At 43.5% G+C, this 72,089-nt stretch overlaps 1 long non-coding RNA gene across 2 annotated transcripts; it reads left to right on the plus strand.

Moving 5' to 3' along the window:
- The first annotated feature begins 7,074 nt into the window (after positions 1 to 7,074).
- Positions 7,075 to 54,432, plus strand: LOC143960996 (uncharacterized). Of its 2 annotated transcripts, none has more exons than XR_013270394.1 (4): positions 7,075 to 7,587; positions 41,174 to 41,188; positions 49,955 to 49,984; positions 54,412 to 54,432. It is a non-coding gene; the product is annotated as an uncharacterized LOC143960996 (long non-coding RNA). The 2 variants fall into 2 exon arrangements; XR_013270393.1 differs by lacking the exon at positions 49,955 to 49,984 and adding an exon at positions 52,425 to 52,454.
- Positions 54,433 to 72,089: the final 17,657 nt, after the last annotated feature.

Raw genomic sequence — 72,089 nt, forward strand, 5'->3', positions numbered from 1 at the left:
AGAACTATCAAAAGAGCAGAAGATATCGGAGGAGTCCGGCGAGAAGACCCCCAAAGACGGAAGAAGACCCCTGGAGCTGTGCAATAAACTATTTTAACCCTTGTGTGTTGTGTTTTTTTTTTACTTTTTTTCACAGGTGAATGGGTAGGGGTACATTGTACCCCATACTCATTCAGATAGGGTGGGGGGCCGGGATCCCGGGCCCCCTTATTAAAGGGGGCTCCTGGATTCCGATAAGCCCTCTGCCCGCAGACCCCGACAACCAATGGCAAGGGTTGTCTGGAAGAGGCCCTTGTCCTCATCAACATGGGGACAAGGTGCTTTGGGGTGGGGGGGCCCACAGAGTGCCCCCTTCCCCAAAGCACCCACCCCCCCATGTTGAGGGCACGCGGCCTGGTACGGCTCGGGAGAAGGGGGCGCTCGCTTGTCCCCACCCCCTTTCCTGGCCGGCCGGGTAGCGTGCTCGGATAAGGGTCTGATATGTACCTGGGTGGGACCCCCACGCCGATTTTTCGGCGTAGGGGTTCCCCTTTAAGTTCATACCAGGTGACGGGGCCAGCGACGCCTCCTTCGCTGGCCTCGGCTACCTGGAGATGCGCTCAAAATAAGCGGACTTTCCTCCGCGTGTGTGGGCGAGTCCGTTCATTTCAAAAGTACGGCGGATAGTCCGGCAGACTTAGTACGCCATATTAGTCCACTGAAAAAGTTCCGTGTGTGGGCAAGTAGCTCGTTTGGAAAGTCCAGGGGAAAGTCCACCAGACTAAGTCCACCGGATAGTCTGCTACGTGTGTACGCGGCATTACTCTCATACCGTAATGTTACTTTGTTTTATTGTTAACCATCATTTGCTTAACAGGTACGCCATTCAGCTACAGCACGGGTTTATTTATTCTGACAGCAACAGCGTTTGCTCCCACGATACTTAAAGCCGTGACTCCATCGCTGTAGGAGGTGATTTCACCACCGCAATTAAAAAAAAGAGCAGATATGCCAAAGCACGAGGGCAGAGGTGGAGGAGCGATTTGCTCCTAAAATTAGGGGCGGATTGCCCCCATGCTTTGTCATATATATTTTTAAGCACAGATTGCGTTAAAAAATCAAGTTGTTTTATTGAGTTAATGTTTTATCGTTATCATTGTTTGCTTTTAAGGTATGCCATTCAGCTACAGCACCGATTTAGTTATCTTGACAGCAACAGTGTTTGGTCTTACAATATGTAAATCAATGACCCCAGGACTGTAGGATGTGATTTCACCACCATAGTTAAAAAAAATTGTGCATGTATGCCCATCATTAGAAGTGGGTGGATGAGAGGAGGTATTCTAATGGTGGGCATACCTAATGGTGGGCCACAAAATGTCAAGATAACACAAACCCTCCACCCCCAAATTACCAAATTTTGGAAAGTAGACACGCCAAACTATTTGTTGAGAGGCATGTTGTGTCCATGGAATATTTTAGATTTTGCCCCAAATTTCTGGAAAATTACAATTATTTATTTTTATTTTTTATTTTTTCACAAAGTTGTCACTAAATGATATATTGTTTAAACATGGCATGGTTATATGTGGAATTACACCCCAAATTCCATTCTGCTGCTTCTCCTGAGTATGGGCATACCACATGTGTGAGACTTTTTGGGAGCCTAGCCACGTACAGGACCCCAAAATCCAATCACTGCCTTCAGAATTTCTAAGGGTGTAAAACTGTGATTTTACTCCTCACTACCTATCGCAGTTACGGAGGTCATGAAATGCCCAGATAGCACAACCCACCCCCCCCCCCCCCCCAATGACCCCATTTTGGAAAGTAGATACCCCAAGGTATTTGCTAAGAGGCATGGCGAGTATTTTGCAGATCTCTTTTTTTTTTTAGAAAATGAAGAAAGAGATCTGCAAAATACTCAACATGCCTCTCAGCAAATAGCTGGGGTGTCTACTTTCCAAAATGAGGTCTTTTGGAGGGGTTTGCTATCTGGGCATTTCATGTCCTCCGAAACTGTGACAGGCAGTGAAGAGTGAAATAAAAAAATTATGCCCTTAGAAAGTCTGAAGGCGGTGTTTGGTTTTTTTGGGTTCCTGTACGCGGTTTGACTGATAAAAAGTCTCACACGTGTGGTATCCCCGTACTCTGGAGAAGCAGTAGAAAGTATTTTGGGATGTAATTCCACATATAACCATGCCATGTTTGAACAATATATCATTTAGTGTCAACTTTATGTAAAATAAATAAATAATTTTTCCGAAACTTGTGGATAAAAGCTATTTTCCTGGTGCCTTCATGGTAGCATATGCATGGATTGTGGGTATGCTGCCATGAATAGGCACCAAGAAACGAAAATTACAGAGGGGTAAGTATTCAAGTTTCCATTTTAGAGCAGTTGTTCTCAGCCTCAGTCCTCAAGTACTCCCAACAGGACATGTTTTGGGAATTTATCTTAGCTAAATAGCTGTCCAAAATACAAAGCCATTGACTGAAGGGGGGCTGATCTGATGGGAGAGGACTCTGATGTGAAGGGAGGACATCTGATGTGATTGGAGGATATCAGATGTGATAAGGGACCTCTGATGTGAAGAGGGCAGGACTCTGATGTGATGGGGGAACTCTGATGTGAAGGCAGGACTCTGATGTGATGGGGACCCCTGATGTGAAGGCAGGACTCTGATGTGATGAGGGAACCTCTTATGGGAAGGGAGGACTCTAATGTGATGTGAGGACCTCTGATGTGAAGGGGGACTTGATGCAAAGGGAGAACTATGATTTTTTTAACGTTTTTGATCCCATTGGAAAAAACAAAATGCTGAAAAACGTTAACTCTATAAAAACGCTATTGCAAAAATGCTGAAAAACATTGAAAAACTCACTTCAAAGCTATTGGCATTTTTATACCGGTATTATAACATCCAGTGTGCATGAGGCCTTACTGCACAAGGACTGCAAGAGGCAGATACTAGGACTATTCAGGTAATTACAATACTTGTATTTAAAAAAAAAAAAAAATTATGATGTATTAATGCAGTGTTTCTCAACCAGGGTGCTGCAACACCATGGAGTGCCATTGAGATTTCCTTGGGGAGCTGCAAGCATGAGACACAGTTTTCTGTAGATCAGAGATGGATAAGAGGACTCTGTGGTGATGGGGAGACTCTGATGTGGCGGGGGGACTCTATCATTGGGGTACACTGATGTGATGGGGACTGTCATATATAGGGGAACTCAATGTCACCAACTGTGATGGTAGCCTCTGATGTGAAGGGGGACTATTATATTATGTGGGGACTTCTGATGTGAAGGGGAGTTTCTGATAAAATGGGGGGGGGGGGGGGCTCTGATGTGAAGGGAAGACTCTAATATGAGGGGGGGGGTCTTTGATGTGAAGAGAGAAGTCTGATGTTATGGGAAGATCTCTGATGTGATGGGGGGGAACTCTGATGTAATGGGGGACGTCTGATGTAAAGAGTAGCTTCTGATGTGATGGGGGGACCTCTGATGTGAAACTCAAGGGGGGGGGGGGCTCTGGTGTGAAGGGAAGACTTTGATGTGATGGAAGGACCCCTGATGTGAAAGAGGGCTCTGAAGTGAAGGGAGGACTATAATGTAAAGGGAGGACCTCTGATGTGATGGAGGACCTCTGGTGTGAAGGGAAGACTCTGATGTATTGGGGGAAACTCTGATGAAAAAGGTGGCTCTGATGTGAAGGGAGGACTCTGATGTGAAGGGAGGACCTCTAATGTGAAGGGAGGACCTCTGATGTGAAGGGGGACTGTGATGTGATAGGGGGGTCATCTGATGTAAACGGGAAGGGGGACCCTGATGCAAATAGAGAACTACGATGTGATTGGAGGACCTCTGATGTAATGGGGGAAGCTCTTATGGGAAGGATGGCTCTGATGGGAAGGGGGGCCTCTGGTGTGAAGGGAGGACTCTGGTGTGAAGGGAGGACTCTGGTGTATTGGGGGAACCTCTGATGAGAAGGGTGGCTCCAATGTTAAGGGAGGACTCTGATGTAAAGGGGGGCTTTGATATAATGGGGGGACCTCTAATGTAATGGGGGAACCTCTGATGTGAAGGGAGGACCTCTGATGTGAAGGGGGGACTGTGATGTGATAGGGGGTCCTCTGATGTAAACGGGAAGGGGGACCCTGATGCAAACAGAGAACTACTATGTGATTGGAGGACCTCTGATGTAATGGGGGAACCTCTAATGTGAAAAAAGGACTCTGATCTCACACAGGACAACTCCGATGTGAAAGGGGAGCTCTGATGTGATGGGAGGACTCTGATGTGATAGGGAAGACCTCTGATGTGAAAGTCAAGGGGAGTGGTGCTGGCTTTGGTGTGAAGGGAGGACTATGATGTGAAGGGAGGACCTCTGATGTAATGGGGGACATCTTATGGGAAAGGTGGCTCTGATGTGAACAGGATGGGGGACCCTGATGCAAAGGGAGAACTATGATGTGATGGGAGGACGTCTGATGTAATGAGGGAACCTGTTATGGGAAGGGTGACTCTGACGTAAAGGGAGGGCCCTGATGTGATGGGGGGGCCTCTGATGTGAAGGGAAGACTCTAATATGAGGGGGGAGGGTCTTTGATGTGAAGAGAGGAGTCTGATGTTATGGGAAGATCTCTGATGTGATGGGGGGGAACTCTGATGTGATGGGGGACGTCTGATGTAAAGAGTGGCTTCTGATGTGATGGGGGGACCTCTGATGTGAAAGTCAAGGGGGGGGGGGGGGGACTCTGGTGTGAAGGGAAGACTTTGATGTGATGGGAGGACATCTGATGTGAAAGAGGGCTCTGAAGTGAAGGGAGGACTATAATGTAACGGGAGGACCTCTGATGTGATGGAGGACCTCTGGTGTGAAGGGAAGACTCTGATGTATTGGGGGAAACTCTGATGAGAAAGGTGGCTCTGATGTGAAGGGAGGACTCTGATGTGAAGGGAGGACTCTGATGTGAAGGGGGGTGGCTTTGATGTGATGGGGGGGGGGTGGCTTTGATGTGATGGGGGAACCTCTAATGGGAAGGGTGGCTCTGATGTGAAGGGAGGACCTCTGATGTGAAGGGAGGACCTCTGATGTGAAAGGGAGACTGTGATGTGATAGGGGGTCCTCTGATGTAAACGGGAAGGGGGACCCTGATGCAAACAGAGAACTACGATGTGATTGGAGGACCTCTGATGTAATGGGGGAACTTCTTATGGGAAGGATGGCTCTGATGTGAAGGGGGGACCTCTGATGTGAAGGGAGAACTCTGGTATGAAGGGAGGACTCTGCTGTGAAGGGAGGATTCTGGTGTGAAGAGATGACTCTGGTGTATTGGGGGAACCTCTGATGAGAAGTGTGGCTCCAAAGTTAAGGGAGGACTCTGATGTGAAACGGGGGCTTTGATGTGATGGGGGGACCTCTAATGTAATGGGGAACCTCTTATGGGAAGGGTGGCTCTGATGTGAAGGGAGGACCTCTGATGTGAAGGGAGAACCTCTGATGTGAAGGGGGGACTGTGATGTGATAGGGGGTCCTCTGATGTAAACGGGAAGGGGGACCCTGATGCAAACAGAGAACTACGATGTGATTGGAGGACCTCTGATGTAATGGGGGAACCTCTAATGTGAAAAAAGGACTCACACCAGAGAACTTTGATGTGAAGGGGAGCCCTGATGTGACGGGAGGACTCTGATGTGATAGGGAAGACCTTTGATGTAATGGGGGATGTCTTACGGGAAAGGTGGCTCTGATGTGAACAGGATGGGGGACCCTGATGCGAAGGGGGAACTATGATGTGATGGAAGGACTTCTGATGTAATGGGGGAACCTGTTATGGGAAGGGTGTCTCTGACGTGAAGGGAGGACCCTGATGTGATGGGGGGACCTCTGATGTGAACATGAAGCGGGACCCTGATGCGAAGGGAAAACTATTATGTGATGGGAGGATCTCTGGTGTAATGTTAACCTCTGATGTGAAAGAAGGACTCTGATCCGATGGGAGAGGACTGATTTGAAGTGAGGACTCTGATTTGAAGTGAGGACTCTGATTTGAAGTGAGGACTCTGATGTGATAAGGGACCTTTGATGTGAAGAGGGCAGGACTCTGATGTGAAGGCAGGACTCTGATGTGAAGGCAGGACTCTGATGTGAAGGCAGGACTCTGATGTGATGGGGGACCTCTGATGTGAATGGCAAGGGGGGGCTCTGATGCAAAGGGAAGACTGATGTGATGGGAGGACCTCTGATGTAATGGGGGAACCTCTTATGGGAAGGGAGGACTCTGATGTGATGGGGGACCTCGGATGTGATGGGGGACCTCGGATCTGATGGGGGGACCTCTATTGTGAAGAGAGGACTCTGATGTGATGGGAGGACTCTGATGTGATGGCGGGACCTCTGATGTGAACAGGAAGAAGGACCTGATGCGAAGGGAGAACTATGATGTGATGGAGGACCTCTGGTGTAATGGGGGACCTCTGATGTGAAAGAAGGACTCTGATCTGATGGGGGAGTCATCTGATGACTCTAATGTAACCAGGAAGGGGGGACTTTGATGTAATGGGTGGGTATGATATGAAGGAAGGGCTCTGATGTGATAGAAGGACTCTGATGTAATGGGGGACTATGATGTGAAGGAAGGGCTCTGATGTGATGGAAGGACTCTGATGTGATGGGGGGACCTCTGATGAGAAGTGGTGGGGGGGAACACTGATGTAAAGTTTCTTCAAGATGGTTGTATGCCTCATCCCAGACTCAGGTTTTCCCCTGATAACTTGCTTTTTAGACTGGGGTGCCTTGAGATTTTGCTTGCTTTTTAAAGGGTGCCACAATGAGAAACACTGTATTAATGAATGCAGAGCTATCTGAATTTGTGTCTTTTATATCTGCCGGGAGTTTAGCTTTAATGATGTTAATACCGATTACAATTTATGAACTTTTTATAAATCGTTTAGCTATGTTTCATGCTACTGCTTGTATAATTCATTTATGGATTTCCCCCTCCTCTTTTTCCTCTGGTGGTGTGCACGCCTCTCTTCCCTTCTCGCTCCTCTATCTCTTTGTATCCTGAGAGTGACCTCACTAATACACCCCCTAACTCAGCCACTTCCCCTACACTACACACAACTACTCAGCACTGTGTAGGGAGAAGAGTTCAGTCATTGCTGCTGGGAATCCTACAAAGGCAGAACGCTGGGGGGGACAGATAGTTATAAAAGGAAACTTAGCAGATCAGCAGGGGCTACATAGAGAACCTGAACCTGCACAGGGGTGTACGAACAATAGACCTGGTGACCGGAGAGACTCAGGACGGTTGCTGAAATGTGACAGATGAGGAAGGAAGTTGAAGATGGAGTAATAAACTGTAGGTACAGGAACATATGCACAGTCACCAAGATACCATATAGAGTAGAAATAGTTTAACGTTATTAACAGAAGTCTATACTATAAAGAGTGGACGGTATCAAGAGAAAGCTTTGGATAAAGAGATAAAGTTGAATACAGTGAGTTTCTACACCTTGGAGTGGACACAGGAGAGTGACCAACAATGGAATACTGGATAAAAATTGGACTTACTATGGCGATTATTGTGATATCAGGTAATGCTGTGTGGGTGATTGTACTGCTGATATCTGTATTCATGTGATGACCCTCTGAAAAGGTCCACGTTCTGGTCTCACAAGTGTCTTGTTGCCTCTGCTGTGGCTTTTTATGTTATACATCTCTTGGTTGGTCTCTGGTGGTGGTGGGACTACCACCACCTTTATTTACTACTTAGTGTACTCCTAATAGTTGTGCTGTCAATGTTACTGTTGTTGGTAGAAGTGTTATTGATAGCACTATTAAAGCCATTATTATCCTATTGGTACTGCTACAGCTAATACCATCAGGAGAGATGCTGCTATTGGCTGGATCACGTAGAATTCTCATCTCCATCAGGTACCCACATACATTGTTCATCATCAGCTATCAGGGGAACAGTCTCATCTCCATCAGATACCTGCAGATCTTATTGGTCATCAGCTATCAGGGGAACATTCTCTTCTCCCGTCAGGTACCCACAGACTTTGGTGGCCATCAGCAATCAGTGGAGCATTCTGTTCTCCTTCAGGTACCCACAGACTTTTAGATATCAGGGGAGCATTTTCATCCCAATCAGGTACCCACAGACATTGTTCACCATCAGCTATCAGGGAAACGCTTTCATCTCCATCAGATACCTACAGACCTTATTGGCCATCAGCTATCAGGAGAACATTCTCTTCTCCTTCAGGTACCCGCAGACTTTGGTGGTTATCAGGGGAACATTCTTATCTCCATTAGGTACACGCAGACATTGTTTACTATCAGCTATCAGGGGAACATTCTCATCTCCATCAGGTACCCACAGACATTGTTCACCAGCTATGAGGGGAACACTGTCTTCCCTTTCAGGTTCCCTCAGACATTACTGGCCATCAGCTATCAGGGAAACATTTTCATATCTTTCAGATATATCCTTATCTCCATCAGGTACCCACAGACATTGTTGGCCATCAGCTATCAGGGAAACATTTATATCCTCATCAGATACTCGCAGACATTATTGGCCAACACAGGGCCGTCTTTAAGGCAGGGCAAAAGGGGCAGCTGCCCTGGGCCCTGTCATTGTTGTGGGGCCCAAAACAGCTTCATCATACTTGCCAACTATCCAGGTTTAAATTCCCTTGTCCCTTGAAGTTTTATTCCTGTGCTGTGTTCTGATATCTGTGTGAAGTGCTGGTACTAATGCTGCCCAGCTCTGCCCTATTGTTGTGTGCAAGTGACTCACCTGCAGACCCTGTGTTTACATATAAATAACCGCCATTCATATGTAAATAGTGGCGACAATACTAAGTAAATAGCTGCGGCTGGCGGCATTGATATGTAAATAAAGGTGGCATGCCTATGTATATCATGCCCCCCTGCTGTGCGGAGGTGATGTGCTGTAACCTCTAGCAACCAATCAGTGAGCCCTAATGTGTGCTGTAACCTCTAGCAACTAATCAGTGAGCCCTAACATGTGCTGTAACCTTTAGCAACTAATCAGTGAGCCGTAACGTGTGCTGTAACCTCTAGCAACTAATCAGTGAGCCGTAATGTGTGCTGTAACCTCTAGCAACTAATCAGTGAGCCGTAATGTGTGCTGTAACCTCTAGCAACCAGTCAGTAAACAGTAATGATATGCTGTAACTGCTGGCAACCAATCGCAATTGCTGCCTGATCTGATACAGAAAACTGATTTTAGGTCTAGCTGCTATTGTATGTCTCAGAGCAGGTGGAGAGGGAAATTGCATGGGGGGGGGGCCCAAGAAAAATTTTGCCCAGGGCCCAATCTATATTAAAGACGGCCCTGGGCTAACAGCTATCAGGGGAACATTCTCATCTCCATCAGATACCCGCAGATCTTTTTGGCCATCAGGGGAACATCCTTTTCTCCTTCAGCTACTCATCTCCATCAGGTACCCACAGACATTGTTCATCATCAGCTATCAGGGGAACATTCTCATCTCCTTCAGGTTCCCGCAGACAATACTTGCCATCGGTTATCAGGGGAATATTCTCATATCCTTTAGGTACCTGCAGACATTTTTGACCGTGAGCTATCAGAAGAACATTCTTGTCTCCATCAGGTACTTGCAGACAATCAGCTATCAGGGGAACAATCAGATAGATTAGTTGGTCCAACCTTGTACATACTCTTCTGCAAGCCAAAAGACTAAACAGAAACACTTGGCTAAGTGAACTGTTACATTTTTGACAATGCACCAGTAGATATGGGCATCAGGTTGGTCAGGTCACACCTACCTGTTCAGCTGTCCTCCAGTGCCTATGAAGATCACTTAAATTACATTAAGTATGTCCATGCCAAGTCCATGCCACTGATACATATCAATAACACCATTATGATTACTCGTATTAATGGAACTTCTAAGTCTGCACTCACACCTTAGCAGAGTATATTCCCAATATTTGAGGAGTTTTCAAGCAATTTCCAGGCATATGACATGCTTCTTACAGGCACATTTGCATGAGTATGAGTCTTCAGGCATTTGTTTTCTGGATTGGGCAAGGAAAGGAGAGTAGTTCTATAGGAGAAGAGGACTTCATCAGGTGTAAAAACTCCAAATGGCAAAACCATGGGTATTATGCATTTACAGGCTTTCTTATTGAAGCCTATATAATAAAAAAAATGCCTGAATACACTTATGAAATAAAAAATATAAAATAAGCTCATGTACCTGTCTGCGCATAGGGCGTAATGTGTAGGATGACTGATGCCTGTTTACAAGTGTAAACAGGAACAATTTGAAAGAATAGAATTCTGCATAGTAAGGCTAAGTCAGGCATAGGGCAAGCAGAAGAACACACAAGTGTGAATGAGGGCCGATGCTTCACTTAAGCCAGCCCAAAATCTGACATGCTGGTTGTACCCAAGTCAATCAATAGATCGACTTGGGTACATTCAGCCTGCCCATAGACAGTTCAGATTTCATCCGGATCAGCAGGATCCGGCTGAGATTGAGCAGGCTGAATGTACTCAGGTCCGTCCATCGATCAATCTGAGTACAACCAGTCAGATTTTCGGTATTCAATTATTGTCAGCAGCAGTCCAGCCAATTGCCAGCAGAAAATCGCACCATCTATGGCCTGCCTAATACAGCTACTACTCCTCTCCCTTCTACTCCTGTCATTTTTATGTTTTATCAGTGCTGCTAACACTTTTTTCATTGTAAATAAAGTCCTGGGTACATGTTGTAAAGTATGTCCAGCAAATCAACATGAACCTAAACCGGTATTTGAAGGAGCATAAGTAATCCAAGACCTTATTGGCCAGCATTTTGTTGGATCGCAGCCCACATATGGCTTGTAGTATCCAAGTACCGATACTATTGCTACTGGTAAAACTAATACAAATGATTACAGTTGCCACCCAGGCCTTTTTTCTTAGAGGATAGGTTTAAGTACTCCCCCCTTCCAAGCACCCCCTTGTCTCCATTCCCTACCCACCTCCAAGCACAATCATGTGCAGCCAACAACTATAGATCTCCCCCAACAACAATTAATCCCCCAGCAACAATAGACCCCCCCAATATAACAATACAGTAGATCTCTCAGCTGCCAGAATCAGCAGACCCTTCCCTCAACAGTAGATCCTCCTCAGCAACAATTGAACCCTTAGCAAAATAAGATCCCCACCAGCAACATATGATCCTCGCCAGCAACAATAGAACCCCCAACAACAATAGAGCACCCGAGCAACAATAACCTCCCGCCAGTAAATAATACAGTAGATCTCCTGGTAGCCAGCATCAGTAGACCTCTATATATAAGACCGCGCCGCAAAAATAGATCTCCCACCAGTAAAAATAGACCTCCCAGCAACAAATGATCCTCCAGCGACAATCGATCCCCCCAGCAGTCAGCATCAATAGACTCCCTAGCACACGCTAGCACCCCATCAAGGGCTGAAGGTCCCCCCATGTTCCCCCTGAAAAAAAAAACCTGCTGCCACCAAAAAAGCTTTTGTTACTTCTGCTGTTCCTACTTGCAGATCTTAATACTACAACTACATCTGACAATGTTACTACTAACTCTGTAGGCTTTATTGTAATGATTGTCATTGTATGAATACCATTTCTTCTCCCACTGTTGGGATCACTATTTTTTTGTCCTGATAATTAATAATTCTGCTTTTACAGTGGTTACTGCTGGTGATTCCTTTGCTACTTCTATTGCTATTAATGTCACCTATTTCTATTTATATGTATGCCGGTATATTAAGAAGCATTTACAGACCAGACAATGAGGGCGCAGGTCAGGGTGTTTGCTGGGTCATGGCCAATTAAATCAGTCCTAAGTCTGTCATATTGCTCTAATTCAGTTTTAAAATATGTACTGCAGGCTGATTTTCTAACTCGCTGATCTAAATGATTTATATAAAGTTATTTTAAACTTAATATGTTAAGCGACTCAACCCCTCGTCGCTATAAACAAGGAAATCTCCCGATGCTTGTGTCTTTATTTAGCCTCTGCAACGCTGGCATGTCTGAGTGTGGTGAGATTGGTTTCAAAGGCATGCTTTGTGGCTGGGTGGAATCTATGATGTGTATGTGTATTTATGTATATCCCAGATTCAGACAGCCCCAATATAATACACTGTGCTTTGGGCCACATTCACACTTCTGCAAACATTTTGTTGCATGAGTGAATGTACAGTACACCAATGTACAGTGTATGTGCATTACAATGCCTTGCTATTTATTATCAGTTTCCCTTAAGTGCATATACAAGGACTAAACAAATGCACCTGAACCACATCACATGGAATAAATACAATACACTTTGCCTAGAGGCAGCTATGTTTTGACACATGAAGGTATGTTGAGGCCTCATTGAAAATGAATTGTCACAATCAACACAATGAATGTAAACATGTTGAAAAATGTTCATGCGATGCGACGTGCACAAGTGTGAATTGACCCTTGCAAACTACATTTCTCTCTCCCTTGAAGAAGCTCCCATTCATTAGGGCTCATGCACACCACCACAGGAAGAAAAAATGCCACTGTTAGGGGCATTTGGTGTTTTTTTTTTGTATGTCCATAAATGCAGCTGCATGTTATTTAATGTGGCCATGCACATACAGGTGTCTATAAGCATATCTGTGCAGTGTTCAGGGGCATAAAAAAGCTCCAAAGTTAAATTTGCAGAGGTGGGTCTGAGCATGATTTACACAAAAGTGTGTGTATTCACATACATTTTTTTCTAGTGGCCAGAATAAATTTAAATTCTAGTAGACACAATTATTTTATGCTTACAAACAGCATATGCCTGTAACGCACATAAATGCGCATAAAGGGGTAAAGATACAATAAAATGCAGTATAAATTCATATTCCCCAGTGCATGAGATATTCACAACAAACTCACCTATTGTTCCATGTATCCATGCTTTATTTTGTTGAGAAACACCCCCCTAGCATTTCTATCTGCTGCCATCTAGGGTAACGGCCAGTGTCGGCTGGTGCTCCATTTTTGGGGGGGGTAAACAAACCACCCGCTGCCCCCCCCCAGTTTAGTTGGTTGGTCACTCAGTCCACCATCAGTCAAACCCTCCCCCCACCCCATCGCTCTCTCGCTCATTCATTCGACCTCCCACCAGTCCCGCACTTACCCCATCTAGGTCGTGGGGAGCTTTGGGTCTCACCTGTAATCTCCTCCTCCTCCTCTTAAGACCCACTTCCTGATTGGCCATGGAGTAGAAGGAAGACAATAGTGAATATTAATTTGCTATTGTCACACAAGTGGGTGGGCTCAGTCTCTAATCATGTGCTTAAAAAAAAACATTAAAATCCATGCGCCTGGCACCCTGCATGTAGATTAGGAGCCAGGCACATGATTTAGGGGGACGATGCCCCTGCACCCCTAATGGAGCAGCCACCACTGGTAAAGACAGATGATTCATGTAGCATTTACTTCCTGAAATCCATCTGCCTTTAGCTTAGGCATGCAGGCAGAAGAGTGTGCTTAGCTGAGAATGTCCCTCCTCCCCTCCTTCAAGCAGGGGTACCCTCCTCATCTCCGGTGTCACATTTGACACCTTTCAGGGGGGAGGGGGTGCAGATACCTGTCCACGGGAGTCTATGCCTCTTCCTGTCCTGCTGCGCTGTCTGCTGGTCCCAGAGACAGCGCGGACCATTCTCATTGCGCTGCGTGACTCGCGCATGCGCAGTAGGGAACTGGGAAGTGCAGCCGCAACACTTCACTTCCTGATTCCCTCATCGAGAATGGCGCCGCCATCGCTGAACTCCAGGAAAGGTAAGTGTCCATTTATTAGTCAGCAGCTGCAGTATTTGTAGCTGCTGGCTTTTAATTAAAAAAAATGTAGGTGGACTCCCTCTTTCAGATGAAAGAAAAAAAAATTCATGATGACTTCTGGGATGTGTTATTATTTTGGCCTAGGCCAGAAACCAATGAAAAAGCAACTGAAGAAATGCAAATAAAGAAAATACAAGTGAAAATAATATACCTCCCTACCTATAGTCTCATGCCAGCAGCATAAGGATTAAAAAATAGTTAATGTCAATTGAGAGAATTTAGTTGTGCTTTAACATGGTGAGTCATCAGCTAACCATTTAATTCAACTCTTGGGTTGTGGGAGAAAACCAAAGGAACTGGAGATTGCCCAGCAAATCACAGGGAGAATATTTCATGCAGATAGAATAGCTATGCTGCCCATGGCATCCAATCAGTAATTTCCACCCATTGAACTGAGCTATAAACTCATAAAGATGGGATCAGATGCTGTAACTGCATACAAAACTCCTGCCATTATGGTAGTTTAGAACCATCTAACTCATTTTATTTGCCGTAGGTGATTCCTAACCACCTAACTGCAATCTGTACCCAGAGGATTATATGTGATGTTCTCCGGGGGTAACTTGCTTGGTAAAATAATTTTAATTGTGCTGATAATTCTCCCCAGCCAAAACCACTATCCCCATTCCCAAAGTTGCAAAAGTTCAATGCAAAGTTGAGAGGAGCTGTTGTGCCGTCTTGTGAGCAAAGACATGGTCTCACTAATCCGGTATGGGCATGGCTTGACCTTCTGAATTCTGAAGTCCAACAATCTGGCAAGAGTCTCTGATGCTTTTGGTGGTGGAAAGCGTGTCACAGAGGAGTCTCACTTTTGGAGCTGTAGCAAGGCTCTATGCCCTGGAGGACTTTGTTTTTGGATGTTTTTCCACTAAAAGTGTGGTGGAGTTTAGCTTTTGGAGGAAGCGCTGTCAGGGCTGGGCTCAGCCCTTCCTTCTCTGAGCTGGCCGCTCAGCTGTCGGCTAATTGCCAGCTCCCATCTCTATCCACAGTTACTCAGCTGTTGTTCGTATACTACTTGTCAGTCCTGCCTACTTAAGCTGTCCAGTCTAGAGGGTATTGGTCCACATTACAAGAAACATCTCCTGCGGTCCTGTTTAAAGAGTGGCTTTGCTGACATCCCTTCTGGCTCCAGATCCTGCTTGTTGTTCCACTACTTTGACCCTTGACTTCTGGCTTGTCTGACTATCCTTTCCGGTTACTGGGCTATGTTTTGACTACATTTGTTCTTTTTACTTTGATTATTAAACAAGTGCGATTTAGCTGTACTTCTGTCTCAGCCTGATTTCATGGTTTCTGACACGCTGCTTGTATTGTTGTGGTTGCGCAATACAATATTTCTGTCATTACCCTCATGCAATATAGTGTATATCACCCAATGTTCATATAACTGCCTTGTCTACTTGCTCTTTTTACAATTGCTTAATTGCGCAACCTTTGTACTTTCGGAAAAGTTTCAGTAAAAACAAATGAACAAGAACTGTACTTTTCTTGTGGATCATAGGCGTGCACTTACTTTTGCTCTCCTGTGATCCAAAGTCAGCTAATAGCAGGCTATTGCCTGCTGTTAGCTGACATTACAGAGCCGCTCCAGGATCTGGAAGTATCCTGACAAACCTCTCCAGCTCCGTGCTCACTGGCAGTGTCTGCTCTCTGCTCGAATGCAGACCAAGATCTGAGCGGTCAGTTCTTGGTCTTAGAGAGGACATGGGACATCTGCAGTATCACACCAATGCTACAGCATGGAGGTATGTGTGCTTGTTTTTTTTTTTTTTCTACACCTTTCTTTTAAGTTTAATTAAGTTGAGTAAACGGTTGTTTAACAGACACATAGTAATGTAGGCACTGATAGGTTTTTTATGGTAGGAAATATTGTATTATTGGTCAGTTTAATGGTGTTGACCTAGCTGGGAGACTGTTGATTGGCTCATTAACACCATTGTGTACTGTATCGTGTATGTCAGTAACCCGGTCATATGATGATATCCCAGCAAAGTCCTGGCTTGTGTCTCAATTGCTGCTGGCGCCACTGGAGTGTAAAATCAGCAAAATTACGAAAGCTTGATGAGACACAAACTGTAGCTTCAGCATGCACTGTATTCTAAATATTTAATGGACTAAATATTTTATCCATGGTGTTTCACAACTTGGCAGAAGTGTGTAACAAAGTTGCAGTTTTTGCCTCCTTTACTTATATTGTTTTTATCATTACTGTATGACCCTAAGGGCTTTTTAACACTGGCAGCTGGAGGTTGTAAAAACAGGCGGCTGAGTCCACCTGCTTCCCACCAGAATATGTAAACAGCGCTTAGAGGTTTCTCGTTGGGCACCTAAAATAATAGAATATGTCCAGGAATGTTCTGTATGTAGTAATAGATCTTTCTTGGACCAGAAAATGGAAAGTCTTTTTGTTTGTATTTCCTTAAACTAAAGTGACACTAAACTGATATCTTAATTCTCCAAAAATAATCCATCCAAATCCACTACTTAATGACCCAAAGTCTATTTCCATGAAATTGTTTTCTTACTGTGTTTTTAAAGCTCCTTGTAATTTTGTTTGTGAACAGTCAACTGGGATGTGAAATCCGTGCAGTGGCATTGCCCCAAACACACCATGGCTCTAGAACAGCCTTTCCCAATCAGGTTTTCTATCACTGTTCCTTGGAATCCTAGGGTTCCTCCAGAGATTGCTAGGAATTCTTTGGCCAATGACCAATTTCTGGAACAAATGTTATCAGCCAGGGTTCCATGGAATTCCAGGGCTCCTTCAGAAGTTGCTATTGGTTCTTTGGTCAGTGAGCAAATTCTTGTTCAGCCTTTCTCAATTGGGGTCCAATGTAATCCTAGGGTTCCTCCAAAAGTTGTTAGGACTTCTTTGCTCGGTGAGCAATTTCTGCCTCTCAGACATGACACCAATGACCCTTTCAGCTATCTTTAAAGGGGCAATCCTCTCAATGACCATTAATGTAAGGAGCAATCTTTCCACTGACCACCGTAATATTGTATCATGAGCTGCAGATAGAGTAATTATTGACAGGGGTTCCCTGAGACCTGAACATTTACTGGTTCCTCTAGGTTACAAAACATTGAAAAAGATCACTCTAGAACAGTGTTTCTTAACTTTTTTTTTTTAGTCAAGGCACCCTTTAAAACTATGCACAATCCTGAGGCACTGCATTCTACAATTTAAAAAAATGAATAGTTTTACATATCAAAGCATCATTCATTCATGCAGGACAGGCAACATTAGAGGGAATTTATTCTTCCAAAGCAAATACACCTTTGCACACTGGTACTGACTAGTATTCCAATGTTTCTCTTCTCCTGCAGTTTCTAACCCTCACTCAGCTAATGTGACTCTAGTGCTGGCAGAAGGAGACAGGAAAGTAGCAAACAAGGATGTTATGTAGGCACCCAAAGTCCCTTAGGGCCCTTTCACATGGGCTGTCCGATCATGTCCGCCTGTCAGTATTTCAGAATGACTCTCCATTCACCCCTATGGAGCGGGGATGTCAGCGATGACATGTCCACTGACAACCGGCGCAATCCAATCCTGCCCGCAAAATCCAGACAGATGGTGGTCCTATTTTTCATTCGTCTGATCAGATATGATCAGATGAAAATAGACAGAAGTGATCCTCCGCTGGGAAATCGGATTCCATCCAACGGAGGTGCCCATGTGAAAGGGGCCTTAGGGCGCCGACGACTGGAAGGTTGTAATAGTTCACAATGAAAACCTGTAGCTTTGTGTAACTAAAAGGCAGGCTTGATCCACCTGCTGGCTTGTGTACAATTTTTGGGCAACCTGGAGGCACCCTGGTTGAAAAAGGCTGCTCTAGAATAAGATAAGCTCTCCAAAAACAGAAAGTTGAAACAACAATTATAATAAACAGACTGTCTATAGCAGTCTTCTGTATATGTAGGTCCCTAAATATTATTTGGTTTTAATATAGTATTGATGGCACTGTTGAAGTAACACTGGTAGCACTGTGATTACTGTCTCATAGATGAAACCAATTGGATTTGGCTGTTTTCGGCAACACACAGGGGGTTATTTACGAAAGGAAAATTCACTTTGCACTGCAAATGCACTTAGAAGTAAAGTCGCTGTAGATTCGAGGGGGACATACAAGGAAAATTAAAAAAACAGCATTTTAGCGTGCACATGATTGGATGATAAAATCAGCAGAGCTTCCACTCATTTCAGATCTACCCGTTAGATTTAGAGCGACTGCACTTTCAAGTACACTTGCAGTGCAAAGTGGATTTGCCTTTTCGTAAATAACCCCCACAGTCTCCCTTACAGCTACCAATAAATATATAATTCATTTGTGAGAGGGTACAGCATGATGCGGCAAGAGTAACTCACACACAGTTTAGATGCAATAGAAAGAACTTTTATTGTAGTCAAAGTTTAACAGTTCACAACAAGCCCAGCAAAAGGTAGCCCAACCAGGAACACTCACGGATGAGCAGCTGATTGTAGAGAGTAGATCTCAGCTGAACTGACAGCGTCTGTCTTGAGGGGTGGAATGAAGGCCTCTTGAGCACCCTCCCAAGGGAAAGGGAGACTGATGGGGGCATGGCCAGGTGCCGGACAAGGGAAATGATTGGTTGAAACATGGGGGATGGGACGGGGAGGAGCTCAGGGAACGTGTGCCCCAGAGAATTCTGGGCCTTTCTTGGCTCTTTCGGAAGAGTCAGATGGAAGAGCTACCCACTCTCCCGTCCCTTTTTTCCTCTGGTATGTCACAGCTTGCTGCGGTTTCTTGACCTTGCTAGCATTTAAAGTTGCTGTAATGGGCAATGAAACATTGGAAGTAGGCTGTCTGTCTAACTCTTATGGTAAGAACAGGCCCCACTTCTCCCTTTTGGAATTAAGTGCCCACAGTTCAACTGTGACTGGCACTAGTTAAATACGTTCAAATATTATGTATTGGAATTTAATAAAGCTGTGGCCTTGCACTTTCCAACCTAATGGTTGTAAGTGTCTTATTTAATGGGGTAAAGGGCAACGGTGGTGGGAGATTTGATCCCCTTGTGTTACGTTCATTGGGACCTAGGCCCATTGCGCCTCAGCAGTCATGTGGCCTGACTGGTTCATGCCCATTGGGTGAGTTTCCAGACGTGGCAGATCCCTAGACTTTCCCTACTTGTCTGGTACCTTTTTCTGCGACTGTTACTGTACCTGATACATGAGAGACCTGTCCCACGCTTCCCATACACTAAATGAGCACTCAGGAGCTTAAATAGACTTTTCCTGACCCAAGATGGCCACCAGAGTTACATGGGCTGTCAGCATCCAACTGGATCACTGCCCCCGTGACCCAGAGACCCATAGAAGAACTATGTTCTTTTTGACTTTCTCTCCCCCTACATTGCTGCTGCGGTTGAGTGCCACCAGCAGTGGAGAAAATAGACTACACCTGCCTACACATTGACTTCCTTGACTGAATACCAATTATTGGACTGTTTGATAGACTCACATATTACAAAGTTTTGATAACTCTAAAAAATAATAATATCCTGTGTATGGCAAGTTTAAGAGGGCATTTCACTTACTTTGGAGAGATCTCCTCTCACTTCTTGCTGTGTTTTTAGGGTCACAGATGGAAAAAATCTCACAGGGTTCTTAACCATTCCTTACTTTATTGAAAGTGCTGGCTTTAGATAAACTTTAAGGAGAATATTTGGGTTTGCCCTTTCAGGACAACATATCAGGTTCTCTTGACAGGCCTCCCGCTACCTACTGATACTAACCTTTTGCTCCTTTGTTTGCTAGAGCCATGGGTATTATCCTTGTGTAAGCTCTGTGTGAGAGATTGGACAGGGAAAATTACTTACTCCACTCGACTACTGTACTTGACAGACCTGGTGACTGGATGCTCAGACCCCAGAATTGCATGCTGGAAGTAAAGCTGACCATAGCTGGATCAAAATTCGGCCACTTTAGCAGGAACTGACCGAATCTCAATTCATCTTTATCCACTCTCGAACATGACTGCTGGTAAATTTTTGTTCGATCAGTCAATCGGCTCCAGCACTAATCAATGTGTTCTGGCAGCAGAGGAGCCCCACTGTCAGAATACTTTAGCAGAGTGGAGAGGATTCCTCCATCCACCTTGATGTTTTCTTTCCGATCAGCCCATCTATGGCCAATTTAAGGAGGTTAGATGTTCACCATAGTCAGAATTTTCAGTTTTTTCCAAGCGGCAACAATTTTTCCTGAAGGGATAAGTAGATTGGTGGGGGGGGGGACCTGTAAGGAGACCCTGTCACTTTCTCTGGTTGGGTAAAGTGGCAGATTCTCTTATATACTGGGATTATTGATGGATTGATATGATGACTACCTACGTCACCTGACTCTCTGAGCCCCCCCATCCATCATCCCAGTAATTCCGACAGCATGATGCATGCACACATACAGAAGATCTTGTCTTTGTCCATATAGGTCAGGCGTGGCAAAGCTTTTCACAATGAAGAAAGTTCCAACTATGAACCGTGTAATTCTTCAAAATAGTTTAGAAATACACAGTTAGGTCAGTACAGCTTCACTTTAGAGAAGTAGCTTTCAATGACTGTGCTAGTCTGTCACTGATATGACCTTTGATTGGAAAATATATTATCACAGTATCTTTCTGAATAAAAGAGAAGTAGCTAATATTGTCTTTTTTTCATGGAAGGTTTGTTTTGAGTCACGTAGTCAGACACATATAATTACATCTCATATTATCATAATTGCATGTTAATTTGATTTATAAAATTATGAGAATTTTCTATTTTTTACCAGTATGAGAACTTTTCTTTTTCAATATGACTTGCGTAATGGGTATAGTATGAAGAGGAAGGGCAAGCTGGCCAATGTATGGTATCTTTTGTTTTGAGGAAGGGGACTTTATTACGTCATCTGTGTTCAGTTTGCAAAATTCTGTACTATACTGCTTTTTGTTTGAATTGTCTGTAGGACTGGGAAGTGAAAAAATGATCTACTAATTTGTAACTTTAAGATAATGTAACCAAATCAAATCAGCTAATTTTATAATTAAAGTACTGGTACATTTGGGCAAGGTAAAACCATTAGGCTCCATTCACACCCGAGCAATCTGCAGCGACAGCTGCTGCAGCTCGCTTTTCTTTAGCTTTTTTTTGTTTTTTAGTGGAGCATTTTTGTAGCGTTACCATTCATTTGAATGAGCCTCCCTCTGCTCCAAAGAAGCTCATGTATTAAATCTTGGCACACAGCCAGGAGCGTTTGCAGTTGCAATTTTTGCCATGATTGTAGCGCGATTTGTCACTTGACAATTGCGGAAAAAATCACCTGACGTTTTGGGTACCAGTAAGAAATAATAGCATCGCAAATGCGTTCTGCGTTTTGCCATGATTCTGGAATCAAGGACAAAATTGCGGCGATTCCGTCCGCGTTTCACACCTATGCAGTTTTAGTGCTTTTTGCATTTTGCAGATTTGTACCGCAGTCCATTTAACATGGTTTCCTATGGAACACGTTCTGCAGAGCAAATCTGCAAAATGCAAAAAGCACAAAAAATGCATAGGTGTGAATCCAGCCTTAGAGTGTGTTTTCATCAATACAAGAGTATCTTAAGCCTGATATATATTAAGCACTTCCGCTCTGGAAGATTTACCCCCCTTCCTAACAAGGCCATTCTTTTGCAATACTGCACTGCGTTACTTTAACTGACAATTGCGCTTTCATGCAACACTGTACCCAAATAAAATTTTAGTCCTTTTTTCCCACAAATAGAACTTTCTTTTGGTGGTATTTAATCACCTCTGTGTTTTTTTTTTTGTCTTTTGCGCTATAAACAAACGGCCATCAATTTTGAAGAAATAATAAAAAAGTATAACTTTCTCCTATAAAACATATTCAATAAAAGATTTAAAGAATCAAATGTATTCATTAATTTAGGCCTATATGTATTCTGTTACAAATATTTGGTAACAAAAATCCCAATAAGTGTATATTGATTGGTTTGTGCAAATGGTATAGCGTCTAAAAACGTATACGCTATACAGTCCGACTTATAGAGGGACTGTGATATTGTGGCTGACATATTGGACACTTATTGACACTTTTGAAACTTTTTTGGGGACCAGTGACAATACAGTGATCAGTGCTAAAAATATGCCCTGTCATAATGACACTGGCTGGGCTGGCTGGCAAGGTGTTAACATCATGGGTTAACTGTGTGCCTAACTGGTGTTTTTTCACTGGGTGGGAGATGCTTGTACTGGAGAAGGCATCAATCCAAGTCCCTGCATTGCAGGAACACAGGATCCATGCTTTCCTTACTGACAGATCGGCATTCTGCCTGTATACCAAACAGCAGGCATCGGTGGACATGTGGTCCGTGTGGCCCAATGTGTAGAATCACAGCAGGAGCAAGCCGCCGATACTCACGCCCGATACTCACGCCCGATACTCACGCCCGATACTCGGAAGTGCAGGATCATGTACATATACAGTTGTGCTCATAAGTTTACATACCCTGGCAGAATTTATGATTTCTTGGCCATTTTTCAGAGAATATGAATGATAACACAAAAACTTTTCTTTCACTCATGGTTAGTGTTTGGCTGAAGCCATGTATTATCAATAAACTGTGTTTACTCTTTTTAAATCATAATGACGACAGAAACTACCCAAATAACCCTGATCAAAAGTTTACATACCCCAGTTCTTAATACCGTGTATTGCCCCTTTAACATCAATGAACAGCTTGAAGTCTTTTGTGGCATTTGTGGATGAGGCTTTTTATCTACTCAGATGGTAGAGCTGCCCATTCCTCTTGGCAAAAAGCCTCCAGTTCCTGTAAATTCTTGGGCTGTCTTGCATGAACTGCACTTTTGAGATCTCCCCAGAGTGGCTCAATGATATGGAGGTCAGGAGACTGAGATGGCCACTCCAGAACCTTCACTTTATTTTGCTGTAGCCAATGACAGGTCAACTTGGCCTTGTGTTTTGGATCATTGTCAAGTTGGAATGTCCAAGTACGTACCATGAGCAACTTCCTGGCTGATGAATGCTAATGTTCCTCCAGTATTGTTTGATAACATCAGCGATCTACCTCCGTGTTTCACAGTAGGAATGGTGTACCTTTCATCACAGGCCTTGTTGACTCCTCTCCAAATGTAGCATTTATGGTTGTGGCCAAAAAGCTAAACTTTGGTCTCATCACTCCAAATGACTTTGTGTCAGAAGGTTTGAGGCTTGTTTTTGTGCTGTTTGGTGTATTGTAAGTGGGATACTTTGTGGCATTTGCGTAATAGCTTTTTTCTGGCAACTCGACCATGCAGCTCATCTTTTTTCAAGTCCTTAGTCCTTATTGTGCATCTTGAAACAGCCACACCACATGCTTTCAGAGAGTCCTGTATTTCACCTGAAGTTATTTGCGAGTTTTTCTTTGCATCCTGAACTATTTTCCTGGCAGTTGTGGCTGAAATTTTAGTTGGTCTACCTGACCATGGTTTGGTTTCAACAGAACCCCTCATTTTCCACTTCTTGATTATAGTTTGAACATTGTCATTCTCAATTGCTTGGATATCTTTTTATATCCCTTTCCTGTTTTATACAGTTCAACTACCTTTTCCCACGGATCCTTTGACAATTGTTTTGCTTTCCCCATGGCTCAGAATCCAGAAACTTCAGTGCAGCATTGGATGAAAGATGCAAGGGTCTGTCAGGAGTCCAGAAACTCACTGACCTTTTATACACACACTAATTACAAGCAAACAGATCACAGGTGAAGATGGTTACCTTTAATAGCCATTCAACCCCCTTTGTGTCATGTCAACTTGTGTGCATGTTATCAGATGAAAATCACCAAGGTATGTAAACTTTTGATCAGGGTCATTAAGGGTGGTTTCTGTTGTCATTATGATTTAAAAAGAGTAAACACAGTTGATTGATAATAAATGGCTTCAGCCAAACACTAACCACGAGTGAAAGAAAAGTTTTTGTGTTATTAATTGTAAGTAAACCTGTGCGGCGCGGCTGTCCTGTAGTAGTAAAACTGCTATAGGGCGGTAGAGAGAGAGAGAGATACCCCCATCGGCCACTTTATTAGATACACCTGTTCAATTGCATGGTAATACAAATTGGTAATCAGCCAATCACATGGCAACAACTCAATGCCACCACATCCCAAAGGTGCTCTATAGCAGTGGTTCTCAACCCTGTAGTCAAGTAACCCCAACAGGTCATGTTTGCAGGTTTTCCTTTATCTTACACAGGTGCTTTAAAGGAGTTGTAAATCCTCACAATTTTGTTCTGCAGCAGCCCCCCCAGAGCCCCCCCTTTTCTTATCTGATTGTTCCAGCAATGGGGATGAGCACTGAAGACCCCAGCTGCTGTCTCGGGTCTTCATTGGATAGATTGATAACAACAGGAGCCATTAGCTCCTGCTGCTGTCAGTCAAATTTAGTGGCACAGAAGTCGGGGCTAGGGCTGGTGCACGCTGTCTCTGACAAGTGCCCCCATGGAAAGCATCTCTCCTTGGGGGTACTCAAGAAGAGGAGGAACCAGAAGTTACCGCCGGGGGGACCCCAGAAAAGGGGGATCGGGGCCGCTCTGTGCAAAACCCTTACACAGAGGAGGTAAGTATAACATGTTTGTTATTTTTTTTTTTAAATGAAGCTTTACAATCACTTTAAATCAGAGTCAATGGCTGGGTATTTTGGACAGCTATTTTTTTTAAGAGAAATTCCCACAACATATGCCTGTTGGGGGGTACTTGAGGACATGGTTGAGAACGAATGCTCTATTAGATTGAGATCTGGTGACTGTGGAGGACGTTGGAGTACAGTGACCTCATTGTCATGTTCAAGAAACCAGTGGTGAGATGATTTGCTGGAAGGAGCCATCAGAATATGGGTTACCAAGCAATTTAACAGGTGTACCTAATAAAGTGGTCAGTAAATCAGAAAGTTTTAGTGTAATTTATCTAAAAGAAAATCTATCATTATATATTTTTTTCAGTTCTGTACCCTATGAGAAAAAGTACATAATTTGTCCTATGAAGCTAGGTGCTTCCTAACCCTAGCTTTGAGGTCCAACATGCCATCTCTCCCTCCTGTTAAGGCCGATCTGACAACGTCTTAGCCCTTGTACACACGGTCGGAGAATCCGTTGGAATGTGTCCTATCGGACCGTGTCGTCGGATAATCCGACTGTGTGTGGTATGCATCGGACTGATTCTGTCGGAATATCCGTCGGACCCAATTTTCCAACATGTTGGAAATATTTCCCGACCAACTGGGCCGATCGGACATACTCCGATCATGTGTAGAGAATTTTGATCGGACCAAGTGCCACGCATGCTCAGATCAAATTCCTACATCAAAGCTATTGGCTCCTAGCCTGAACGTAGTCCCATCGTAACGAAATTACGTCATCACGTTCTGAAAGATCGGATTTTTTGCCAACTTTGTCCGACCGTGTGTATGCAACAGTTTTGGACAAGATCCGATGGACAAAATCCGACGGGCAAAATCCGATGGATTTGGTTGTGGAAATCTCCGACCGTGTGTACAGGGGCTAAGAAGGAGATGGCTGCTTCATACTTGCAGATTTTCTATGAGGCCTCATAGCTAGGGTTAGGAAACACCTAGCAACATGGGGCAAAGTACTACTTATACTTTGTCCCATAGGAAACGGAGCAGTAATAAAAAATGAATCAGGATAAGTCTTCTCTAAATGAGGTTGCAGTTTCATTCCTATATATTTAATTGGGCCAGTTTTGCATGGTATTCCAAATGGATCAGTGCTTTTCTTTTCAATATGTTTCATTAATAACCTATTGGATGGGCTACTGAACCCTTTTTGGTTGATGATATAAAATGATGTAGCATTAATAAAATTAAGCAGGATAGTACAATATTACAACAGGTTATTTACAGAATGGTATCATGGGCTGTTAAACAACTAATGAAATTTAATGATCACAATTGTAAAGTTATGCAATGAGGCCGTGCTAAGTGAAGCATCACCTGAACATTAAATATTATACAGTTAGGTAAAAGGTAGCTTGAAAAGACCTGGGAAACTGATAAACAGCAACAGCTCCACTCAAATGCTAAAAGCTGCCAAAGCAAATAGGATCTTGGGTGTATACAAAAGAAAAAAAATAAGTTAAAATCAATACTTAAATTGTAAGGCTTGAAACTATTTTGTTTTGATTTGTTTTACAAAAAGACGACCTAACAGTTGGTTATCTAATTAACCACTTCAGCACCAGAAGATTTACCCCCTTCCTGACCAGGAAATTGCACTGTGTTAATTTAACTGACAATTTCGTAGCCGTGCGACGCTGTACACAAAAGAAATTGATGTTTTCCCCCCACAAATAGAGCTTTCTTTTGGTGGTATTTGATCACCTCTGCAGTTTTTTTTTTTGCGCTATAAACAAAAAAAGAGCAAAAAAATACATTTAAAAATAATATATATATATATATATATATATATATATATATATATATATATATATATATATATATATATTTTACAATATGTAAAAAATCTAATTTTTTCATAAAATTAGGCCATTATGTACAGTATCCTGCTACATAATTTTGGTAAAAAAAATCCAAATATGCGTATATTCGTAAGCTTGCGCAAAAGTTATTGCGTCTACAAACTATGGGATAGATTTATGGAATTTTTACTTTTTAAATTATTTTTTACTAGCAATGGCAGCGATTTTTTAGCAGGACTGAGACATTCTGGCAAACAAATCTGACACTAAGTGACACTTTTTGGGGACCAGTGACACTAATACAGTGATCATTGCTCACACAGTTGCACTGTCACTGTACTGATGACACTGGCAGGGAAGGGGTTAACATCAGGGGTGCTCAAAGGGTTAAGTGTGCTCCTAGGAAGTGCTTGCTAACTGTGTGGGGGGTGCTCTGACTGTGGGAATACAGAGATCCGTGTTCCTGCTTAGCAGAAACACAAGATCTCAATCTTCTTACCTGTCAGAATGATCTGTCTTGTTTACATAGGCAGACCATCGTTCTGCCTCTTTTGGGAATGATCGCGGGTGGCCGGCGGATATTGGGTCCATGGGAACTGCTGATTGGCTCCCCCTCTGTCCAATCAGTATGCCATCAGGGCTCCGGCGTGCGCGGGCTCTACTGCTAGAGGCTTTTGCACAAAATGACATACAGGTACGTTATTACACGCAATAGAGCCACTTTGCCGCAGTACATGTACGTTACGTGGTCGGCAAGTGGTTAACGCATATTAATATATCCAAGTTCAACATTAGCCACTTGCACTCTGGAAGATTTACCTCCTCCCCATGACTAGGCCATTTTGTGCAGTGCACCGCTGTGCTACTTTTTACTGACAATTGTGTAGTCATGCAAACTGTACCCAAATGAAATTTATATATACCGTATTTGCCGGCATATAAGGCGACTGGGCGTATAAGATGACCCCCTATTTTTCAAGTGAAAACATAGGTTTTGGGCAATACTCGCGGTATAAGACTACCCCCCTTCTAAGGCAACACCATTTAAAAAAAACATTAGAACCATTAAAAAACACAAAGCAAGAATGCCAACTACTCATCCGCCATGCTGTAATATGTCATAAAGTAAATCAAATAATAACACAAACAGAGATCTATTGAATGCCACAACTCTGGAAAGTAGAATTTTTCACTAACCAAACCTATACCACTTTTGGGTTACATTCTATGGGAATTGTCCACCAAAATGCATTTAATAAACCCTCTGTCATATGTCCCAGATTTACCTGTCCCTCTTGGGTGCCTGGGACCTCAAAAGGCAAACAGCAGGATGTATAGTAGTAAGAGATCAGTGAATGGATTTACCCAGGGAAGTATGGTGAGCGCTGTATTATTTTAACCACTTGCTTACTGGGCACTTAAACCCCCCTCAGTCCCAGACCAATTTTCAGCTTTCAGCGCTGATGCACTTTGAATGACAATTGCGCGGGCATACAACACTGTACCCAAATGAAATTTTTATCATTTTTTTCCCACAAATAGAGCTTTCTTTTGGTGGTATTTAGTTACAGCTCGGAGTTTTATTTTTTGCTAAACAAACAAAAAAAAATGCAAAAAAAAAATGCAAAAAAAAAATCATGTTTTAATAGTTTGTTATAAAATTTTGCAAACGGGTCATTTTTATCCTTCATTGAAGTGCGCTGATTAGGCGGCACTGATAGGCTGCATTGGTGGGCACTGATGGGCTGCATTGGTGGGCACTGATGGGCTGCATTGGTGGGCACTGATAGGCTGCACTGGTGGGCACTGATAGGCATAGTTAAGGCGGCACTAATAGGCACAGATAAGGCGGCACCGATGGGCACAGATAAGGCGGCACTGATGGGCAAAGATGGGCACAGATAAGATGGCACGGATGGGTGGCACGGATAAGTGGCACGGATGGGTGGCACGGATGGGCACTGATAGGTACCACAGATAGATGGGACTGATGGGCACTGATAGGTGGCACTGATAGGTGGCTCTGATAGGTGGCACTGCTGGGCACTGATGGGCGGCACTGCTGGGCACTGATGGGCGGCACTGCTGGGCACTGATGGGCGGCACTGGGGTGCAGCACCTTTGAGGCAGATTTTGGGTGGCACTGTGGGTGGCACTGCTGGGTGGCACTGTGGGTGGCACTGTGGGCACTGCTGGGTGGCACTGTGGGCACTGCTGGGTGGCACTGTGGGCACTATGGGCACTGCTGGGTGGCACTGACAGGGGGGCACTTACTTTATTTCAGGATGGCACTGCGGGTGGCAGGTGGGCACTGGCAGGGGCAGGTGTCCGTTTAAATTGCTGGCCGTGATCGGGACTGATGTCCCGAACACGGCCGCCGGCGATCGGCGTTTTTTTTTTCTCCTCGCGCTGTCAGCGCGAGGAGGAATACTAGCCGATTACCGGCTCCGTTTTATCACATGATCAGCTGTCATTGGCTGACAGCTGATCACGTGATAAGGGGTCGGGATCGACCCCTTACACGGATCGGTGATCAGGCGAGTCTCACGGACTCGCCGATCACAGAGCGCGCCGCGCGCGCCCCTCAGGGGGCGCGCAGGCCGCTCGTATCCGGGATGACGTCAATAGACGTAGTCCCGGAAATGTGGGTCCGCGCTATTGCCGTCATTTTGCAATAGCGCGGTACCCAAGTGGTTAATGTATTCAACGCCTGCTTGGATTGGCAGAGGCTGTAGCATCATCAGCCCTTGCCTCTCTCTCTCTCTCAAATCCAATCCAAGCAGGCTACTCTATGTAGCCTGCTCGGATTGACAGAGGTTGTTACTCCAATCCAAGCAGGCTCTGTATTCATTAATAGAATACATCGCTTGCTGGGATTTGCTCAACGGTGTATACTGTTTGTAGCTGAAGCCACATACAGTATTATCAGACATTTGGGGGCTGACATCCATTGGGCAGCATTGTATACCTGTATACCCGGCGTATAAGACGACCCCCGATTTTTGGGCATTTTTTTTAAGTGTAAAGGGTAGTCTTATACGCCAGAAAATACAGTGTGTGTGTGTGTGTGTGTGTATATATATATATATATATATATATATATATATATATATATATATATATATATATATACATTATCACACAAATAGAGCTTTCACTGACAATTTTGAAAAAAAACAAAAAAACAATATTTTGTACTTTCTGTTATAAAACATATCAGAATAAAAAAATAAAATCTTTAACTAGATTCTGGCCAAAATGTATTCTGCTACATGACTTTTGTAAAAAAAAAAAAATCCCGATAGGTGTATTTTGTGTGAAAGTTATAGCGTCTACAAATTATGGGATATATACAGAAATTTTTATTTATTTATGTTTTATTCTAGTAATGGCGGCGGTCAGTGACCTTTAACGGGACTGCCATACTGCAGCGGTCAATCTGATGCTAACTGACATGGGGGGAACAAACTGCCACTGACATCACCAGTGCCATTGTTACAGGGAATAGTGCTAAAAATATACACTGTCAATGTACTAATGAGACTAGGCAGGAAGGGGTTAACATCTAGGGCGATCAAGAGGTACCTAACATGTGTTCTTGTGCACTGTGCTGCTTTTACAGAGGATCTGGTTGTTTTCATTCCCTGCTTAGCAAGTATGAAAGTAAAAAAGTGAGTTTGTTACATGTGAAATAGTCAAACAGCTTTTAACCTTTGCCACTTTTGAAATGTTTAAATAAATATTGTTGTTACATAAAAAGGATTTCCAATGCACCATGAGTTAACTAAAGAAACAGCTTTAAAAGGGATTATTCACTGCTATGTGTCATCCACCTTTCCTTCTGATTGTAAATTACATATGGAGCCTGTAAGAATATTAATATATATTTTTTATACTTAGCTGCCAAAAAAATATATTTTTAAAAACTTTTACAGTTTTAGTTTCGACCATAACAAAAAAATAAACCATTCCAATTAAGTACTGAAGTAGAATGCCCTATAAAATGATATAAATGGCAAAACCAGTAATGGCAATTTTATAAGTTTGAAAGATTTTTTAGCCCATAGTATCTAAAGTTACAACTACCTTAAAGACAGCATTGGCCATAACTGCCAGGGGGGTTTTGCTTAAGTCTTTTACCCCTCAAATATGTGACTTTATAAATATGATGCTAATTGAGATGTATAGTTTTGATGGTGCCTAACATATTTTTTTTTTTATTGTTTTATCTTGATGAAATTCCAAATGACTACGCTCTGTCAATCTCTTCTCCCCATGCCCTCCCATCACTCATTCTCCCACCACTAGGGATGAGCTCGGTGTTCGATTCGAACGCATGTTCGATTTGAACATCGGCCGTTCGTCTGTTTGGCAAATTCAGAACTTTGTGGACCGTTCGCACCAAATTCGTGTGGCACGAAGGGCCCACAATGCACTATGCCATCGCAGTGCATTACTGGCTCATGATTGGCCAAGCATGCACTGTGACCCTGCATGCTTGGCCAATCACAGTGCCGGCAGCGAGGAGAGCCATAATTGCCACCGGCAGGATGCCTGTCGCCAATTATAGCTCAGGAGGTTTAGTACACGACCCACACTATATAAGGCCGCCAGCGTGGTGGCCTTGTGTAGTGTGCTGGAGTGCAGGGAAAGAGCAGGATAGGCAGGGACAGTGTGTTCTTTTCTCAGCCATCTGCAGAAGTTAGTGGGTGTTGTGTGCTTCCAGCGCAGTATACACCTGTATCTACCCTTTATTGCTGTTGTTCTCTAATACAGCCATCTGCAGGAGTTAGTGGGTGTTGTGTGCCTCCAGTACAGCACAGTATACACCTGCATCTACCCTTTATTGCTGGTGTTCTCTAATACAGGCATCTGCAGGAGTTAAAGTGAGTGTTGTGTGCCTCCAGCACAATATACACCTGAAGATACCCCTTATTGCTGGTGTTGTCTGTTGCATAGCTTGCATATTAGCCTTTAAAATAAGCACTTTTGATTTTCGAAGGTAGAAGTCCCATAGACTTTAATAGGGTTCTAAAGTTCGTACGAATTTTCAGTCCGTTCGAATGTTCTGGTGCAAACCGAACCGGGGGGTGTTTGGCTCATCCCTACCCACCACCCAGGCCCGGATTGGCCATAGGGCAAACCGGGCACTTGTCCGGTGGGCCGCGGCCGCCGGGGCTGCCAGGCTGCATGTCCTTGCGGGGCTCATCCAGCCTCTCCGTGGCCGCCTGCTCAGCCATCGGCGCCGGGGGGAGGAGCTAGAAGAGACCCCTTCGGCGGCCAGCGGCTGCGCGGCCGCCCGTATAGTTCAGCCGTCAGTGCCTGGGAGGAGCCAGAGCAGACACCTTCGGAAGTGCCAGAAAAACCGCGAGTTCAGCCCCCTTGTAAACTGCATAGGAGGAGCGGTGGGGACGGCTGCATATAGAAGAATAATTCTCTCCATCTTCCTCCTCCAGTAGCGGAATGCCTGCAAGAGGGAGAGGAGAAGCATTCAGAGACTGCAGGAGGAAGATGGAGATAATTATTCTACTATATGCAGCCGCCCCCACCGCTCCTCCTGTCCTGCTTCTCTCTGCTGCTTCCCCTGGTCTCTCCACCGCACCCATACTCTCTGCCACCCTGCCATGTTCTCTGCCATCCCCCCATGCTCCCTGCCATCCCCCCATGCTCTCCACCTCCCCCCCATGCTCTCTACCATCCCCCCATAGTTTCCACCTCCCCCCCATGCTCTCTGCATCCCCCCATGCTCTCTGCCATCCCCCCATGCCATCTGCCACCCCCCCATGGTCTCCACCTCCCCCTATGCTCTCCCCCCATGCTCTCTGCCATCCCCCCATGCTCTCCGCCATCCCCCCATGCTCTCCACCTCCCCCTATGCTCTCCACCTCCCCCCCATGCTCTCTGCCATCCCCCATAGTCTCCACCTCCCCCCATGCTCTCTGCCACCCCCCATGCTCTCTGCCACCCCCCGTGCTCCACCCCCCATGCTCTCTGCCACTCCCCATGCTCTCTGCCACCCCCCATGCTCTCCGCCATCCCCCCATGCTCTCCGCCATCCCCCCATGCTCTCCACCTCCCCCCATGCCATCTGCCACCCCCCATGCCATCTGCCACCCCCCATGCTCTCCACCTCCCCCCCATGCTCTCCACCTCCTCCCATGCTCTCTGCCATCCCCCATAGTCTCCGCCACCCCCTATACTCTCCACCTCCCCCCATGCTCTCCGCCATACTCCCATGCTCTCCACCTTCCCCTATGCTCTCCACCTCCCCCCATGCCATCTGCCATCCCCCCCATGCTCTCCACCCCCCCATGCTCTCCACGTCCCCCCCATGCTCTCTGCCATCCCCCCATAGTCTCCACCTCCCCCCATGTTCTCTGCCATCCCCCCATACTCTCCACCTCCACCCATGCTCTTTGCCATCCCCCCATGCCCTCCGCCACCCCCCCATGCTTTCCACCACCCCCCATGCTCTCCGCCTCCCCCATGCTCTCTGCCTCCCCCATGCTCTCCGCCTCCCCCCATGCTCTCCGCCTCCCCCCCATGCTCTCCGCCACCCCCCATGCTCTCCACCACCCCCCATGTCCTCCACTACCCCCATGCTCTCTGCCATCCCCCCATACTCTCTGCCACCCCCCCATACTCTCCACCTCCCCCCATGCTCTCTGTCATCCCCCCATACTATCTGCCGCCTCCCCCATACTCTCTGCCACCCCCCCATGCTCTCTGCCACCCCCATACTCTCCACCTCCCCCCATGCTCTCTGCCATCCCCCCATACTCTCCACCTCCCCCATGCTCTCTGTCATCCCCCCATGCTCTCTGCCTCTCCCATACTCTCTGCCACCCCACCCATACACTCCACCTCCCCCCATGCTCTCTGTCATCCCCTCATACTCTCTGCAGCCTCCCCCATACTCTCTGCCACCCCCCATGCTCTCTGCCGCCCCCATGCTCTCTGCCACCCCCATGCTCTCTGCCGCCCCCATGCTCTCTGCCGCCCCCATGCTCTCTGCCGCCCCCATGCTCTCCACCACCCCGTGCTCTCCGCCATGCCCCATGCTCTCCGCCAGCCTCCCTGTGCTCTCTGCCGCCCTCCCTGTGCTCTCTACCTCCCCACATGCTCTCCAATGCCCCACTGTGCTCTCCACCTCCCCCTATGCTCTATGCTGCCCCCCTGTGCTCTCCTCTTCCTCCCTGTGTTCTCTGCCTCTCCCCTGGTGGGTTCCCCCTCTCCCTCTCAGGGGATCTGTCAGGGAGGAGAGTGGGGAAGGGGGCGGTTAACATGTCATGGGCTGCTCAATGCAAAATGCCTGGGCCTATTTTTTGTCCCAGTCCGGGCCTGCCACCACCTATTGCCATTTCCCTGCCTCTGTACTATCCTGCATTGCTGTACTTCCAGTCTGGGTTTTTGCAAACTCTGGCAGCCCACCAAGGTTCCTTTGCTATTGTGACACAATGCCCTGGGCCCCCTGTTCTCAATTGATGCTTGTATTGCTTATCCAAAGTGTTTTCTAATGTTTACAACATACCTTTATTTTTACTTTTGCATATCACTTAAAGTGGATGTAAACCCTCTCCTGTACCCAGTGAAGTGAATAGCCTCAGATGATATACAGAGACTAAACAAATCCGCCTACATAAGTTTTACATGTACAGTATATCTGCAATATTTTCCATTCTATATTTTTTGGAAAGTGCAGATCATGTTGAAAATCTTGTTTCCTCATTCAACAGTGGGTGTGTAGTCTGGGTTTACACTGTGTGAGAGCTTATTGGAGGAAAGGCACACATCCCTCCTCCACAGTGACAGAGGAATGAAGAAACATGCAGAGCTGTTATCTGAATAGACCAGCTCTCTGATAATCTACCTGCAAGCGCCCTCCCCGAGACAAAATTTCAGCTGCTGTTATCTCCTGTGTCGAAGAACTTGTCAGAAGTGACTCTGCTGATAACAGTGGAACAAAGCCGCAGAAAGACATGGCACTTAGAGCTTCAACACTACAGTTTAACTGAACACCAACCCTAAAATTTTCCACTCGATGGGAACATTTTTCACTCAAATGAGGGCTGGTGAGCAGGGGGGATGACCACTGCCAGCATGCGGGGTTGAATGGTAGCCGTTCTCCCAGTGATCACTCCGGGAGAAGAGAGCATGGAGGAAGAGGATTGCCAGCTAGATCACAGAGTGGGCATAGTCCGCTGTAACAGCTTACATTACAACTGCTTCTATATATATATATATATATATATATATATATATATATATATATCTCAACGTATACAACACTTTCGTTTCCTGAAGGCTTGTCAGTTAATGGTGGTATTGATTAGGAGAATTCTTGGGACCAATACTCCACTTTTGATACAGCACTTTCTTTGCCAAGTTCTCTGGTGCTTCTACACTTCTGGTGATGGCTGACATCGAATCTGCCTTTCACTTCCTTCCTGTACACTGCGACTGTTCCATTCCAACAACATGGCATGCCCATCTTCTGTCCTTTTGGGCATTGAGATTGATATTGTGGGGAAGGTCAGCCGACTTCCTTGGGTTAGCTATCCCCTATTTTGTAGACGCTATATCTTTTGCGCAAATCAATAAACGCTTATTGCGTTATTATTTTTACCAAAAATATGTAAAATCTGCCTCAACTGAGGGAAAAAAAATGTTTTTTTAATGTATTTTTTGGGGATATTTAATATAGAAAAAAGTAAAAAAATAATGGCTAAATATGTTCACCTTGGCCTACAATTTGGTGTTGAGCAGGTGCTGGCTGCGGCGGGGCGCTTGTCAGTGGTACACTGACTTGCATGTGGCGGTTTTGACCTTGCCAGCAATTGATGTTGCTTTATGGACTATGTTAGTTAATTGCTTTATGGGCTATGTTAGTTAAATTCTAGTTAAATTCTGGAGTCAGTCTCATGCCTGTCTGGCACTGATGGTAAGGACAGGCCTCTTAGAATATGTGAGTTTATATTTATGGGTGCTCATGGTATACTGTGACTGGCATTGTTTGGTGCATTTGGAAAGTTGTACTTTTGAAAAGTTCAATAAAGCTGTGGCCTTGCCCTATTTTCAACATAATCAGCTTCTGTGTCTTTTTTTTGGGGGGGGGGCAAGGTATTGGTTTATTAGTGTGTCATCAATGAGCCTATGCTTCTCAGCAGTCATGAGTACTGTAACATTCTAGTCAAACTGATGAAAATAATATCTGACTGATTGCTAGGAAGGTCCCTTTCTGCATCATCCATGGTGCTCTATGCTCATACCTTCCTTCTACTTCTCTACCACAGATTTTGAAGTAGAAGTGGTGTCAATGTAGTTACAAGTCTTGGGGTCACTGAAGCAGCACCATTGTAGAGCTAGATTTCATGTGATGTAGATGTAGAATGTAGAAATTATGATGTTTTTTCTTATGCTAGCCATAGAGAAAACAGTTTTCTACTGGGCAATCCACCCAAAGGCAATACTTCAGTTATGGTTTCATACTGCTGCTTTCGATCTCTAGTATCTTAGACTCAGGGGCCCCTTCAGCATACTCTTTTTGCTAGCATTACTAGCTCTGTAAGGTGTACTATTACTGTTTTCTATACTATTCCTCCATGGTTCTCCTCCTTTTTATCTCCTGCCTGCCTATCAAAATTAGATATTTGCCACATTTACTGAAAGAGATAATCCTTTTACCGGTAGGAACAAGAGCAGTAGGAGATTGGTGGGGGACATTAACTATGAGGGATTCCAAATACAGATCACTAGTCTGGTCTGGTAAAGACCTTGAGCTACACAAGTTAATTGAGGAATGGAAACAACATTAATAGTGACTGAGACAGAAATAGTTGACTATTCTTTTTATGGGATCATCAAAAGAAAAAACTACAAAGCAGGGAGCAAAATATGGTCCCTTCAGGGAAATTTAATTTAAAACAGATCATCTCTCTAGAAATTACATTCAAAATCTGTTCTGTGGACTAAACCGAAAAGGTGGAACAAACTCAATAGCCAGCTTAAAATGTATTAAAACTACTAAATCTAAAATAGTTCCTCCTGAGTGTCAGAATTAATTAAAGAGAATCTGTCATGGGGGTCAGACATGACAAGGTATGAAGATGCATGCAGCAGCCTTCTAAACCTTTCTGTCATGACCAAATGACTAGATAAGCAAAGTTCCAACACTTTGAGGTAGTGTTTCAGCTGGACTCCAAGACGTTGCTTTACTAAAGGCAAATAGGCTTTTCCCCTTGCAAGAGCATTTTCACTTTGCAATGGAACCTTTGCTAAGCTTAGTAAATGTGGTGAAAATTTACTTTGCAAAGAATACCCAATATGCAAGAAAATTTAAAAAAAAAAACAATTTTTTCTGGTACAAGGTTGGATAATAAAAATCAGCAGAGTTTCGTATTATTCACTAAAGCTCCATACACACAATCATATCAGATTTTTTGCAGATTTTTCCTTCGGATTTACCAAAACCAGTGCAAGGGCCTGCTTGATTGCATACAATTTGAAACTCCTAAGGTTTGACCTCATATTATATGGTTTTGGTAAATCTGAAGGAAAAAATCAGCAGAAAATCTGATATGATTGTGTGTATGGGGCTTTAGTGAATAATATGAATACGAATACGAAACTCTGCTGATTTTTATTATCCAACCTTGTACCAGAAAATTCTTTTTTTTTTTTTTTTTTTTACATTTTGTGTTATGGGGCTTTAGCTAAGTGAAAATTCTCTTGCAAAGTGGATAACCTAATTGCCTTTAATAAATCCAACCCTAAGCCTCACCCTTACACATTTTTATTGGCGCATCAGTATGATGGTCTCCAATGGGAAGGTTTGGGAGGCTGCTGCAAGTATGTACTCTTCAGAACTGTACAGTTTGACTTTTTTCTCTAAAGCAAATGTCTATTAGGAATATATGGCCTAACACATAGTTTGTCCAAGTAACAGTTTTGTTGTGCAAATGGGGACTGCCAGGGTTTTGCTTTATATCATTATTTTCCAAGAATCCCAGAGAATAACAAATGTTTGGAGATTTTGAAGAGTATAGGCTTCTTTGGTTACTCACACAGTTCATTCACTGGACAACATTTGCTGCAAGCGCACATAAGATTTCGGCCAGCAAAAGCTTGAGAGCCTGTTCTCAATTTTTCGGTCGGAAAAAATTCCTATCCTAAAATGCGTTTGTGTGTATGCAATTTGGACATGCAAAAACTCACGCATGCTCAGATTCAACTACAAGACGGAATCTATTGGCTACTGGCTATTGAACTTCCTTTTTCTAGTCCCGTCATACCTGTTGTACGTCACCGCGTTCTTGACGGTCAGAATTTGGTGTGACTGTGTGTATGCAAGACAGCTTGAGCGAAATCCTGTCGGAATTCCGGCGGGAAAAGCATCAGAGAATTTTCCGACCAAAATTCAGATCGTGTGTACGGGGCATTAGAACGTTTTTTCTATCCATCTTTGTTTTTTGTGGAGATCTTCCAAACAAGGTGTATGGGGAAGTTTTTTTGGAGACCCTAGGATGTCTTGGCACTGACGTTATGAAGAGGGTGTTTGACCATCCTTTAATGGTGGTCTTATTATCTGGTAAGGTTGATCTACATGCACTCTGGTGTTCTGGTGAAGCGTCTTCTGTTTTCTTGGCCAACAGAGGGACTTCCAGAACAAATACAGATATACACTCTCTTTGTGGTTGACTGTTTATACACATTTTTAGGGGCATTTTTTATATTGGATGGACTTTCTCACATTATATGTTTTGGTGGCAATTTGATTTACACCTTTTATATGATTTGATGTTTGCACTCACTAATGTTTACATAATTTTTTGCAACTGCTTATAAGCGCTGCACAAATTGTATCATTATTGTATTTGTACAACTGCCAACCCCAAAGACTGTCATAATATCTGAAGAGTGCCTGCATCTTATTTGAAGCAGTCACTGTTCTGCCAACTGTAATCCAACCTACTGTAATCCAACCTATTGCAATCAAAGTTTGTCAGACAGCCCCCCACAGCAAAAATTTCTGTCATTCAGCAGGAATTTCTGCTGTATATGGCCAGCAAACATCTTAAAGCGAGCCTGTTGTCAAAATTCAAACAATAAGGTCAAAATAAAAGTATTTCCTGTATAGTAGAAATTAAATATACCCCTCTCCTGCCACCTATGACACCAAACAACGCTCTGATCCCCAACTGGTGTTTGCTCAGGAACTGATACTTCTAGGAGTGTCCTGGTCCCCCACATCGTTCACTGGTTTCCTCATCTGACTCTGACATCAACATCACTAGAGGATAGGGAGTATTTTTTTTTCTGACAGTAGGTTTTGAATATTTATTGATTGACAAGGGACATAGTATTTTCTTATGTCACTAATTATGATAGTTTATTGGTAATATCTGTGTGTATATGTTCACAAATCTTGTCACCTGCATTTGTTATTTTACCACTTGACCCTCGGAAGGTCAAGGCCTTCATGACCAGGCCATTTTTGTGATATGGCACTGTGCTACTTTAACTGACAATTGTGTAGTCATGCAATGCTGTACCCAAATAATATTTATGTCCTTTTTTTCCACAAATAGAGCTTTCTTTTGGTGGTATTTGATCACCTCCTGTGTTTTTTATTTTTTGCGCTATAAACACAAAATAAGGCTGAAAATTTTGAAAAAAAAAAAAAAAGTTTTCATCAATTTAGAGCAATATGTATTCTGCTACATATTTCTGGTAAAAAAATTCACAAAACGCGTATATTGATTGGTTTGGGAAAAAGTTATATCGTCTACAAACTAAAGACCAAGTACCGTGTATCGTGCTTCCTGATGACGTAATAACGAAACGTACCTCGAGGCGGTACTTGGTCACGTTACTCTACGCAATTCCGGTCCCTTTGGTTGTTTCGGGCGGGTTGATGGAACGCACGCCAGCCACGGAGGCTGGACGTGAGGCACCGTCCATTACAGACAAGCGAGCAGCCCCAGTGCCGAGTCAAGGCACTTTAACAGGCCACTTGGCTTTTGCATTTTTTATTATATTTAAAATAAAATAGGATTACTCTATGGGTTTCCATTATCTCTTTTATATATCCCACATATAATCTCTGCGGGGGAAGAGTTCCATATATCTCCAGTATACCATTGCAGCAGGCATTATCCTGCCAAAGCTTCTTTTGGCTCGCTTTTTAATTAAAGGAGTCAATTTCTTCTGGTAAGCAGAATATTTATTCAGAGCACGAGGGATGTATTTACAGTATTTGATTTGGTGAAGGATCACTCGCTATCTTTTTGGAAGATTATCCACACAGAAACATTTTTTGGATTACTTTGTGCTTTCTTTTGGGACAAATTTTTTTTTTTTTATACAATTGTCTTGGCCTTCATTGGTCAACATATTGCTATGATTATATATTTATATCACATGAATGTATTTTGCACTTTTAGTTTGTCACTGAATGTTATCAATATTGGTTTAAATATGTCCAAACCATCACTTAGTAATTTAGAGCGCGTTCTTCACTCCATTTATTTACATATTTGAGTACTACCAGTACCTAATTAGGGGAGCAGCTTAATTTAATCACACACTTATTGTTGTACTTTTATATTTAGATTTGGCGTGGAGTACACAATACCTTTTCTCATATTTTCTTGTAATGCCTGTGATCAGTGGCTTATAGCGGGACTACAATATTACAGTGAACATTCGGACATGTGAACACTTTTGACACTTTTTGGGAATCAGTGACACTAATACAGTGATCAGTGCTAAAATATGAACTGTCACTGTACTAATGACACTGGCTGGGAAGGGGTTAAACATCTAGGGCGATCAAAGGGCTAACCAGTGTTTTGGTGTACTGTGTGTGGTGCTTTTACTAGGAGAAGTAATTTATTCCCTGCTTTGTGGGGAAAGAAAGTCCATTACTTCCCCGCTGACAGGACAGAGCTCTGCCTTGTTTACATAGGCAGAGCCCTGTCCTGTGTGTAACCGATGATTGATGGGTGTCAGCGGTCATCTATTGACGGGCACCCGCTGATCGGCATCTGTTGTGTATAATCACAGCAAAGCCGGGGTGCGCACACCACCTACCCGGAAGTGCCAGATCACGTACCTAGTACGTGATCTGGCACAGGAGAGCCACCTTGCCGCTGTATATGTAACTTTCCAGTAGAAGTCTGGGAGGCCCCACGCTGCCAGGAATTTCGAAAGAAATTGTGGTCTTCATTGGACTAGAATGAGGCATATCATTCTATTTTATCATTTGTAATATACGGCTGGACGTGGTCCAAAATATTGCTATGTTAAAGGGGAGCTTGAGATTGTTTGTACTCCTGTGCTATTGCAATAAAGTGAAAGACCCGTATGCAGATCTACACATTTTTTTTTAATAGTTTAAACATGATAAGATATGAAATTGAAATTGGACAATTAAAGTTTTAATTTTAAAAAGCCCAAAACCAAAAGCTTTTATACACTGAGATGCATTAAATGTCAGTTAAGAAGCATTATGCCAAGCCATAATGTACGCTGTGTTAGGTAGCCAATTCATTTTTAATGAGTTGCCAAACTCAATACAACACCAGCAAAAATGATATACAGGTAATCCTTTTTTCCAAGACAGCATATCGCAATGCATGTGAGTGCATTGGGGTGCCATTTTAATAAATGAACTGAAACAGGACCTACTTTTGATGAAAATGTGGAAATTGTATAAAAAAACTGATTAATTGATGGACTAATTATATATTCGAGCTTACTAATTTAATCTTTCTTTTTTTTTTTTCCTATTCCCAAAGCTTTATCTTCTCCTGGTAAGTGACTTTTATAACAACATATACAAACATTTCCATAGCCAAGGTTATATACAATGTATACGGCTGTTCATTTATGTTGTACAGTTTATCAGATATAAAAAGTTCCACTTCTATTAATTGAAACATGGGCTGAGAAAGTATGGAGGCCACCAATGCTGCAATGTTTCTTGGTTGCTATGCTGAGCCGGTGGCTTCACCACTTTCTCCTGGAACAAAGCAGAAGGAGCTTTGATTTCACTCTGATGTTCTGGATCTGCATGCTTGTTCCTGTTTGTGTCTTATGCCTTGTACACACGGTCGGAAATTCTGATGGAAAAGGTCCGATCGGATTATATTGTCGGAAAATCCGATCTTGTGTGGGCTCTATTGGATTTTTTCCGTTGGAAATTCTGACAGAAAAAATTTGAGAGCAGGACCTCAAATTTTCCTACAAAAAAATCCGATCTGACTTTTTCCGATTGTTTGTAGAGAATTTCTGATCGGACAAAGTGCCACGCATGCTCAGATCAAATTACGAGACCAAAGCTATTGGGTACTAGCCTCAACTTGGTCCCGTTGTAACGAATGAACATCATCACGTTCCGAACTATCGGATTTTCCGACCGTGTCGGAATGTGTGACCGTGTGTACAAGGGCTTAGAAGGCAGCCAGGCAACTGCAATTAGAAGGTGGTCAGCAAGTTTTGTCATTGTGAAAGTGTACTGTATTTTTAGTAAGTGCATATATTGTGTTATAGTAGTATTCACATTAAAGTAACTTAAACTTTCAACTTTCATAAGCCTCTTCCATGTTTTTCCTACAATAGTAACTATAGAGATTTTTAGAATAGCCAGTAGAGGGCACTCTCAGTATAAATCTGAATTGTAATCATCTAAAAAAGGCCATATATCAAAAATTGATGAGGTTTTTATTTCTCAAATATGTCCCCCTCCCTCCCTATACTGTTTATAGAATAGATATAATGTAGCGAGATCTGTGAACTACAGTATTAGTGCAATAGGCAATCATCATAAAGCACCATGTATAAAAATTGTGTTGCGCTAAAAAAAAAAACTATCCTCAAAATGCATGTTTTAAACCAAAACCATAAATATTGGGGCACGGAAAAAGTCATATTTGACAAAACACGTAGGATAGAGCTACATGCTGACTTCTTTGTGTCACCAGAAATGATGGTGCAATGGCTCTGTTTGCCAGCAAAATTAGTTCCTTTATTGCATAATAGCTCCACCATATGTGTACGGGCATTTTTATTATAATAAAAGTTTTAATAAGGATTTCACTATGTGGAGTGTTTGCTTTGTCAATCTTTTCTGAGAGTCAGGCGGATGTCAACCCGGAAGAGGATGTTTGGATGGCGAGCCAGCAGTAATGGCACGGTCTGGGTGAATTTACATTTCCTGACAGGCTCCATGGCAGCATACGTGTGGGTTAGCCCCGCCTCGATAATTACCCAATAGGACCCCTACTCCCATAAATCTTTGCTCCAAGCTGCTATCCGTGTTCCTTTTTTGTCCTCCTCCATAGGACAGGTGTTTCCCATCTGAAGATATCTTCACTACAATCAAGTCGGCCGACTATCAAGCTATGTTTCTCCGGTAGGCCCTGTCTGTTAAGCATGGGTATGGAGTGTATGGCAGAGTAGCGCTGAAGGCTTGGTTTGTCCGAAGATAAGTGCGCACGGCGTATTACCTGCTATGTAAGGTGGCCATTATCTGCCAGGTGGATCGGTGGTGTGTGCTTGAACCTTTTCGGCCAGATGATCGTTGGTGGAGTAGTGAGCTGTGAAATTTCCTTTTTCATGGCAGCAGTGTTTATGTGTTTTTTCTACCTGTGCCTCTTTCTTGTGTGCCCAGCTGGTTCTTGTGCATAGGTACTGACGCTTCCGCGTTCCAGCAGCCTTTCTCCGCCTGTTTCCGGGTCCAGAGCTGCGTTCTGCGCATGCGCAGACCCAATCCAAAGCAAGGCTTGGTTCCCGGGCATGCGCGCGGGCATCTTGCGTCTGACGTCGCTGATGACGTCATGAGCGCCATATTTAAAACACCGTGAGAAATGTCAGAGCCTGGGAATGATTGCAGGAGATTCAGTGACTTCCCGGGGCCATTTTCTGATTGGTGTAAGGTAGGTTATGATCTGCTCTGATGTATTGATGCTCCTGTGTTTTGTTTGGCTGCTTATGGGGTCTATTGTTGTTACAGTCAGCGATCTTTAGTCATGGATGCCTCACTGCCTACTAGTGACCTGCCCGCTTGTAACAGGTATGTACATGGCTGGATTGCTGTGTATATGTGGCGTATTCTTTAGCATTTGATACCAGCTGGTCTGTATCTTTCTCTCTTTTGTATATTTCCTTATAGCCCTTCTAGGTCCGAACCACAGTACAGTACGCATAGTCGCAGTGGATCAACAAAATCGCACCACCGTAAATCATCATCAAAATCTGGTTACCATAGGTCTTCCAGATCTGAACAACGCAGGGGTCACTCGCACTCAAGCAGAGGACCAGATAATTCATGTTGGGGCTGTAAGATGCCCATTCCATCAGACAAATTGCTCTGTGATCATTGCTTTTCTAAAGCGCAGATGAAAGAGATGGTGCAGATCAACGCTTGGAGTCTATGGTGAGAAGGGTGGTAAAGGAATCCTTGCAGCAGAGGGAAGCTCATCACTCTATGGAATCCCCTTCAGACCCATTATGTCCTTCAGGAGGTGAAGGGCTATTACAAGAGACTGGGGAATCTTCTCAACCAAGCCACCACTCTGTTCTCTTGTCTGACAGCGATTCGGATCCAGAGGATCCAGGAGTAGGATTTGATTACGCTTTAGTACCTGCTCTACTCAAGGCAGTGAAAGAAGCTTTAAAATGGGAAAAACCCACTACTTCCCCCCTCCCCAAACAAAGAAAGTTTTTCAAACAACTCAAAAAGGAACGGCAATATTTTCCTTTCCTATCTGAATTGGGAGAAATCATTACTGAAGAGTGGAGCAAGATTGATAGGAAGAGCTCCATGCAATCAAAAGTGTCTAAACTGTACCCCTTTAAGGAGGATGATGTGAAGCACCTTGAATCAGCTCCTCTGGTAGATGCAGCACTTATGCGTTTAGTCAACTACGTGACTCTCCCTTTGGAAGACACGGTATCTTTCAAAGATCCGTTAGAGAGAAGAATTGATTCAGATCTGAAATGGATTTATCTGACTTCAGGGATGGCTTGTAAACCAACTTTGGCATTAGCCGCAGTTTCAAAGGCTATTGAATCCTGGGCCGACAATGTTGAGTTCTTGAGAGGTATCTCGGCGAATACGGCTAAAGACTCTCCCATTCAGGAAATCAGAATGGCATCAGCCTTTCTGGGGGAGGCATCTATTGACATCACCCGCCTACTGTCTCGGGCTATGTTGGCAGCAGTCTCGGCACGCCATGCTTTGTGGCTCCGTCCTTGGTTGGCGGATCCAACATCTAAGCAGGCATGGTGTCGTATTCCATTTGAGGGAACCTCCTTATTTGGTAATAAACTAGATAGCGCCATATCACGGGCCATGGGTGGGAGGTCTGGGTTCCTCCCTCAAGACAGACGTCTTCAAAACCAAAAACGTCTTTTCCAAGAAGGCAGACCTCGGATCACGCTAGGGAAGCGCATAGTTATAGACCCGGCCGGAAGTTCTCTAGATCTTGGAGGTCCAGACAATCCTCCCTTAAGAACACCTCAAAAGGGGGTTCCGCAGGTAACCAAGATTGTACTAAATCTTTTTGAAATTGGGCCCACTCAAACATGTCAGGTGGGGGCTCGCCTTCTTCACTACTGTCATATTTGGGCGGCCTCAATTCGAGATTATTGGACCGTCAAGACGGTTTCCTCGGGTCGCAAGTGGACTTACATCAACACTCCGAGGTTAAGGTTCGTTCCCACAACAATTCCAGGCTCAGAGGAAAAGAAACAGATCCTATTGACCTACGTAAGTTGTTTACTGGATCAAGGCGCAGTTGTACCCGTGCCAGAAGACGAACGTGGCGAAGGCATGTATTCTCCTCTGTTTATGATTCAGAAAAGAAATGGCGCATGGAGGCCGTTGATAGATTTGACCCACCTCAATTCCTTTATTCACAAGGAAAAGTTCAAGATGGAATCTCTTCTCACGATCCAACAGTCTGTGCATCTGGGGGATTGGTTAATCTCAATCGATTTGAAGGACGCATACTTTCACGTTCCAGTGGCAAGGGATTTCCAGCAGTTTCTCTGTTTCGCAGTTGGCTAGCAACACCTGTAGTTTATCTGTCTCCCATTCGGGTTAACAACATCTCCTCAGGTCTTCTCCAAGGTACTCCTAGCGGTAGTAGCTCTTCTCCGAGTCAAAGGAGTTCGTCTCCATCATTATCTGGACGATTTGCTCCTACTATCTCAGGACAGAGATCAGATTCTGGAGCACAAGAGTTTAGTCATCTCCACTCTGCAGATGTTTGGTTGGCTCCTGAACCTGGAGAAGAGCCATCTGGTTCTAACTCAAGTCATTGTGTTTCTAGGGGCTCAGTTCGACACATTAAAATGCACTATCTCCCTGCCGGAGGAAAAAATCTGTGTGATCCGAGACAGGATTCACACGGCTCGGGAGTCATCTCATCTTTCGGCTCTACAATGTTTAAAGGTGATTGGCACAATGACAGACACCATCCCTATGGTGAAGTGGGCCCAGTGGCACACTCGTCCCTTCCAGAAGGGGTTTCTGCAACAGTGGGACTCGTACAGTCAAACACAACGCATACTCCTTACATCAGCAATGAGGATGTCTCTCCTCTGTTCGCTCCAAAGGAAGAATCTACGCAACCATCATTCGATAGTTCCCATTTCCTGGGTAATAGTGACTTCAGATGCCAGCAACAAAGGTTGGGGCGCTCATTGCCTTGCGGAAGTAGCTCAAGGAAGGTGGTCATTCCCGTCGATGGGTGTGGTCTCCAATATCCTGGAGTTGAGAGCAGCCTTTCAAGCGCTCCTAGCGTTTCACCATCTGGTGGCAGGGTCGTCAGTAATGTTAAGATTGGACAACACAACTGCGGTGGCCTATATAAAGAAACAAGGGGGGACTCGCAGTTGGTCTCTATTACGAGAGGTAGAACCGATAATGAGCTGGGCTCAGAAGAATGAGGTCAACATTTCTGCTGTATACATCCCAGGGGTCCAGAATGTTCAAGCAGATTTTCTGTCACGGGTCAGAATAGACAACAACGAGTGGTCCCTCCACGGGGATGTCTTCGAGTGGCTTCTGACTCTGGGAGTGTCTCCAGAGGTCGATCTGTTTGCTTCGCCGTACAATCGCAAGATGCACAAATACTACTCGAGGTTCAGGGATCCTCAGGCATTCGGGACAGATGCTCTCATGGACTGTTGGAAGTTTCAGAGAGCCTATGCCTTCCCTCCAGTTCCTGTAATCCTGCAGTTTCTTCTGAGGCTCAGAGGGGAGAAGGTGGAGATCATTGCGATAATACCATTCTGGGCCAACAGACCTTGGTTTCCTCTGCTGTTGCTCCTCAGCTATCAGGATCCAGTTCCCCTGCCTCTCAGGCCAGATCTACTGTCCCAGGGCACACTATTACACCCGTGCCCGTCCTGTCTACACCTCAGGGCGTGGTTCTTGAGAGGGGAAGGCTAGAAGCTCTGGGTTGCCCAGAAGAAGCGATTCCAACCCTTCTTAGTGCCAGACAGAAGAGTACCAATAAAGTATACGAACGTATATGGGCCAGGTTTATGGTCCACATGTCTTCTAGCTCAAATTCATATAATTCTCCGGCAGTCCAAGATATTTTGTCCTTCCTTCAGTCAGGGTTAGACTTGTCTCTGGCATTTAGTTCTTTAAGAGTACAAGTTTCAGCCATTTCAGCCTTTACAGGAGTTTCGTGGGCAAATCATACCTTAATACGACAATTCTTTAAAGGAGCCATCAGGCTTAGGCCTCAAAAAAGGCCCAGGTTTCCCAAATGGGACCTTCCTTTAGTACTGGACTTTCTTTCTGATCTTGGAAGAAGTTTGGACGCTCCCCTGTCTTTAGGAGATATCACTATCAAGACAGTGTTTTTGGTGGCAATAACTTCAGCCAAAAGAGTGTCGTAAATTAGGAATCTTGGGTCTGTGGAACCATTTCTAACCTTCTTTCCGGACAGAGTGGTCCTGAACCCTATGCTTGGGTCAAATCCAAAAGTTATGTCAATATTTCATGAAAATCAGGAGATTGTTCTACCTACGTTTAGAAAGTCAGACAACCAAGAGATTCTTGGATGTTGGTCGCACGTTGAAGCAATATTTGGACGCTACAGCTTCGTTCAGACGAACAGACTTTCTTTTTGTCCTTCTCCATGGCAAAAATAAAGGGATGCGAGCATCTTGGGTGGTCCAAACGATTCAAAGGGCATACAAGGCAAAGGGCCTGGTTCCTCCTGAGGCAGTGACGGCTCATTCAACTCGGGGCATCTCGACCTCTTGGGCAGCAGTTCGACATGTCGCACCAGAAGTTATCTGTAGAGCGGCTTCCTGGTCTTCAATTAATACTTTTGTTTCCCATTATTGTGTGGAGCCAGCTGCGCTTTCTTCTGTTAATTTTGGTTTACAAGTATTGCCAGTGGACAATGAAAAATAAAATTCTAGTTTCTTTGCTCAACATTTTTAGCCCACCCGGGTGTGTTTGGCGAGTTATTTCCCACACGTATGCTGCCATGGAGCCTGTCAGGAAAATGGAAAATTTATATCAGATACTTACCGTAATTTTCCTTTCCTGATAGGCTCCATGGCAGCAGGAGTTCCCTCCCAAATGTTGGAGTAGGCTAGTTACGGAACACGGATAGCAGATTGGAGGAAAGATTTATGGGAGTAGGGGTCCTATTGGGTAATTATGGAGGCGGGGCTAACCCACACGTATGCTGCCATGGAGCCTATCAGGAAAGGAAAATTACGGTAAGTATCTGATATACATTTTCCATTTTCACACTCTCTCTATGACTTCTTTTTTTAGTTAGGGAGTCATTTAATGCTGGTAAGCCTGCATCTATACCTTTGAGGTGGTGGTTTAGTTACACGGATCCCTGGAAGCAGTGCTGGTGGTGAAACACACTATTTATCTGGAATTTGAGTACACATTGTGGACTTCTCTTTTCACATGCACTTAATACTTCATGAATTGGATGTTTCATTTAATTTATTTTATATTTTTTTGTACTCATATGTAATACGGTAACTAGTTTTCTAAATGGTATTTATGGTTTTGGTTTAACACATGAATTTCGATAATGGGTTTTTAATTAGAGCAACACAATTTTTCATGTTTGATTTATGATCAATATCTCATAGTGTAGTTATAGCTTTTTCACTTTTTGAACAGACGCAGTTTTCATTGTTTTTCGTTGTTCTTATAACAAAGAACACTATACTTTATAAATAGTCCATATATTAAACCTTGATAAGGAACAGGAAAAACATCCAATATATGAAGATGGTTTAAAAATCATCAAATATCAGACTGTAGCTCATTGATTTAAATCTTGGGAACAATCCAGCTGATACAGAAGATGAGAGCAGATACAGGGTGCAAGTTAGTGGTACCAGAAACTTTTATGAGAATTAAAAATTTCAGCCCATTCAACACATGTAAATGTAGCTGTAGATAAAACAATGAAGAAAGCAATAGTCTCAGGAGATCCAGAGCCTGTGCAGAGAGCTAGTTGCAGTTTAGATATTAACACCGGCAAGCTATCATATGTAAAGCCTGCACTGGCACACTGAAGCTTGATGAGTCACAGGAGAACAGAACAAATGCAATCAGAAGAGGATCAAGCTGGAGGCATACACGAAGGAAAGGCCTTGAGCCAGCAACGCGTTTCAAAGCAGTCAAGCCCCTTTCTCAAGCCTTACTGTATGACGTGCATCACTAGAGTACCCCTACCAGCCAAATCCAAGTCCTGGTCTTAGAAAAGAACAAAGCCTTAATTTTTCCAATTCAAGGGAACCAAATCTATAATTTTCACCCTTTTTAATTCCAACTGGTTACTCCTGGCATTTCAATACAAATACATGTGAAATTTTGAACAATTGTGCCCTGTACACGCGGTTGGATTTTCTGACGGAAAATGTTCGATGGGAGTCTTTTGGTGGAAATTCCCACCATGTGTAGGCTCCATCGGACATTTTCCATCGGAATTTCCACTGCACAAAATTTGAGATCTGGTTCTCAAATTTTCCGAAAACATAACCCGTTGTCGGAAATTCCGATCGTGTGTACACAATTCAGACACACAAAGTTCCACGCATGCTCGAAATCAAGCAGAAGAGCAGCACTGGCTATTAAACTTGATTTTTCTTGGCCTGTCGTACGTGTTGTATGTCACCGCGCTCTTGACGTTTGCAAATTCCCGACCAACTTTGTGTGACCGTGTTTATGCAAGACAAGTTTGAGCCAAAATCCGTCGGAATAAAACATGGATTTTGTTGTCGAAATGTACGATCGTGTGTACGCGGCATTAGAAACACTTTCCAGTTGCATCCCAGTTTTTCCTCTCACAGTACCTTTATTTTTTAAATGAATTCATAATTAGGTTACCTGATTTTAAATAATTGTCTGGAGTTCTGTTTTAAAGTAAACCTGCCATAAGGGAGATTTCTGATCATCTCCTGAAAAGCTGCCTGGATGTAATGTTTACCGATGTTAGTAAGATTTAAGTCATTGATGTAGAAAAAGTATAGAATGTAATGTGATGTGGTAACATTACTTTTATTCTCTCTAGAAACAACTACCAGGAATTTGAACACAAACCGTAAGTACTTGTAATATAAATGATTTACTACACTTGAACAAAATTTTCCTACATCTGAAAAAAGTAATAGGCATGTAGGCTCAACAGTGATGCCCAAAGTGCCCATGGACATTACCTGCACTTCCCTGACTATACTGCAAAGCTCCACCTGCTGTCCTCACCCTAGCAATACATGGCATTTGACAGGGCTTAAAACAGAAGTCAAGAACTACATCCCTTGTAGCAAAGGGAAAATGAAGGTAAATGCAGGCACTGTATGGAGTTTGTAAGGTTAAGGTGACTACATGTTCAAAATGAAATCCAGGGACACCCCAAACACCATAAGTAATTGTGGCAAGCATAGTGTGCAGTATGGTGTCATATTTGACAAAACACGTAGGGTGGAGCTACGTGCTGACTTATTTGCGTCAGCAGAAATGACGGTGTAATGGCTCTGTTTGCCAGCCAAATTAGTTCCTTTATTGCACAATAGCTCCACCATATGTGTACGGGCATTTTTATTATAATAAAAGCTTTAATAAGGATTTCACTATGTGGAGTGTTTGCTTTGTCAATCTTTTCTGAGAGTCAGGCGGATGTCAACCCGGAAGAGGATGTTTGGATGGCGAGCCAGCAGTAATGGCGCGGTCTGGGTGAATTTACATTTCACACTCTCTCTATGACTTCTTTTTTTAGTTAGGGAGTCATTTAATGCTGGTAAGCCTGCATCTATACCTTTGAGGTGGTGGTTTAGTTACACGGATCCCTGGAAGCAGTGCTGGTGGTGAAACACACTATTTATCTGGAATTTGAGTACACATTGTGGACTTCTCTTTTCACATGCACTTAATACTTCATGAATTGGATGTTTCATTTAATTTATTTTATATTTTTTTGTACTCATATGTAATACGGTAACTAGTTTTCTAAATGGTATTTATGGTTTTGGTTTAACACATGAATTTCGATAATGGGTTTTTAATTAGAGCAACACAATTTTTCATGTTTGATTTATGATCAATATCTCATAGTGTAGTTATAGCTTTTTCACTTTTTGAACAGACGCAGTTTTCATTGTTTTTCGTTGTTCTTATAACAAAGAACACTATACTTTATAAATAGTCCATATATTAAACCTTGATAAGGAACAGGAAAAACATCCAATATATGAAGATGGTTTAAAAATCATCAAATATCAGACTGTAGCTCATTGATTTAAATCTTGGGAACAATCCAGCTGATACAGAAGATGAGAGCAGATACAGGGTGCAAGTTAGTGGTACCAGAAACTTTTATGAGAATTAAAAATTTCAGCCCATTCAACACATGTAAATGTAGCTGTAGATAAAACAATGAAGAAAGCAATAGTCTCAGGAGATCCAGAGCCTGTGCAGAGAGCTAGTTGCAGTTTAGATATTAACACCGGCAAGCTATCATATGTAAAGCCTGCACTGGCACACTGAAGCTTGATGAGTCACAGGAGAACAGAACAAATGCAATCAGAAGAGGATCAAGCTGGAGGCATACACGAAGGAAAGGCCTTGAGCCAGCAACGCGTTTCAAAGCAGTCAAGCCCCTTTCTCAAGCCTTACTGTATGACGTGCATCACTAGAGTACCCCTACCAGCCAAATCCAAGTCCTGGTCTTAGAAAAGAACAAAGCCTTAATTTTTCCAATTCAAGGGAACCAAATCTATAATTTTCACCCTTTTTAATTCCAACTGGTTACTCCTGGCATTTCAATACAAATACATGTGAAATTTTGAACAATTGTGCCCTGTACACGCGGTTGGATTTTCTGACGGAAAATGTTCGATGGGAGTCTTTTGGTGGAAATTCCCACCATGTGTAGGCTCCATCGGACATTTTCCATCGGAATTTCCACTGCACAAAATTTGAGATCTGGTTCTCAAATTTTCCGAAAACATAACCCGTTGTCGGAAATTCCGATCGTGTGTACACAATTCAGACACACAAAGTTCCACGCATGCTCGAAATCAAGCAGAAGAGCAGCACTGGCTATTAAACTTGATTTTTCTTGGCCTGTCGTACGTGTTGTATGTCACCGCGCTCTTGACGTTTGCAAATTCCCGACCAACTTTGTGTGACCGTGTTTATGCAAGACAAGTTTGAGCCAAAATCCGTCGGAATAAAACATGGATTTTGTTGTCGAAATGTACGATCGTGTGTACGCGGCATTAGAAACACTTTCCAGTTGCATCCCAGTTTTTCCTCTCACAGTACCTTTATTTTTTAAATGAATTCATAATTAGGTTACCTGATTTTAAATAATTGTCTGGAGTTCTGTTTTAAAGTAAACCTGCCATAAGGGAGATTTCTGATCATCTCCTGAAAAGCTGCCTGGATGTAATGTTTACCGATGTTAGTAAGATTTAAGTCATTGATGTAGAAAAAGTATAGAATGTAATGTGATGTGGTAACATTACTTTTATTCTCTCTAGAAACAACTACCAGGAATTTGAACACAAACCGTAAGTACTTGTAATATAAATGATTTACTACACTTGAACAAAATTTTCCTACATCTGAAAAAAGTAATAGGCATGTAGGCTCAACAGTGATGCCCAAAGTGCCCATGGACATTACCTGCACTTCCCTGACTATACTGCAAAGCTCCACCTGCTGTCCTCACCCTAGCAATACATGGCATTTGACAGGGCTTAAAACAGAAGTCAAGAACTACATCCCTTGTAGCAAAGGGAAAATGAAGGTAAATGCAGGCACTGTATGGAGTTTGTAAGGTTAAGGTGACTACATGTTCAAAATGAAATCCAGGGACACCCCAAACACCATAAGTAATTGTGGCAAGCATAGTGTGCAGTACCAGAAGGGTTTGGTCAAATTGTGCCAAACAGTGGGAGGGGCTTAAAGGGGTATTGTTAAATAAAACCTTCTACTTTGCTCTGGGTCAGGAGTACATATGTGGCGTACTGGAGTCTAGTGTGCCTAATTCACAGATACAGGGGTCACATGTGTAATGCACAGAAAGCAGGGTATCAGTAATCAGCAGCTAACGAGACCAGACACGTAGCTACACCCAGAAACTGAGACTAAACAATGTATATATCCTAAAAGTGATATTTATTTACAGTGAAACACACAAATACACACCAGCAAACAGTGAACATAAACAACCCCAAAAGACAAACAAGAACCAGATCCCAATGCATATGAACAAACCTAACTACTGGCAAAATAACTAAATAACTAAACTACTGACTAAATACAAAACATATACAATGTAATGACAAGGTAATACAGGGATGCAAGGAATAGGAGAAACAAGAATTGGTACTAGGGCAGGGAGCAGGAGCAAGGCAGATGGATACAGGATGGATCAGGCAAACAGAATCGTGACGCGCTGGGGGAAGGGAGGAGCTGCCTTAAGTAGCCCCCTGACAGCTGATCACTAATGTCAATAATACTACAGCCTGCTGGCTCCTGGGAGACATCTGCTGGTGGACACTGGAGCTGCAGCAAACAGCAAAGAACAGCACAGTGCCACCGGCAGGTGAACTCAATCCTAACAGTACCCCCCTCTTTAGAAGCGGCCTCCGGACGCTCCATAAAGCGCCACCACTGGGGTCTGCATGCCGACTGGACACCCCGCTGCCAATGTCCAAAGGCCTGGTGAGGACCCCACCGCCAGTATCCCAAAACTGGCTAGGTAACCCACTGACCAGATTTCCTGAGACATATGGCATTTGATCCCTCCAAACAGTAGGCATCCCAACACTGGGGTACCATGAGTCATCCACAAACTTAGCCCTGGGGTCATACGCCAACACCAGAACTCTGACCCCGGAATGTCCGGTTACAACAGCGCAGCTTGCCTGGTTTCCAGGACTTGTTCCTCATCAACAGCCATCTAGGTTTCCCCAAGGCACTGGTTACCCGATCGGGTTCCAGAATGCACCTAGAGTTGTGGCAATTGCATCTGGGCCGTGGCAAGGCACAAATAATACTCTGACACTCCCCTGGAGCTCACAACTACCACGGTCATGAAGGCAAATGTAGCTGCTAGTAGAAAAGCGTATGTCCGGACCACCAGGCTTAGGCGCAAAACGTACTGTAAGAGGGACCCAACCGAGGTGACTGAAAACAGAATCTCAGGCCAGACAGGTAACCCATTTAGGCCAGCGAACACTGGAACTACCGAAGCCTCAGACCCATCAGCAGCGAGAGTTTAACCCAGACAATGATTCCAGCTTAACAGGAAAGGTGTCCAAGGTACTGTTTCTAAATTTCCTAAAAAAAAAAGGTTTTTGCTTAATAAAAGCTGACTTCACAACGTTTCTCAGGTTACACTGGCCTGCAGAGAAATTGTGATGGCAGCCCTGTGACTATGAAGCTTTTGTAGAGTGCTGGCTATGATAGGGGTTATTTTGAATGTGATATAGTAACCTTAACTTCTTCTCTCTTGAACAGATAACTATACAGGCAAAACCAGTAAGTACTTTCTAATCTAACTGATTTACTACATTTGAACAAAGTTTTCCTACATTTGAACAAAGAAACAGGCATGCAGGCTCAACAGTGATGACCAACGTACCCATAGACATTACCTGCACTTCCCTGACTTTGGTGCTAAGCTCCACCCACTGTCCTCACCTTGTCAAGTGTGGTGTCCTTATAAGTGAATAGGGCACACTGATACGACTGGATGGCATTTGGTATTGCTTAAAGTGTTACTAAACCCAGGAACCTACATTCACTAGATCTCTGGTCTCCCACAGTACACAGAACATGGAAATGGAATTATTTTAGTAAATATAAACTGCTAAATACCTTTTCTCATCAGAAGTATATAGCAGTCTTGTGACTTCTATCAGTTGTTAGTAAACCTTTTTTTTTTTTGTAATTGTTTATTTTAAATTTTCAACATCATACAGAAGAAAATATACATGAGATATGAATATTAACGTATCAAAAATGCAGGTATACTTTGATTACAAGGCATACAAAATCTAAACATATAGAGGCATAGCGATGTGATTAAAGTAGTGATCTTCCACCGTATCTTTAAGGGGGTTATAGACAGAATCTGTAAACAGACTATGTAACATCAAAGAGAGCTTTAAGGAAAAAAAATACAAAATAGATTTCAGACCTTCTCTCGGGGACATGTATGTATCCAGGTTTATCTAAGTAGAAGCAATCCCATCAGAACCATATGTAGACTCATCCCATGTTGACCAAATTTTAGAAAATTTCTGCATCTTATCCTCCACTACGGCCGTCAAGTGTTCCATTCTGCGTATGTCAGCTACAGTGGTGATCAATTGCGGAAGTGTAGGTGGAGAGGTGGACAACCATAACCTGGGTATGACCCTTTTAGCAGCCAATAAGATAAAGGACAACAATCTGCGCAAGGCCTTAGAAATACCAGAGAAAGGGAGGCCTAGCAGATAATGCATGGGCGTCAGGGGAATAGGAGTGCCAGCCAGTGTTTCTAACAGATTTTGGACTTGGAGCCAGAACTGGTGGACTAGGGGGCAGTCCCAAAAAATATGGTAGTGAGAGCCGACTTCCCCACCACATCTCCAGCATTGTTTCGAAATTAACCTGTTACGGGCATGTAGAATATCTGGAGTCCTATACCAGTGCATTAGAACTTTGTAAGCAGTTTCCTTGTGGGTCACACATCGAGATATTCTGGAAGTGTGCTCCCATATGATCCCCCAGTCCACCAGGGAAATATCGTGTTGTAGAATCTGAGACCATTTCCTCATGTAGTGGTGGGTGTTCACCGTCATAGGTATGGCGTCATGTAATATCGTGTAAATAGTAGAGATCAGTCTGGGTTCGTAAGGACCCTTAGCACATAGGCTCTCAAACTCTGTGGGTTTGTCCAGAGTCAGAGAGGGGGACCTGATAGAGAAAAAGTGTCTGATCTGTAAGTATGAATGTAGAAGCCTTTGGGGGATCTGGTGTTGCTTTTGCAAGGTGGGAAAAGTCAATAAATGGCGTGTCGCCGGGTTAACAAAGTGTCGGAGTTGAAAGAGTCCCGCTTGGGTCCATGGTAGCATACGATCATAGGACAGGCTATCTGGGATGTCTGGGTTAAATAGGATATTTAAAAGCGGTGGACACGGTGAGGATAGGGAAAAGCGGTCATTGCACCTTTTAGGTTAGTAAACCTTGTAGGTGGAGTTGTAGGTGGAGTTTTCATTCTCCTCTGATCCTCTCTCTGGACAGTGCTGATTGACCCTGTGCTGATCACATGCACCCTCCTCCAAAAAAAACCAAAAAAAACCTCTCTAGCAATACACACCAAACTGAGCATGTGCAGCTTGTCCCCTGGTTCTGTAAATATCAGGTTATTTATTATAGACAGTGGAAGAAAGGGAGGATCAGAGAGACAGAGAAACAGCCTTTATACACGATGCAAAGGATTAACCCCTTCACACAATGAGTATGAAATGGATAAGATCTACAATCTAGTTCAAGGTTATCTGCTGCTGTTTCTAATTAAAAAGTATAAATGTGTATGCACATTAGAAGTAAACACTCTCTGAGACACGTTCAGCTCGGTTACTTCTAACTTCTGATTTATTTCTGGGCGGTGTTAATATTTTATACAGAAAGATACTTCATTGCTATGTCAGTCTAATTGGTACATCTCATTGGTTAAAATACAAGAGAAATGGACAAACTTGATGCTTGAAGTTTGGTTGAAGCTGGTTCTCTTATCTCATATGCATTCTTCTAATGTGTGGGAAGCAGGGGGTACCCGCCATTTTTAATTCCAAACAGAGAGCCAATCTGTATACTACACAATAAGTAAGGAGTTGCATAGAAACATGTATACACATAAGCAGATAGACATTTTCTAATTATCATTATGTACATTAGATTCCTTCAGTCCCCCCTAAAATGGCTATTTTCTTCTGTCCCTCATCTAACTGTCCTACTCATTTGGCCCATTCTCTTTAGCAACTCTTTTTAAGCTGTATATAGAGTTAGGCAGCAACTAGTTCACTACACCCCTCGATACAGCTGGAGAAGGGCAATCAGGTGCTATCTATTCCTATAACCCTATAGGATTGTGAGATTTTGGACAGGGGGTGACTGTAGAGGAGTGAAGGGTTTGTCATCCTCCATCATAAGGGGGTCCTCTTCTTCTTGGTGGAGAAATGTAGGTGTGCTGTTGTCTACAGCCTTGCTCATTAACTTCTTTACGAAAGGTAGAATACAGCATACAATCGGGGCTAAAAGAACCAGGATTATTAGTACCGTTACCCCTATCTGGGCGAGCACTTTTTGCCACCCACTTATCCAGCTAAAATATTGATCCCATGGGTCTGTAATACCTGAGTTCTTCTTCAACTCCAATCTACATTCTTGTTGACAGTTATTATGATGATCAAATATTCAAAACCAGCTTTTACCTGATCCCTGGCTTTGAATTCATCAGGGACCCCCTTGGCCTATGACATGTACAAATGAGGGTCAAAGCTTTCGGGGAGAGCTGCTCGCTTCCTCCTCTGACTGTGTGCTGGGTCAGTGTATGTATCAGTAGTATCTTCTGATAGGGTATGGCGGGGCATAATGACCTTTACAAGGGCACTTTCACCTGTCCAGATACCCTCTAATCTGGTCCTATGTTCCAACCCACTGTCCCTCCCAGGAACCACAATTCTGTCCCCAGTAACTGCCTGTAAAACACACATATATATATCCTTACCATCAGGGATGTCCCTGTACCAATGGCATTGCCATGAAGAGTCAAACGGAAAAGGTACTATGTCACAGTAATCAAAGATAAAGGTGGTCACGTGTACCTGAAGAGTTATACCAAAATGTAATTATGTTATCGTTTTTTTGTGATGGCCACCTCCTGGGCCTCCCCCCTAGACCAAACAGAAAAAGGATATGCAGCATGGTCGTCATGAAGTGGGCGGGATCTTGTCCTCAGGGGTTGGAGCTTTCTTGCAGTGGGAGGTGTGTATTCAGGTGTTCTTCCCAGCCAATTCGACTGAGGTGGCTGTGGTCAGCAAAACTTGGAATGGACCATCATATCTGGGTTCAAGAAAATGTTTTCTCACAAATTTCATTACCAGCCCCCAATCTCCAGGCAGTAGGTGGTGTGTTACTGTATCTAATTCAGGATCTGGAATGGAAGAAAACACCTGGACATGCATTTGGGTTAATTCTCGTGATAATGCGGTTACATAAGTAGTCAACACATCAGATTGCAACTGTAACTGTTGTGGAAAGTAACAGCCAAGTCTGGGGGCTGAACCAAACAATTTTATAAGGGGATAGGGCATGTTTCTTCCGGGGAGTGTGTCTGACACTGAACAGGGCAATGGGCAAACTGTCTGGCCGACTCATGTTAGTCTTTTGAGTCATCTTTAACATCCTGTTTTTTTTTTTAAATGTCCCATTCGTCCTTTCTACCTTCCTGCTACTTTGAGGGTGGTAAGGGGTGTGCAGAGCCAACTGAACCCCCAGTGCTGCCCAAATCTCTTTTGTAAGGGTTGCTGTGAAGGCTGGGCCCTGATCGCTCTCTATCACCTCTGGGACCTCAAATCTACATACTATCTCACTCAGTAGTTTCTTAGCTGTGGTCCTGGCAGTCATGTCCACCTCCACTAGGGCGTATTCGAATCTGTCACTCCTTTGGCATTTGGGAGTGATCAATTTGTATCCTCTGGAAGGGGGTCTAGGGCTTTTTCCAAGTGCTTCTTCTGTGCTTCTTCTGTGCCTTTTCTGTACCTTCTGGGTTACATTTGTCACAGATAGTGCATGATCTTCAGAAGTTGTTGGTCAATGGAGTAACTCCTGGTGCTACATAGTACTTGATAAGAGAGTTCATAAGAGTCTTTGTCAAGTGGGCAGCTCCATTTGCCCATTGCACTACAGCTGGGTACATATTCCTGGGTAAACAAGGCTTCTTGTTGCACTCGAATAGTCCATCTCTGAGAGTTGCTCCTCTCTGTTTTCCAGCATTCCTTCTCATCCGAACTTGCTGCTTCCTTTAATTCTTTCAGATAAACACTGTCCACTGGGAGAGTCTGTAGGGTAAGCACGGAGTGGTCCTCTTCTACCACCCTGCGGTCCGCTTCCCGTGGACCACTGGCTGTTTGTTTGGCAGCTGAATCGGCTAGATTGCCTCAAGCTTCCTTCGAGTTGAGTTTGTCGCGTGCTTTACTTTTAGAATAGTCACTTGGGTTGGGAGAAGCAGGGTGTCCATCAAGTCCTTGATGACTGAGCTGTGTTTCACAGGTGTTCCTTCAGCCGTCAGGAACCCTCTGTCCTTCCAGATAACACCAAAATCATGGGCAACGCTGAAAGCATATCTTGAGTCCCTATGAATGTTGGCTCTTTTTCCCTCTGCCAATTTACAAGCTGTAGTAAGTGCTTGCAGCGCTGCCACCTGTGCAGACATCACCGGTGGTAAGGTTTCAGTTTGGAGAACCGAGTTTCCAGTGGTGACCTGGATCCTGCAGGGGTATTTCACTCATGGTGGGCAGATGCATGGTTTCCAGACGCATTCGTTCGATGCAGTCATGGGGTGACAAGTCAAGACTTGACTCCTCCTCCTTCCCCCCCCGAGAAGTGGAAGAAGGGTGGTAGGTTTCAATGTTTGACAATGTAATAGAGTAATGCCGGCCAGTAGGAGGGAACACAGGAGTCTCAAGTGTCTGGCAGTGGACAGATGTTTCAGCTGGATCTTGGTTGAGTATGGGAGCAATGTCATGAGGAGCAAGCAGCACGAGGCAGTGTCCGAGGACCAAGTCCAACAAGGCTTGAGCAGCAAAGACAGCTCACAGACACGATGGGCCTCCCCTTGCTATCGCATCCAGCCGACAGGAATAATATCCTATGGGGCGTAAGCAGATGCCGTGTAATTGGGTGAGTACACCTGTAGCATGTCCCAGACATTCGGATACAAAGGGCTTGAACGTTTTGTCGTAGTCTGGGAGCCCTAGCACCAGAGATGGCACGCTTGAGGGCCTCAAAGTTGGATATTGCTTCAGGAGACATATGGAAGGGGTTTGATTTCAGGCCATCATACAAAGGTTGCATCAGTAGGGAGGCTTCTGGAATCCATGCTCTGCAATAGGAAATGAGTCCAAGGAAGGAATGAAGGGGCTTCTGGCCTTGTGGCAGTGGGATGTTGGAGATTGCTTTCACCCTGTCTTCAGTGAGGTGTCTTGTCCCATGGGACAAGACAGTGTCCAAGAAAAATTACAGCCAATTCATTTTTAATGAGTGGCCAAACTCACTACAACAAAAAAATGATATAATCCTTTTTCCAAGACAGCACATTGCAATGCATGTGAGTGCATTGGGGTGCAATTTTATTAAATGAGCTGAAACAGGACCTACTTTTGGTGAAAATGTGGAAATTGTATAAAAAAAACTGATTAATTGATCGACTAATTATATATTCGGGCTTACTAATTTAATCTTTCTTTTTTTTTTTTTTTTCTATTCCCAAAGCTTTATCTTCTCCTGGTAAGTGACTTTTATAACAACATATACAAACATTTCCATAGCCAAGGTTATATACAATGTATATGGCTGTTCAGTTATGTTGTACAGTTTATCAGATGTAAAAAGTTCCGCTTCTATTAATTGAAACATGGGCTGAGAAAGTATGGAGGCCACCAATGCTGCAATGTTTCTTGGTTGCTATGCTGAGCCGGTGACTTCAGCACTTTCTCCTGGAACAAAGCAGAAGGAGCTTTGATTTTACTCTGATGTTCTGGATCTACATGCTTGTTCCTGTTTGTGTCTTATGCCTTGTACACACGTTCGGAAATTCTGACGGAAAAGGTCCGATCGGATTATATTATCGGAAAATCCGATCGTGTGTGGGCTCTATCGGATTTTTTCCGTTGGAAATTCCGACAGAAAAAATTTGAGAGCGGGATCTCAAATTTTCCAACAAAAATATCCGATCTGACTTTTTCCGATTGTTTGTAGAAAATTTCCGATCGGACAAAGTGCCACGCATGCTCAGATCAAATTACGAGACCAAAGCTATTGGCTACTAGCCTCAACTTGGTCCCGTCATAATGAATGAACGTCATCACGTTCCGAACGATCTGATTTTCTGACCGTGTGTATGCAACATCAGTTTAGGACAAAATCCGTCTGAAAAAATCTTATGGATTTTGTTGTCGGAATGTCTGACCGTGTGTACAAGGGCTTAGAAGGCAGCCAGGCAACTGCAATTAGAAGGTGATCAGCAAGTTTTGTCATTGTGAACGTGTACTGTATTTTTAGTAAGTGTATATATTGTGTTATAGTAGTATTCACATTAAAGTAACTTAAACTTTCAACTTTCATAAGCCTCTTCCATGTTTTTCCTACAAATGTAACTATAGAGATTTTTAGAATAGCCAGTAGAGGGCACTCTCAGTATAAATCTGAATTGTAATCATCTAAAAAAGGCCATGTATCAAAACTGGATGAGGTTTTTATTTCTCAAATATACCCCCCCCCCTTCCCTCCCTATGCTGTTTATAGAATAGATATAATGTAGCGAGATCTGTGAACTACAGTATTAGTGCAATAGGCAATCATCATAGGGCACCATGTATAAAAATTGTGTTGCGCTAAAAAAAACGATTCTCAAAATGCATGTTTTAAACCAAAACCATAAATATTGGGGCACGAAAAAAGTCATATTTGACAAAACACGTAGGGTGGAGCTACGTGCTGACTTATTTGCGTCAGCAGAAATGACGGTGTAATGGCTCTGTTTGCCAGCCAAATTAGTTCCTTTATTGCACAATAGCTCCACCATATGTGTACGGGCATTTTTATTATAATAAAAGCTTTAATAAGGATTTCACTATGTGGAGTGTTTGCTTTGTCAATCTTTTCTGAGAGTCAGGCGGATGTCAACCCGGAAGAGGATGTTTGGATGGCGAGCCAGCAGTAATGGCGCGGTCTGGGTGAATTTACATTTCACACTCTCTCTATGACTTCTTTTTTTAGTTAGGGAGTCATTTAATGCTGGTAAGCCTGCATCTATACCTTTGAGGTGGTGGTTTAGTTACACGGATCCCTGGAAGCAGTGCTGGTGGTGAAACACACTATTTATCTGGAATTTGAGTACACATTGTGGACTTCTCTTTTCACATGCACTTAATACTTCATGAATTGGATGTTTCATTTTATTTATTTTATATTTTTTTGTACTCATATGTAATACGGTAACTAGTTTTCTAAATGGTATTTATTGTTTTGGTTTAACACATGAATTTCGATGATTGGTTTTTAATTAGAGCAACACAATTTTTCATATGTTTGATTTATGATCAATATCTCATAGTGTAGTTATAGCCTTTTCACTTTTTGAACAGACGCAGTTTTCATTGTTTTTCGTTGTTCTTATAACAAAGAACACTATACTTTATAAATAGTTCATATATTAAACCTTGATAAGGAACAGGAAAAACATCCAATATATGAAGATGGTTTAAAAATCATCAAATATCAGACTGTAGCTCATTGATTAAAATCTTGGGAACAATCCAGCTGATACAGAAGATAAGAGCAGATACAGGGTGCAAGTTAGTGGTATCAGAAACTTTAATGAGAATTAAAAATTTCAGCCCATTCAACACATGTAAATGTAGCTGTAGATAAAACAATGAAGAAAGCAATAGTCTCAGGAGATCCAGAGCCTGTGCAGAGAGCTAGTTGCAGTTTAGATATTAACACCGGCAAGCTATCATATGTAAAGCCTGCACTGGCACACTGAAGCTTGATGAGTCACAGGAGAACAGAAAAAATGCAATCAGAAGAGGATCAGGCTGGAGGCATACACGAAGGAAAGGGCTTGAGCCAGCAACGCGTTTCAAAGCAGTCAAGCCCCTTTCTCAAGCCTTACTGTATGACGTGCATCACTAGAGTACCCCACCAGCCAAATCCAAGTCCTGGCCTTAGAAAAGAACAAAGCCTTAATATTTTCAAGTTCAAGGGAACCAAATCTATAATTTTCACCCATTTTAATTCCAACTGGTTACTCCTGGCATTTCAATATAAATACATGTGAAATTTTGAACAATTGTGCCCTGTACACACGGTCGGATTTTCTGACGGAAAATGTTCGATGGGAGTCTTTTGGTGGAGATTCCGACCATGTGTAGGCTCCATCGGACATTTTCCATCGGAATTTCCACTGCACAAAATTTGAGATCTGGTTCTTAAATTTTCCGAAAACAAAATCCGTTGTCTGAAATTCCGATCGTGTGTACACAATTCAGACACACAAAGTTCCACGCATGCTTGGACTCAAGCAGAAGAGCAGCACTGGCTATTGAACTTGATTTTTCTCGGCACGTCGTACGTGTTGTATGTCACCGCCCTCTTGACGTTTGCAAATTCCGACCAACTTTGTGTGACCGTGTGTATGCAAGACAAGTTTGAGCCAACATCCGTTGGAAAAAAAACATGGATTTTGTTGTCGAAATGTACGATCGTGTGTACGCGGCATTAGAAACACTTTCCAGTTGCATCCCAGTTTTTCCTCTCACAGTACCTTTATTTTTTAAATGAATTCATAATTAGGTTACCTGATTTTAAATAATTGTCTGGAGTTCTGTTTTAAAGTAAACCTGCCAAAAGGGAAATTTCTGGTCATCTCCTGAAAAGCTGCCTTGATGTAATATTTACTGATGTTAGTAAGATTTAAGTCATTGATGTAGAAAAGGTATAGAATGTAATGTGATGCGGTAACATTACTTTTATTTTCTCTAGAAACACCTACCAGTAATTTGAAAAGAAACAGTAAGTACTTGTAATATAAATGATTTATTACACTTGAACAAAATTTTCCTACATCTGAAAAAAGTAATAGGCATGTAGGTGTCCAAAGTGCCCATGGACATTACCTGCACTTCCCTGACTATACTGCAAAGCTCCACCAGCTGTTCTCACCCTAGTCAATACATGGCATTTGACAGGGCTTAAAACAGAAGCGAAGAACTACATCCCTTGTAGCAAAGGGAAAATGAAGGTAAATACAGGCACGGTATGGAGTTTGTTAAGTTAAGGTGACTATATGTTCAAAATGAAATCCAGGGACACCCCAAAAACCATGAGTAATTGTGGCAAGCATAGTGTGCAGTACCAGAAGGGTTTGGTCAAATTGTGGCAAACAGAGGGAGGGTCTTAAAGGGGTATTGTTAAATAAAACCTTCTACTTTGCTCTGGGTCAGGAGTACATATGTGGTGTGCTGGAGTCTAGTGTGCCTAATTCACAGATACAGGAGTCACATGTGTATTGCACAGAAAGCAGGGTATCAGTAATCAGCAGCTAAGGAGACCAGACACGTAGCTACACCCAGAAACTGAGACCAAACAATGTATATATCCTAAAAGTGATATTTATTTACAGTGAAACACACAAATGCACACCAGCAAACAGTGAACATAAACACCCCCAAAAGACAAACAAGAACCAGATCCCCAATGCACATGAACAAACCTAACTACTGGCAAAATAACTAAATAACTAAACTACTGACTAAATACAAAACATATACAATGTAATGACAAGGTAATACAGGGGTGCAAGGAATAGGAGAAACAAGACTTGGTACTAGGGCAGGGAGCAGGAGCAAGGCAGATGGATACAGGATGGATCAGGCAAACAGAATCGTGACGCGCTGGGGGAAGGGAGGAGCTGCCTTAAGTAGCCCCCTGACAGCTGATCACTAATGTCAATAATACTACAGCCTGCTGGCTCCTGGGAGACATCTGCTGGTGGACACTGGAGCTGCAGCAAACAGCAAAGAACAGCACAGTGCCACCGGAAGGTGAACTCAATCCTAACAGTAACCCCCTCTTTAGAAGCGGTCTCCAGCCGCTCCATAAAGCGCCACCACTGGGGTCTGCATGCCGACTGGACACCCCGCTGCCAATGTCCAAAGGCCTGGTGAGGACCCCTCCGCCAGTATCCCAAAACTGGCTAGGTAACCCGCTGACCCGATTTCCTGAGACATATGGCATTTGATCCCTCCAAACAGTAGGCATCCCAACACTGGGGTACCATGAGTCATCCACAAACTTAGCCCTGGGGTCATGCGACTACACCAGAACTCTGACACCGGAATGTCTGGTTACAACAGCGCAGCTTGCCTGGTTTCCAGGACTTGTTCCTCATCAACGGACATCTAGGTTTCCCCAAGGCACTGGTTACCCCGATTGGGTTCCCTAATGCACCTAGAGTTGTGGCAATCACATCTGGGCCGTGGCAAGGCACAAATAATATTCTGACACTCCCCTGGAGCTCACAATTACCACGGTCATGAAGGCAAACGTAGCTACTAGTAGTAAAAGGTATGTCCAGACCACCAGGCTTAGGCGCAAAACGTACTGTAAGAGGGACCCAACCGAGGTGACTGAAAACAGAATCTCAGGCCAGACAGGTAACCCATTTAGGCCAGCTAACACTGGAACTACCGAAGCCTCAGACCCATCAGCAGCGAGAGTTTAAATAGGTCAACGAGTCCAGCTTAACAGGAAAGGTGTCCAAGGTACTGTTTCTAAATTTCCTAAAAAAAAAGGTTTTTGCTTAATAAAAGCTGACTTCACAAAGTTTCTCAGGTTACACTGGCCTGCAGAGAGATTGTGATGGCAGCCCTGTGACTATGAAGCTTTTGTAGAGTGCTGGCTATGATAGGGGTTATTTTGAATGTGATATAATAACCTTAACTTCTTCTCTCTTGAACAGATGAATTCAACAAAACCAGTAAGTACTTTATAATCTAACTGATTTACTAAATTTTAACAAAGTTTTCCTACATTTGAACAAAGAAACAGGCCTGCAGGCTCAACAGTGATGACCAATGTACCCATAGACATTACCTGCACTTCCCTGACTTTGGTGCTAAGCTCCACCCACTGTCCTCACCTTGTCAAGTGTGGTGTCCTTATTAGTGAATAGGGCACACTGGTACGACTGGATGGTATTGCTTAAAGTGTTACTAAACCCAGGAGCCTGCATTCACCAGATCTCTGGTCTCCCAGAGTACACAGAACATGGAAATGGAATTATTTTAGTAAATATAAACTGCTAAATACCTTTTCTCATCAGAAGTATATAGCAGTCTTGTGACTTCTATCAGTTGTTAGTAAACCTTGTAGGTGGAGTTTTCATTCTCCTCTGATCCTCTGTCTGGACAGTGCTGATTGACCCTGTGCTGATCACATGCACCCTCCTCCAAAAAAAAACAAAAAAAAACTCTCTAGCAATACACACCAAACTGAGCATGTGCAGCTTGTCCCCTGGTTCTGTAAATATCAGGTTATTTATTATAGACAGTGGAAGAAAGGGAGGATCAGAGAGACAGAGAAACAGCCTTTATACGCAATGCAAAGGATTAACCCCTTCACACAGGGAGTATGAAATGGATAAGAACTACAATCTAGTTCAAGGTTATCTGCTGCTGTTTCTAATTAAAAAGTATAAATGTGCATGCACATTAGAAGTAAACACCCTCTGAGACATGTTCAGCTCGGTTACTTCTAACTTCTGATTTATTTCTGGGCGGTGTTAATATTTTATACAGAAAGATACTTCATTGCTATGTCAGTCTAATTGGTACATCTCATTGGTTAAAATACAAGAGAAATGGAGAAACTTGATGCTTGAAGTTTGGTTGAAGCTAGTTCTCTTATCTCATATGCATTCTTCTAATGTGTGGGAAGCAGGGGGTACCCACCATCTTTAATTCCAAACAGAGAGCCAATCTGTATACTACATAATAAGTAAGGAGTTGCATAGAAACATGTATACACATAAGCAAATAGACATTTTCTGATTATCATTATGTACATTAGATTCCTTCAGTCCCCCCTAAAATGGCTATTTTCTTCTGTCCCTCATCTAACGGTCCTACTCACCTGGCTCTTTTTAAGCTGTATATAGAGTTAGGCCGCAACTAGTTCACTACCCCCCTCGATACAGCTGAAGAAGGGCAATCAGGTGCTATCTATTCTTATAATCCTATAGGATTGTGAGGTTTTGGACAGGGAGTGACTGTAGAGGAGTGAAGGGTTTGTCATCCTCCATCATAAGGGGGTCCTCTTCTTCTTGTTGGAGAAATGTAGGTGTGCTGTTGTCTACAGCCTTGCTCATTAACTTCTTTACGAAAGGTAGAATACAGCATACAATTGGGCTAAAAGAACCAGGATTATTAGTACCGTTAACCCTATCTGGGCGAACACTTTTTGCCACCCACTCATCCAGCTAAAATATTGATCCCATGGGTCTGTAATACCTGAGTTCTTCCTCAACTCCAATCTACATCCTTGTTGACAGTTATTATGATGATCAAATATTCAAAACCAGCTTTTACCTGATGCCTGGCTTTAAATTCATCAGAGACCCCCTTGGCCTATGACATTTACAAATGAGGGTCAAAGCTTTCGGGGAGAGCTTCTTGCTTCCTCCTCTGACTGTGTGCTGGGTCGGTGTATGTATCAGGAATGTCTTCTGCTAGGATATGGGGGGGCATAATGACCTTTACAAGGGCACTTTAACCGGTCCTGATACCCTCTAATCTGGTCCTATGTTCCAACCCACTGTCCCTCCCAGGAACCACAATTCTGTCCCCAGTAACTGCCTGTAAAACACACATATATATATCCTTACCATCAGGGATGTCCCTGTACCAATGGCATTGCCATGAAGAGTCAAACGGAAAAGGTACTATGTCACAGTAATCAAAGATAAAGGTGGTCACGTGTACCTGAAGAGTTATACCAAAATGTAATTATGTTATCGTTTTTTTGTGATGGCCACCTCCTGGGCCTCCCCCCTAGACCAAACAGAAAAAGGATATGCAGCATGGTCGTCATGAAGTGGGCGGGATCTTGTCCTCAGGGGTTGGAGCTTTCTTGCAGTGGGAGGTGTGTATTCAGGTGTTCTTCCCAGCCAATTCGACTGAGGTGGCTGTGGTCAGCAAAACTTGGAATGGACCATCATATCTGGGTTCAAGAGAATGTTTTCTCACAAATTTCATTACCAGCCCCCAATCTCCAGGCAGTAGTTGGTGTGTTACTGTATCTAATTCAGGATCTGGAATGGAAGAAAACACCTGGACATGCATTTGGGTTAATTCTCGTGATAATGCGGTTACATAAGTAGTCAACACATCAGATTGCAACTGTAACTGTTGTGGAAAGTAACAGCCAAGTCTGGGGGCTGAACCAAACAATTTTATAAGGGGATAGGGCATGTTTCTTCCGGGGAGTGTGTCTGACACTGAACAGGGCAATGGGCAAACTGTCTGGCCGACTCATGTTAGTCTTTTGAGTCATCTTTAACATCCTGTTTTTTTTTTAAATGACCCATTCGTCCTTTCTACCTTCCTGCTACTTTGAGGGTGGTAAGGGGTGTGCAGAGCCAACTGAACCCCCAGTGCTGCCCAAATCTCTTTTGTAAGGGTTGCTGTGAAGGCTGGGCCCTGATCGCTCTCTATCACCTCTGGGACCTCAAATCTACATACTATCTCACTCAGTAGTTTCTTAGCTGTGGTCCTGGCAGTCATGTCCACCTCCACTAGGGCGTATTCGAATCTGTCACTCCTTTGGCATTTGGGAGTGATCAATTTGTATCCTCTGGAAGGGGGTCTAGGGCTTTTTCCAAGTGCTTCTTCTGTGCTTCTTCTGTGCCTTTTCTGTACGTTCTGGGTTACATTTGTCACAGATAGTGCATGATCTTCAGAAGTTGTTGGTCAATGGAGTAACTCCTGGTGCTACATAGTACTTGATAAGAGAGTTCATAAGAGTCTTTGTCAAGTGGGCAGCTCCATTTGCCCATTGCACTACAGCTGGGTACATATTCCTGGGTAAACAAGGCTTCTTGTTGCACTCGAATAGTCCATCTCTGAGAGTTGCTCCTCTCTGTTTTCCAGCATTCCTTCTCATCCGAACTTGCTGCTTCCTTTAATTCTTTCAGATAAACACTGTCCACTGGGAGAGTCTGTAGGGTAAGCACGGAGTGGTCCTCTTCTACCACCCTGCGGTCCGCTTCCCGTGGACCACTGGCTGTTTGTTTGGCAGCTGAATCGGCTAGATTGCCTCAAGCTTCCTTCGAGTTGAGTTTGTCGCGTGCTTTACTTTTAGAATAGTCACTTGGGTTGGGAGAAGCAGGGTGTCCATCAAGTCCTTGATGACTGAGCTGTGTTTCACAGGTGTTCCTTCAGCCGTCAGGAACCCTCTGTCCTTCCAGATAACACCAAAATCATGGGCAACGCTGAAAGCATATCTTGAGTCCCTATGAATGTTGGCTCTTTTTCCCTCTGCCAATTTACAAGCTGTAGTAAGTGCTTGCAGCGCTGCCACCTGTGCAGACATCACCGGTGGTAAGGTTTCAGTTTGGAGAACCGAGTTTCCAGTGGTGACCTGGATCCTGCAGGGGTATTTCACTCATGGTGGGCAGATGCATGGTTTCCAGACGCATTCGTTCGATGCAGTCATGGGGTGACAAGTCAAGACTTGACTCCTCCTCCTTCCCCCCCCCGAGAAGTGGAAGAAGGGTGGTAGGTTTCAGTGTTTGACAATGTAATAGAGTAATGCCGGCCAGTAGGAGGGAACACAGGAGTCTCAAGTGTCTGGCAGTGGACAGATGTTTCAGCTGGATCTGGTTGAGTATGGGAGCAATGTCATGAGGAGCAAGCAGAACGAGGCAGTGTCCGAGGACCAAGTCCAACAAGGCTTGTGCAGCAAAGACAGCTCACAGACACGATGGGCCTCCTCTTGCTATCGCATCCAGCCGACAGGAATAATATCCTATGGGGCGTAAGCAGATGCCGTGTAATTGGGTGAGTACACCTGTAGCATGTCCCAGACATTCGGATACAAAGGGCTTGAACGTTTTGTCGTAGTCTGGGAGCCCTAGCACCAGAGATGGCACGCTTGAGGGCCTCAAAGTTGGATATTGCTTCAGGAGACATATGGAAGGGGTCTGATTTCAGGCCATCATACAAAGGTTGCATCAGTAGGGAGGCTTCTGGAATCCATGCTCTGCAATAGGAAATGAGTCCAAGGAAGGAATGAAGGGGCTTCTGGCCTTGTGGCAGTGGGATGTTGGAGATTGCTTTCACCCTGTCTTCAGTGAGGTGTCTTGTCCCATGGGACAAGACAGTGTCCAAGAAAAATTACAGCCAATTCATTTTTAATGAGTGGCCAAACTCACTACAACACCAGCAAAAATGATATAATCCTTTTTCCAAGACAGCACATTGCAATGCATGTGAGTGCATTGGGGTGCAATTTTATTAAATGAGCTGAAACAGGACCTACTTTTGGTGAAAATGTGGAAATTGTATAAAAAAAACTGATTAATTGATCGACTAATTATATATTCGGGCTTACTAATTTAATCTTTCTTTTTTTTTTTTTTTTTTCTATTCCCAAAGCTTTATCTTCTCCTGGTAAGTGACTTTTATAACAACATATACAAACATTTCCATAGCCAAGGTTATATACAATGTATATGGCTGTTCAGTTATGTTGTACAGTTTATCAGATGTAAAAAGTTCCGCTTCTATTAATTGAAACATGGGCTGAGAATGTATAGAGGCCACCAATGCTGCAATGTTTCTTGGTTGCTATGCTGAGCCGGTGACTTCAGCACTTTCTCCTGGAACAAAGCAGAAGGAGCTTTGATTTTACTCTGATGTTCTGGATCTACATGCTTGTTCCTGTTTGTGTCTTATGCCTTGTACACACGTTCGGAAATTCTGACGGAAAAGGTCCGATCGGATTATATTATCGGAAAATCCGATCGTGTGTGGGCTCTATCGGATTTTTTCCGTTGGAAATTCCGACAGAAAAAATTTGAGAGCGGGATCTCAAATTTTCCAACAAAAATATCCGATCTGACTTTTTCCGATTGTTTGTAGAAAATTTCCGATCGGACAAAGTGCCACGCATGCTCAGATCAAATTACGAGACCAAAGCTATTGGCTACTAGCCTCAACTTGGTCCCGTCATAATGAATGAACGTCATCACGTTCCGAACGATCTGATTTTGTGTATGCAACATCAGTTTAGGACAAAATCCGTCTGAAAAAATCTTATGGATTTTGTTGTCGGAATGTCTGACCGTGTGTACAAGGGCTTAGAAGGCAGCCAGGCAACTGCAATTAGAAGGTGATCAGCAAGTTTTGTCATTGTGAACGTGTACTGTATTTTTAGTAAGTGTATATATTGTGTTATAGTAGTATTCACATTAAAGTAACTTAAACTTTCAACTTTCATAAGCCTCTTCCATGTTTTTCCTACAATAGTAACTATAGAGATTTTTAGAATAGCCAGTAGAGGGCACTCTCAGTATAAATCTGAATTGTAATCATCTAAAAAAGGCCATGTATCAAAACTGGATGAGGTTTTTATTTCTCAAATATGCCCCCCCCCCTTCCCTCCCTATGCTGTTTATAGAATAGATATAATGTAGTGAGATCTGTGAACTACAGTATTAGTGCAATAGGCAATCATCATAGGGCACCATGTATAAAAATTGTGTTGCGCTAAAAAAAAACGATTCTCAAAATGCATGTTTTAAACCAAAACCATAAATATTGGGGCACGAAAAAAAGTCATATTTGACAAAACACGTAGGGTGGAGCTACGTGCTGACTTATTTGCGTCAGCAGAAATGACGGTGTAATGGCTCTGTTTGCCAGCCAAATTAGTTCCTTTATTGCACAATAGCTCCACCATATGTGTACGGGCATTTTTATTATAATAAAAGCTTTAATAAGGATTTCACTATGTGGAGTGTTTGCTTTGTCAATCTTTTCTGAGAGTCAGGCGGATGTCAACCCGGAAGAGGATGTTTGGATGGCGAGCCAGCAGTAATGGCGCGGTCTGGGTGAATTTACATTTCACACTCTCTCTATGACTTCTTTTTTTAGTTAGGGAGTCATTTAATGCTGGTAAGCCTACATCTATACCTTTGAGGTGGTGGTTTAGTTACACGGATCCCTGGAAGCAGTGCTGGTGGTGAAACACACTATTTATCTGGAATTTGAGTACACATTGTGGACTTCTCTTTTCACATGCACTTAATACTTCATGAATTGGATGTTTCATTTTATTTATTTTATATTTTTTTGTACTCATAT

The sequence above is a fragment of the Lithobates pipiens genome, unplaced genomic scaffold (genome assembly GCF_037356315.1).
Source record: "Lithobates pipiens isolate NorthernLeopardFrog02 unplaced genomic scaffold, aLitPip1_a1.2 Scaffold_8, whole genome shotgun sequence".
NCBI lineage: Eukaryota > Metazoa > Chordata > Amphibia > Anura > Ranidae > Lithobates > Lithobates pipiens.